The sequence below is a fragment of the Pecten maximus genome, chromosome 17 (genome assembly GCF_902652985.1).
Source record: "Pecten maximus chromosome 17, xPecMax1.1, whole genome shotgun sequence".
NCBI lineage: Eukaryota > Metazoa > Mollusca > Bivalvia > Pectinida > Pectinidae > Pecten > Pecten maximus.
The window spans coordinates 31,016,637-31,088,725 of record NC_047031.1 but is presented as its reverse complement, the minus strand read 5'-3'; the positions used below and the strand labels follow the sequence as shown (position 1 = coordinate 31,088,725).

Genomic DNA, 72,089 nt, shown 5'->3' with positions numbered 1-72,089 from the left:
AAGTTGTGTAGCTTTCTTTGATTTTGATATGACAGGGATGAAGAGAACGATAATAAATTATGTATGTTGGCGCATTAGACCGATCGTGTTAAAAAAAGGTCTTGGACTAAAGAAAATACGACCAAGTACGTGACATTCTTACATTTGAAAATCTTAAACTACGTTTTTCTCGCATTGATTTCTATTATGTTTTTGTCACTTGTTATTTATTATCATCTAATTTACATCGTTGCAAGTCTATGTACAATAACCTTTATTGTTACTGTGTACTTACATAATTAAATAGGAGGGCATGCTATAAACAAAATGTAATATTTAAGATAACATGTTCCGGAAGCGAAGGCGTCTTGCTGTTCAACGCATTTACGTAAGTATTACTCATCTCCTGTCCTTCTTAATAAGTTATTTTCTGTCCTTTACAGAACAGAGGCCATCAATTGCGTTCTATGCTGCCGTGAGCGTGGATACAGAAACAAATCCAGTTGTATTTGATAAAGTTTATCTAAACGAAGGTGGTTGCTATGACAACACAACCGGTGAGTTCACATGTGGTGTCAGTGGCGTGTACCACATCACGTGGTCTGTGGAGACGTTCGGAGAAGAGGATGTCGGTACTATATTGGATGTGAACGGAAAGGAGTTCGGATATACTTGGACGGATTCACAGGATCAACAGTATGATACAAGTACAAGTGTAGCAATATTGAGACTCAACGCTGGTGACGTCGTTAAGGTTACACTTCAATCAGGGTCAAAGGTCGACGCTCGTCAATCTGTGTTTACGGGTCATTTCCTCTTTCGATAGATAATACAAAATGAGAAACGAGAGGTCATGAAGCAGTCTGAAAATCTGACTTCAAAATTGTTTTTAAAAATGTATTGCATTGTATTTTTATTTATATTTGAGTGTCTACCATCATAAAATGTACAAGTTTTTATTTTGTACGGAACAAGATGACAACATGTCATTATTTTTTTGTTCTGACCGCAGTATTTTAGATTTAGAATATAATCAGTTTGACGATAGTTAAACCGCATTACTAAGAACATAAATGAAGTGATTGTTTATATAACAGAAAAATAATTGATATATACGTCATTCGATATGTATATACCATCAGACACGACATATACGGTTCTATATAATGCTCGTATTGATTACAGCAGGATATTCCACCGATATACTGGACCAAATGGCTAACGGAAGAGCTCGATGACAAGATATCCATGTAGCAATTCGGGTAACTGGTTGTTGCAACATTGATATTTATACATTTTGTTCGTGTTATGTTTTTAAGACGGACTTTTCTCCCATTATTCACAGATTTTTCTCTCATCATTCCCAGATTTTTTCTCCCGTTTCACCAGATCAAGATTTCTCTGACCCCGTGACCCATGACGTTGTCGAGTTTACACTGTGTACACTATATAATGATAAATGTCAAGCGTTAGTAACAAAATAATGACGTCAAGGCAACACATAAATGTTTATGTCGCCCAAACAAAACCATACTATCTTTGTTACCTAGATTTCATTGATATTGCCAATTTAACAAGCGATTAATTATTTAATGTTACAGAGCTGTATCAGTTCCATGTCTCTACACAGAATGTTTACACTGTAAACGTACATGGTTTAGGGGTAATCCTATTTTAGCGGTAATCTTATTTTAGTGGTAATCATATTTTAGTGGTATCTTATTTTATTACATTTTTACCAGTGAAATATCAAAAATTATTCATTCTATAAAAGTGATATTTTTCACTGAAAAATATCATATTTGAAAAATATAACTTTTGCTGATTTGACCAATCAAACTAATGATTAGAAAATGCCAAAATAATTGACCAATCAGAAAGCCCGACATATATGTCAGCACCTGGACAGGGGAAACTACTTTTTTTGTATGCAAACTTTCGCTGTAGGCCTAGTTAGCATACGGGGTAGGTTTTTCGTTGATAAAAAATGTAATAAACAGAATACAGCCACTCGTGTGGCTAATGTTTTGATATTTTTCACTCGTGCTGCGCACTCGTGAAAAATATCAAAATATTAGCCCCACTCGTGAAATATATTTGGTATTACTGAAGACACTGTTAGATATCCTCTATTTAGTGGTAATATCATTTTAGCGGTAATCTTATTTTAGTGGTAATCATATTTTAGTGGTATCTTATTTTATTACATTTTTACCAGTGAAATATCAAAAATTATTCATTCTATAAAAGTGATATTTTTCACTGAAAAATATCATATTTGAAAAATATCACTTTTGCTGATTTGACCAATCAAACTAATGATTAGAAAATGCCAAAATAATTGACCAATCAGAAAGCCCGACATATATGTCAGCACCTGGACAGGGGAAACTACTTTTTTTGTATGCAAACTTTCGCTGTAGGCCTAGTTAGCATACGGGGTAGGTTTTTCGTTGATAAAAAATGTAATAAACAGAATACAGCCACTCGTGTGGCTAATGTTTTGATATTTTTCACTCGTGCTGCGCACTCGTGAAAAATATCAAAATATTAGCCCCACTCGTGAAATATATTTGGTATTACTGAAGACACTGTTAGATATCCTCTATTTAGTGGTAATATCATTTTAGTGGTTATCTTATTTTAGTGGTAATCTCATTTTAACGGTTATCTTATTTTAGCGGTAAACTGATTTTAGCGATAATCTTATTTTAGTAGTAATCTTATTTAATGGGAAATCTTATTTAGAGGTAATCTTGTTTTACCGGTAATCTTAATTTAGGGGTATTCTCATTTTAACGGTAATCTTATTTTAGTGGTAATCTTATTTTAGTGGTAATCTTATTTTAGGGATAATCTCATTTTAACGGTAATCTTATTTTAGTGGTAATAATATTTTAGCGATTATCTTATTTTAGTGGTAATCTAATTTTAGGGATAATCACATTTTAACGGTAATCTTATTTTAGTGGTAATAATATTTTAGCGGTTATCTTATTTTAGTGGTAATCTCATTTTAACAGTTATCTTATTTTAGCGATAATCTGATTTTAGGTGTAATCTCATTTTAATGGTAATCTTATTTTAGTGGTTATCTTTTTTTAGCGGTAATCTTATTTTAGTGGTAATCTGATTTAAGCGGTAATCTGATTGAAGCGGTAATCTTATTTCAGCGGTAATCTGATTTTAGTGGTAATCTTATTTTGGTTGTAATAATCTTGTTTTAGAGGTAGTCTTATTTTAATGGTAATCTCATTTTATCGGTAATCTTATTTTACGGGTTATCTTATTTCAGGGGTAATCTTATTTTAGCGATAATCGTATTTTAGAAGTAATCTGATTTAAGCGGTAATCTGATTTAAGCGGTAATCAGATTGAAGCGGTAATCTTATTTCAGCGGTAATCTGATTTTAGTGGTAATCTTATTTTGGTTGTAATCTTGTTTTAGAGGTAGTCTTATTTTAGTGGTAATCTCATTTTATCGGTAATCTTATTTTACGGGTTATCTTATTTCAGGGGTAATCTTATTTTAGCGATAATCTTATTTTAGAAGTAATCTTATTTTAGCGGTAATCTGATTTAAGCAGTAATCTGATTTTAGTGGTAATGTTATTTTAGTAGTTATCGTATATTAGCGGTAATCTTATTTTAGCGGTAATCTTATTTTAGCGGTAATTTTGTTTCAGCAGTAATCTTATTTTAGCGGTAATCTTATTTTAGCGGTAATTTTGTTTTAGCAGTAATCTTATTTTAGCGGTAATCTTATTTTAGCGGTAATCTTATTTTAGAGGTAGTCTTATTTTTGTTGTAATCTTATTTTAGCGGTTATCTTATTTTCCGGTAATCTCATTTTAGTGGTAATCTTATTTTAGATGTAATCTTTTTTCAGTGGTAATCTTATTCTAGCAGTAATCTTATTTTTCCGTTATGTTATAATTGCGCTCATTGTAGTTTATCTACATCGGTTTCTATGACAATTATTGTTGGTCCACTAATTCATCGTTCCATTAATATATTTTAATGTGTTTTATGCTGAAAGGGTGCGACAAATTAAGTACGTTCTAAGAAGTAAAAGAGAAAACAGATGTCTGCAATCTGATTCAAGGATTAACGTTTTTGTTTAGTTCATGGGATCATAAATCCAACGGAGAAGTCAGTAAATTAATCGTTCTCATTAACGCAATTTACCTCGCGCTCTATTGAATTTATGATCTCATAAACTAAACAAAATAATATTTATAGTGTAATTCTATTTATTTTTATATCAACAATAATTTCTTATAGAATAACGGCGTTAAAAAAATAGGATACAAACGTTTATCTGTTGTGATCTATATCACAACAGAGCCATTTACAAGAACTGTATATAGCCACTTTCTCCATCGCAACAGAACAAGAAAGTGTCCGTATTTCTATGACTTTATTCACATCAATCGCTGCATTTTGTTAATTACACAGCTGTCTAAATATATCATGACATCAATAACTGATATAAACGTCTGGCATGGCGGTTGTGGGTAAACAGTGACACGTGGTTTACACTCCAATATTTATATTCATACGCGACAAACTGGATCACGTTCTAAACCCAAATTATTGAGAAAAAAAGAGAGTTGCTTATACACTTCATTTATCAATTCTGAAACAAGGCAGATATAAACATCTGGCATGGCAGTTGTGGGTAAACAGTGACACGTGGTTTGCACAAAGAAGTCCACTAATATCTATATTCATACGCGACGAACTGGGTCACGTTCTACACCCAAATTATTGAGATAAAAAAAGAGAGTTGCTTATAGACTTCATTTATCGATTCTGAAACAAGGCAGATGTAAATATATGCATCCCACCAAATTATTGAGAACAAAAGAGTTGTTTACACTTCGTTTATCGATCGTTAATATTTGCATTTCACCTGTTTATCGACACTAAAATTGTTGAAGGAATCGGACAAGAGTGATAATATCCGGAACAATAACGAGAGCGAGAGATGTGGTGAGGAACACGGTAGCCATACATCCCATGGCGACACAGCTTGGTCGGGAATCAAACACACTGACATATCTACGTCTCCGTGAAGATAGACTCGTCTTGTTCACAGCGACTAGTAACTTCAGCTCTTGTATGATAGCATTTAACTCCATCTGACTAAGGTTTCTGCTCCTGTTTTTCTGACAGCAACTGTCACACGTGTCGGAGATGTTTGGAGCCTGTGTTGTGTCAGTAAGTGTTGTAACTATTGACTCTGTTGTAGACACAAGATCAGGCGTAGTCGTATGTGTCCCATTGTCTGATAAAATATAACAGCAAACAAAGTCATGGAATTGGTTATTATTCCTTAACGTCCTAACAACAGCTATGATAATTTAAGGACAAAATTCCCTGTGTTGGAATGTTTTATTTTTCGGCATAGCCGTATACATTTTTCTTTTGGCCCCGGATATGACGCGATAGGTGGCGTTACTGAAATATGCGACTTTTCAATGTAGCGGTAAATGCAAAAATGCAGATATGCATGTAAAAACGAAACAAAGTTAAGATTGAATGCAAGATGAATAAGTAGTGGATGTATCTTTTCAAATGACACATTAATGAAATAATATTCCTAATTCAAATGCAGACTTATTATCACCAAGTATGATCCAAACTGATATAATTTTGTTATCCGTGCTGAAACGCATTAGTTCGTTAATTTATTTCACCATCAGTTTTACATTATAACCGTTCATCTTTTTGTAAGGATTGTCTTTAACGTGCTATCGACAGCTAAAGTCATTGAAGGACAACCTCCCCTGGGTCAGAATGGTTTTGTTTTGTATTATTTAACGTCCTATCAACAGCTTAGGTCATTTAAGGTAGCCCCCCTCCTTTGAGTGCCTATGTATGTGGTGAACGTTCTTGTTTTGTCTCCTTATGATAGAACAAAGCTGCTGCCGACTTTATAGTGCTATCTCACTGAAGTATACCACCTTATCATGTCACATTGTACAAACAACAGGCGAACAAGTCGTTCTGCTAACACATTTCTGAGCCTTACGAATGAGTTGAAACTACCATTGTTAGACTCTGGTACGTCTGGACGAGGGGACAATACGATGGAATATCGAGGATGAATTAGGAAATAGCGGTGATGATATGTTCTAAGTGCTAGTGTATCAAGTATGTGATGTTGTCAAACTTCCAGGGCCAGGAAAATAAATAAAACACATACAAGTAAGTCAAGTATAAAAACTAAATGATTTTTATAGTATATACCGAAATTGGAAGTGGTTATGTTTTTCTATAACACTTTATTTATACTTGAGGACAGAATTGTGAAATCCCAGCAGGTAAGTCAGAAAAACTAAAAACGTACTTGATCAATGTGAAAACATTAAATGGAAACTTCATTTACCCCAGGTTTTATGATAATATGTTAATATGTAGAGTCTGTGTAACTAGGACCTAAGCGATGTGGCAATGAACAGCGAACCCGGGTAGAATTTGGTGGGCAGCCATTACTTATTTAGAATGTGTTAACGAAAGTCTTATATAGAATAGTATAATACCGTTACCTTTATAACACAAAACTGTAGCGTTGTTACAGATAGTAAACAATACATTACAGTCTATGTCAACACAACTGGTGCCATGGGTAGATATGACGTAAGTCTTCTGTGGACACATGTCAATGACACCCGACATGTTTGTTCTGCAATTACAACAGAGGGAACGAGGCATAACCAAATATATCCCAGTCAATAAGGAAACTAGGCATAATCAAATATCTGTCAGTCAATAAGGAAACTAGGCATAATCAAATATCTGTCAGTCAATAAGGAAACTAGGCATAATCAAATATCTGTCAGTCAGTAAGGGAACTCATATCGAATATATCATTTAATACTTTGTGATGGATAATCTGCATCAGATGTATTTTATTGCCGAAGTAACGGGTGCAAGTTGAAACTTATCTTATTGCACATTGTATAATCAAAAACGGCATTTTATCTTACAGCGACGGACACGAAAAGATATATCCATCTATCGTACAGAACGGAACAGAAAAAAGGGGGGAAATTAAAAAAAATACCTGTAAATATGATCAATGGATCGGCGCCAGTCTTTCGTTGAGTTTTTCCATTTTTCCAAATCGTGATCAAAGCTGAAGTTTCCCGTTTTACTGTAGCAGTCATTTTTCGCTCCATACCAGTGTCTGGTGTTATCCCAGTAAAGATCATACATCGCCCAGGTGACCGCGTCTGTCCAGTCAGATAGAATTATTCTATATAACTAAATTATACCACATTTTAATTCATTTGTATAGCGACAAGGCTTAGAATATACACATGTATATTTCACATGACGTTCATTTCGAAATCTGACTTTGAAAATGATCAAATACATTGCATCGTGGGGCTAGAAGGACGAAATAGCTGTATGATGTCCCTTACATCGATATCGAGTCCTAGAAGGACGAATAGTTCTATGGTGTCCCTAACATCACAGACCAGTTATAGAAGGGCGGGACATCTGTGTGATGTCCCTAACATCACAGACCAGTTATAGAAGGGCGGAACATCTGTGTGATGTCCCTAACATCACAGACCAGTTATAGAAGGGCGGAACATCTGTGTGATGTCCCTAACATCACAGACCAGTTATAGAAGGGCGGGACATCTGTGTGATGTCCCTAACATCACAGACCAGTTAAAGAAGGGCGGAACATCTGTGTGATGTCCCTAACATCACAGACCAGTTATAGAAGGGCGGGACATCTGTGTGATGTCCCTAACATCACAGACCAGATATAGTAGGGCGGAACATCTGTGTGATGTCCCTAACATCATCACAAATGGGTACAAGAATTACAAAACAACTGTATGATGCCATTAAATTAAGTTTTGGCATTGTTGTATCTAATTTTCAATTAGTTTGAAAGGTGTTAGTATCGTGTGCGTCATTTTTACAATCCTTCAAGTAGTATCATATTACCTGATTAATAGAGGACATCAAGCATATTGATATCAACACAATGGTCCTTGTGACGTAAGAACATCATTAGTTATAATGAGCCATAAGATACACTTTGAACTGAGCTCCCTTTATTCGCCTCATACTATCAGAAATAGAGGTTACACAACGAGTCGTTGTTGTATATGGTATTTTATTCACTCGAGTTAGACATTTTCCAAACGCTACAAAAAACGAACGTGTTTTTTTTTTTAATAATTTACGAAAGATAAATAACGAGAGTAAAAGAAATACCATACACAACAACCACGAGTTTGTGTGAACTGTTTCTACCACAATAGAAAAGCTATTCTAATGATGACTTGACCTGGTACAACAACCACGAGTTTGTGTGAACTGTTTCTACCACAATAGAAAAGCTATTCTAATGATGACTTGACCTGGTACAACAACCACGAGTTTGTGTGACCTGTTTCTACCACAATAGAAAAGCTGTTCTAATGATGACTTGACCTGGTACAACAACCACGAGTTTGTGTGACCTGTTTCTACCACAATAGAAAAGCTATTCTAATGATGACTTGACCTGGTACAACAACCACGAGTTTGTGTGACCTGTTTCTACCACAATAGAAAAGCTGTTCTAATGATGACTTGACCTGGTACAACAACCACGAGTTTGTGTGACCTGTTTCTACCACAATAGAAAAGCTGTTCTAATGATGACTTGACCTGGTACAACAACCACGAGTTTGTGTGACCTGTTTCTACCACAATAGAAAAGCTGTTCTAATGATGACTTGACCTGGTACAACAACCACGAGTTTGTGTGAACTGTTTCTACCACAATAGAAAAGCTGTTCTAATGATGACTTGACCTGGTACAACAACCACGAGTTTGTGTGAACTGTTTCTACCACAATAGAAAAGCTGTTCTAATGATGACTTGACCTGGTACAACAACCACGAGTTTGTGTGAACTGTTTCTACCACAATAGAAAAGCTGTTCTAATGATGACTTGACCTGGTACAACAACCACGAGTTTGTGTGAACTGTTTCTACCACAATAGAAAAGCTATTCTAATGATGACTTGACCTGGTACAACAACCACGAGTTTGTGTGAACTGTTTCTACCACAATAGAAAAGCTATTCTAATGATGACTTGACCTGGTACAACAACCACGAGTTTGTGTGAACTGTTTCTACCACAATAGAAAAGCTATTCTAATGATGACTTGACCTGGTACAACAACCACGAGTTTGTGTGAACTGTTTCTACCACAATAGAAAAGCTGTTCTAATGATGACTTGACCTGGTTTTTGTCAACGTGTGTTCTTTTCACAATATTAGATGTGGTATAAGGATACGACCTTAATTAAAGTACCGCTAATTAATATGCAAAATTTACAATATCGGAAATATATCGAAATATTATAATGTATTACAAAACAATAAATAAACAATAAGTAAGTTTATTCTTTTCAAAACAATAAACTGATAAAAGTCTATATTTTTTTTTCAAAAATATAACAAAAACAAATTGCGGACAACTTCTTATGTGATAACTTTTCATGGAAGTCGTGAAGCGGCCTGTAAGTGTAAGCCAAACAAATCACATTGAACCACGTGATAAATATTGTCCTGGTCAAAGTTCACTGTGTTAACCAATCAAAACTTATTTAGAGCCACGTGTGGTATACACTGACCTATTGTGGGAGTAAGTGGTTTATCTTTCGGGTATTTCGCGAGTTCCAAATCGTGTATGTAACGAGGGTTAACTAGGAAATATTGAGATTGAACACAGAAATACTGTCAAAAGTTTATTCCAAAGTATAAAATGTGGCATTTCAATGCTAAGACTTATTTTCCATCTGAAATGATTTAGATATTGCAAGTTTAAAAAATGGCATTCTTACAGTTTTTGCAAAAAAAACAAAAAAAAAAAAAAAAAAAAAACAAACCAAAAACAACCAATGGACATATGTACTATAAACAAACAAACAAACAATGTACAGCAATTGCAATAAGCGGAACCATGATTTAGCGCAATGATCTCAATGAATTCAGATTATCGAAACATGATATGAACGTTTATTTATGAAATAATTTCTCATCAACGTTTGGTCTGAACATGTATTTAGATGGTTATCACAAAGTGCATTTTAAAATACTTATTCAATATCAATATAACACAAATTTCAATTTTTTTTTTATTATTAACATTATACGGCAAATATCAATAACTCACCAAAACGTAGAGATATCAGCACCAGTAATACCAGGACTGTCATCGGTGTGTTCGATTAGGTACCCGAGAGTGATTAGGTCGGTTTGTCCATGAAGGTGAGAGAGTCGGTGCGTTCGGTTAGGACAATAAGATGACTGTCCCAGAATTAAAAAATCTGAACAAATTGTTGTGTAATGTTGTTTTATTACAGAATTGTCCAATGACGTGTGTCAAAATTCATATGTAAAACAACAAAATATATCACATTAATTGGATGTGAATCGGAAATGAAAAATTTAATGAAAATATTTTCAAGGACATGATATTTTATAGAATAAATATATGGCTTTACTTATCAATATATGTAAGTGTTTTCCTTTATTCATGTCGATCGAATTTGATTAACGAACAAATGATGAAAGCGATTCCATCTAATTATGACTACATTGGTCGTACATATACAGTGTGTCTATAGAGACCTAAACATTTACGGTAATCAGTGGCCGACTATCGGGACAAATGATGTCAGGGCGTAGGGTCACTCAGGTGTTGTGCATGAGGGATCGAAGAGCAATAGAAATAACACAAAATACACATCCATCTCAAACAACATAGAAAGAAAAGAAAAAAATCGTTCACACTCGGGTTTACATCCTTACATAGTGATACACGCTTTGACATACAAACATTATAGAATGATATAATAACATGCGCAGTTCACTATACACAACACAGAAATATAACAGGGACAAATACAAATGTAGACTCGTACGGTGATATTTAATGACATACATTATATCACTCAAAATAGAAAACTTACACTCCTCGTACTACATTATCATCATAGTGTGTGCAATAATACATACAACACACAGCAATGTAAATAGCATCTTGTACACCTTACAAGATAAGTTCAAACAATCAAACAAATATATTATATTATACATTATATGTTATAATAGATGAAAATCCAGTACAAGCAGCACAGAGTCTAACTAATGATCTCTCTAACATTGGGGAATGGGCAGCCACGTGGGACATAAAATTTAACCCTAATAAAACAAAATCTGTAATTTTCTCTAGAAAACATAACAAAATCACAACCCAATAACATTCCAAGACAGCCCAATCATTGACACACCAGACCATAAACACTTAGGATTGACTTTTAAAGATGACGCATCCTGGAAACAACACATTTTAAATATTTATGAAAAAGCTTATAGTAGATTAAACATTCTCCGATACATTAAAACTAAAGTAAGCCGTAAAATACTAATCAAAATTTATATAGCATTTATTAGGCCAATTTTGGAATATGCAGATATAGTATGGGATAACTGCACTCAACAATCTGAGGAACTCCTAGAATCCGTCCAGTTAGAAGCAGCCAGAATCATAACAGGGCTAAGATCAGGGACTTCACGCAATACACTTTATAATGAACTTGGTTGGGAAACTCTATCATCAAGAAGAAATAAACATAAACACATAATGATGTACAAAATAATGAATGGGCTGTCACCTGACTACTTACACAATGTCCTAATTCCTTTTATTAACAATCAAAATAACAATCCTCACAATCTCAGACAAACAAGGCTCTTTAATCCACCAATCTGCAGGACTAACAACTATTTTGACAGTTTCTTTCCTCTAATGTGTCGCACTGCAAACACTGAAAATGATCTATTTAACTCCCCCTCTATTACAACCTTCAAACACAAACTAAACAACAATACTGTTACTGATAGTGAATCAGCTTTAATTTTTAAGTCTGATGGTGATAGAAGAGCAAATATATCTGATGCCAACTTAGAAATTTTTGCAGTAATTTAAATTTTGATCTGTTTAACGACCACTTAACTAACAACCCTTATTGTACTTGTTCCTTTGAATATGAATCAGTTCATCATTATTTTCTTGAGTGTCCAAAATATATCGATCTTAGACGTACACTTTTAAATTCTGTCAATACTTATGGAAATCATAATCATACTGATGTAAAGATCTTTCTCAGAGGTTGTTCTGATTGTGATGGAGTTATAAACAAGCAGATACTTAAAGATGTATATTTAATTATTGGTAAATCCAGGCGTTTTAATCTTTACATGATCTAACTACATAAATATAGTCTTGACTTATAGCTTTTAAAGTCCTATTCTTCATGTAATAATTAGGGTACCTTTTGCATTTTGCACCTGTTCTCCCTGTTTCTTATATGACTAAGACATTGAATGTCTCTGGCTGAGCATGTTTGGTTTTGTCTAGATGTCTTTTGTCTGTCTTTGTTTTCTGTGTTTGTTTTGTTTACCAGTCCGTCTTGTCTTGTTCTCACAGTGTAAATACATATATGCAAACTATCATATTTATATATTGGTACCAGCTATTGGTAAAACTACCCTGTGCATAAAAGCACATGGACTTTTGGGTCAGTGTTTACTTTATGGTTATTGTACATAATAAACTTCCTTGTATATTTATGTATATATGAAATATGAATATCATTATCTTCATGTGTCTTGGATGTGTGTGAAGTGTGGATTAATATTTATGTTATTCCTTTTAATTAAACACTGAGTTGCCTCCCTTTATTCATATAATAATGTATATATGTTATGTTCTTTCTTTTTTCTTTCCTTGTAACTTTTCATTTCAAATATACCGGTAAATATAAAATAATTAACATATATAATTGATATCTTTAAATTTCATATAATTACATTGTCCATTTATCCTGTCACCTACATTATGGAGAGAATTTACATAGGCATAGCCTGTTATTCAATCCAATTGACTATATGCCATCATTTTTGTCAATAAAATTTGTTGAAATGAAATGAATCAAACAAATACAGTAATCAGACTAGTAGTGAGTTGCACTAATCGTGCAGGCTAATTGTGCAATACAATGCAGTATATCAGGAAAAGTGTAGACAATGTTGGCCAACTAATATATAATATATACATGTATATATCCTGTATTGGTCACAGAGTTCTCCATCAAGGATACATATAAGTTATATGATACCACTTTTTTGAAGACTATAAGGTCAAAATATTTACAGCTATTGAATACATGCTGACATTTGTTGACCAAATTAAAACAGAACGTTCTTTACATGTATACGTATGTTTACTTTGGGTTTTTAACCCGGATGTACAGCTGTAAGTCTGAGCGTTACCACGAACACTATCACCTGACATGTTGGTCTAGGGATCACCACCTGTCACGACTACACAATATATTGGGTTTAATACAGAAAGGCCAATACACGACTGATTTATCACTGACACAACTACAGGTATCCTTTAGGATATAATGGTGGCCATGGTATTAAATACCAACCCCAGACACACAACTACAGGTATCCTTTAGAATGTAATGGAGGACAAAGGTATTAAATACCAACCCCAGACCGACAACCACAGCTATCCTTAAGGAAATTGTGTCACAGGGATAAATACCAATCCCAGACCCATAACTACAGGTATCCTTTAGGATAGGGTACTCACACGGACTTAATACCAACCCAAGTCACACAACAACAGGTATTCTTTAGGAAATGAGGGTCTCAGGGACTCTAATCATTAGTACATATCTCCAACACAAGACCCACAGCTTCTGGTATCTTTAAGGATATTGTGGTCGGAAGGAATAAGTACATTTTCAACCCAAGATCCATAAATGTATGATTTATAAGCATAAAGTGTTGTGCTGTACATTTCCGAAAAGAAAACTGGTCAACGTTGATTATCACGAGACAAAAACAAAAAACAAAAACAAACAAACAAAACTCTTTTAATTGTGCGTTCGTATGTAAAATTGGTAAAGTATTGTATAAGTTATGACATTTGCTAAATCACTAAATCTCTTTAAATTCTAGATTAATCGCTATTATGAAGCTAATTGATAAAAACAAAAGCACCTGTTCGACGCCTTTGCTTTCCTTAGTATGTGAAGACTATGATAAAACATTTGTGTTTTACGTGGAAAGAGCAACGGAGCAAACCCTTGAATGTTTCTATTGCTCTCAAATCAATATAAGGAGACGATTTAATGCCGGTAACTGTTTGCATTGGACCAACTGCAGGGATGACAGGTAACGCCACTACATCGACAGTGGAATGAATGTGGTAGGCTTTAGTTATCTTGTGACCTTCTCTGTCCGGCACACGTGGGGATATGTTTTGGCCAATCAATGCAACAGGGAAGTAAATTCGTGTGTTCTTATCGAGGCGCTGGCCTAACGATTACCTGTCAGCAGGTATCAATATGGCCCTTTGGTTTTAAAACACACACGAATGAAATTTTAGAAATAACTGAACATGACTACGTTTGTTCTGCTATGTGTTTGTTCATTTCTGGCTGTTGGAACTTTGGCGTTTAAGCCGACCATTGGTCAAGGAGATGACCCCTCTATGTACACTCACGAGAGTATTACTCAGAAGGGAGTGGATAGGGCGGCCGCCAAATTTCTGATATCAAGTGGCATACTGAACACTTCAACGACGGATCCTCAAGACATTGTCAAAGAATATTTTGGATCGGGTTAGTATTGTATTGTCTATCTATATAAATACCCAGATATTGGATAAGGCTACTATTGCAATATTAACTATAGAAATACCCTGATGTTGTCTATCTATATAGAGACCCTGATGTTGGATCATGAAAGCATTGCGCTATCGATTTATATAAATGTCCGGATATTTCATCAGGTTAGTTTGGCACTATTTATAAATACCCTGATATTGGATCATGAGAGTATTGTACTATCTATCTTTATAAATGCTCGCACATTTCATCAGGTAAATATTGCGCTAACAATCTATATAAACACCCTGATATTGGATCATGTAGATATTGCACTATCTATATATATAAATGTCTGTATATTGGATTAGGTTAGTATTGCACTATCGTTATACATATCCGGATAATGGAAATATTACACAATATGGATATATCAGCATGCCATTAGATGGGATGCGTCGTTGTTTGATTTAGTGTGAATGTCACAAGCTCAATGTAAAAAGAAATAAAAAAGGACGAAAAGGGGACCATATACCCAACGATGAGGGTAAAAAAAAAAAAAACCCAATTCAGGTAGCATTAAAAACAAATTCATACCTGCAGGGCAAACTCTAAACTAGAAATTCATAGAGACCACAGCAATAACATTTTCCCGTGTGTCGCAACCTCTCTCTCTCTGAATTAATGATTACCGTTGTATTGTTGCAGACACCAACAGCTACGTAGACTACCAGCAGAGAAGACAGGATTTCTCAGTAGCCGTAATGAATGTCTACAAGACCTACCATACTAACCCTGACTACACTGTCAACTCTGAGAGGATACATGAAGGTTTGTCCCTTGTTATTTATTGTCATTTAATTAATATCTATAAATGTGTGAAACATCTGAAATATGATACAGTACAGATTGAGAAATTCATTTTTGTTTCTAGAGATTTATAATATTAAGGTTTTTTTTCAATGTTTAATAACGTTAAACTGCTTCGTTAATATAAATTATTAGGTGAAGAAATGACTCAACTTTAGGAAAATTGATGAAACTGGGACCAGCTTGATTATAGATTTATCTGCGGAGGCTATTTTTATAAACATCAATGTATGCTCTTATTTTTTGTCATCAAATGATAGTTGAGTGATAAGCTCAAAGAATGAATAAAATATCTTATTGAAACAAACCACGATATGTGTTTGTGTGTGATGATGTGTTTAACTTCTGATTATCAGGCGTAATAGTTTATTGCATATAATCACGTCTTTTCACCAAATGTTTAGTGTATTGCAATAGGTTTGAAAACGTTATGAAACGATATAACGTTCTGTTGATTGATATTACGTATTATGATAGATGAACCTTATAACTGATTAATTAAACGCAGAAGATAGATAGAAGCGACTGTAATTGTAGTATACTTATTCAGGGTCATATATATAGGATAATTATGTTAAATATCAAACATTAATAGTTATCTCAAATGTTTCACAACACTAATATATGTAATATATGTTTATTATATATAAATGTAATATATATTTCTTAAAATATTACAAATAAACTGCTGCAGATGCCAACAATTTCTTCTGTAGAGTTGTTTTATGGTAAGATGTGGCAGGGGTAAATTATAAGTCATAAAATAACCAAACCTGAAAAATAGCCAAGCTGTTATGCTTACAAGTGTCTATTGCATACGATAGCTGATTTGTTTGACCAGATTTGACTTTATGTACGTATAAACACTTACTTTGTTTTGATTTTGAAAAGCAAATGGCGGTTGTGAATAGTAGTACGCAAATACAGCATAAAAGGAGGCATTTCAATCAATAAAATACTTCTTTATCATACTTTTAAGACATATGATTATAGTAAGAAGGACCATTTTAAATAAATTGTTAAAACAGTCAGAAATATGCATCTGTAACTCCAAACTCAACAGTTAAACACTTTGTCCTAAAACAGTCTTCTTGTCATGTCAGGGGCTCTTTATACTGTTTAATAAGATGTTTTTTTTATGTTTGAATTACCTCCTTATTGCCATATTTGTGTGATGATATTCCCTACAGCTATTTGCATTTCCTGGCCAAAATAGAATCAGTGTATCATATTACAAAGTAAAATCTAGTCAAACCTATGCTCCTATTGTGCGCTTTAGATACGGATATTTTAGTCAATATATGTGATAAAAAAGATATTTGTTTCCCGCTGATATATAAACAGATTATATGTCAACAGCCAGGCCAACGGTTTGCCACGATACATACTAAACGTTGATTAGATTACTCTGCTGAACTACACCATAATAAGAATCTTTACGTTGTAAAATATTGCTGTTTTGACTCGATTTGCTGGTAAATTGCTCCTTAAACAGTGATATCATGATACAAATAGTGAAATATATTCAAACGAGCCATTATCGTTAATTTGTTGTAAAAATAGGTATTTTCAGGTTTTAAAACATTTTTTGACAGGATTTGCTCCTTAAACTGTGATATCTTCCTACAAATAGTGAAATATATTTATACGAGTCTATATCATAAAGATGTTCTATAAATAAATGTTTTCGAGTTAGGAAACACTCTTTATGTCAATAGATGTTTGTATACAATGATATCTAAATGGAGAAACCTCTATGGAGTCCGGTGGGTGCTCGTTCTGTTTACGAGCTGCATTTTTGATAGAGAATCGAAATGTTTTGTTATTATTTAGCACTGACTTAGGTATTTACAAACCATATTTGCAGACACTTTTGATTTTCGTAATTAGATGGAAGTCTTCATTTTATGAAACATTTTTTTTTTAAATATTACAACGGACAACGATTTCCAACAGCAATGTTTACAGTTATTGTCTATACATATTAAAATTACCACGAGCACGTGACTAATTATTCCTAAAAAAAAGCATTGTCTTCTGCGTCATCGACGGCATTCGTTTTGTGAAATTCAAATCAAGGTTATATCAGTTTCTGATAATAGGAACAGGTTTAGTGAAAATAGGTAATGCATTACAATTCTTTGATAATTTTAAAGCTCAAATCAAGGCTATACAAATATCAGGTTCTGATTATAGGGATCGGTACAATGACTTATAGTTCTTATTCAATTTTACAGCTCATAATCTTGTAAAGATGACAAGATTAGAGATAGCGTCCATCCTATCATCAGGACCGTTAAATGATGCGAAGATGAACCTGTTGATGGCTAAAGTGGGGAAGTGTTTAATGATCATCCAGTCCTTCTACAGTAACACGAACTGGATAGAGATGATGGTGAATGGTGGAGAGACATTTCTAAATTTCGGTGAGGTTTTATCTCTTATTAATGTTGTCTTACAAAGCAAAATCCATTGCCATAATACTTAGTTCACTTTGATAAAAGTTACTATTATGACAAAACTATTGAGGCGCTGACAGGAAAAGTGAATGAATAACAATTTATGCTTGCTATAACGTCATATATGTAGCCATAAAGGCGGTAAATTTCACCGTCAAAATGGTTAAATATAACCAGACAAAGCTTTCTTTTTGTGCTTACATGTCTATATAGCAATTGGAGCAGTGACCCGTAAGTACAGGCATATACACTGAGCGTAAAACCACCTACATGTCTCATCTTGTGTAGAAGACACACCGTTGATACTGAGCAATGTCAATTGTTTGTTTCTGAAGAAATATTAATTTATCTTGTTTTTGTCAAGGAACCATCGCCTCTTTCACTATGAATGTTGCCGCATCTGGAACGGACACATGTCGTAACTGTGACTACAGCATGGCTAAGTAAGTTTATCTGTCCCTATGACCGTATCCATTTCCATCAATACACCAGTGAAGCGAGTTTAATATATAATCACTAGTACAATGTATCATCAATTATTGATATCTAAGACATGTATAAACTCTTCGTAGAACGATAGCGTTCCTTGTTCCGGCGTCATTTGTAATATTTCAGGAAAAAACATGTCTTTAAAATATAGAAAGATACAAAAATGCTTTCTATTTTTATATTGATATTTATCACAGCTTAATGTCACATGCTGTCATTAAATATGATAACATATGTAAAGCAAACAAACCATGGGTGATAAAAAAACCAAATCATTAATGTTTAAAGCTCAAATTTCTGTCATGTTTGCTCAATAAATTCGCTGTCATTTTTAACCTTATATAAATTTACTGATAATGTGAATATGGTCAAATTGTAATTATTTTTGCTTATATTATACTTAAGTTCGTGTAACGACAACCTACTGGTCCACGATCGTCTGACCAGTGGCTACCTGTATGGTCAGCTAAACTATCCTAAACCAGTAGGTGAGTTATGTTAATAAATATGTTCAGGTTTTAGTAGAGTAAACGTGCGGATTATTTATAATTTCACATACCACGTGACACAGTGCTATCTTTCCCATTCATACATTTATTGCCTATGGTGCGTCGTAATAACAATTCATTGTACGGGTATAATTGGAAAATGCAGAAAATAACTACTTTATCGTTATTTAGACAGAGAAGAAAATATCAACATGACGACAGGCGTATTGGGATATTCATGAATATATGATTTGTAAAAAGGATACTAGTTCAGCAGTAACGTGTTAAATGTATGTCTGTTTTTAATTTTTCTTAGTAACGCAGAATAAAATATCATTTACGAATTGAAAAACATATTATAATAGAAGCCATTTTATGATAATAAATTCATGTAATATTTCTGGTTGATTTTGTCATATTGATCATCAATATTAGTGACATATGTTTAATGGGTATTCATCTTAAATTCAATTATTAGCTAACTCTCTCGCTACTGAGGGTAAATGCAGTCACGGTGGAGTGAATGACTTGGGGAAGAACACAGCAGCAACAGGAGGGATAAACAAGGAGACTCCGGATTGGTCCTGGTCTCCGCATGCGCATTTACACAACATCTCCGGACTGACGGCGGTCAGAGCGACGGAAGCGTTCTTTATTGATTCAAGTAATGTCTTATTGATACATCTACAAATTTACTTATCTACGTACATTTGTTCTATAAGCAATACATATTGTATTTCGAACATGTGCGAAATCTGGGGCACAGTGTATGTTTTAAGTTATTTCAACAGCGTATATTAAGACATTTTTGTTTTGAACATACACGTATATCCTATTTGCTTACAAAATCATAAAGAAATAATGAATATATGTCATCATTATTAAGTGTGCATTTTAAGGAAAATAAGAGCAATCCTTGGAGTATTTCCTAACAATAAAAAACCAAAATAAAGTAAATTCTTTGCTCTAAATATATGTAGGCTGACTCCATTTTAATATTATCGTTTATTTCCCCGATGATGGATGTTACCCTGCATGCCACTTTCATCTGACCTCTACCGATCGTGTTTCGTTGGACGTCGTGCACCAAACGCCGTCGGGAAACATTTCAAATTTCTTTAAAAAATTGCTAGTGGGATACTGATCAAACTTCCTAAAATGACCATCTGAGGATCTTGGTCAAATATTGTTATTTTCTAGGACGGCACGAAATCCATGGCAGTCATCTTCAAAACACATTTAATCTTCTACAGTTCCAAAGGGGACATTGAGATGGAAATTGGATGGTAAGACAGGGGAGTACACGTCGCCTTGTAAAATCTTTGACCTTGCAGCCATGACGAACATTTTGTAACATGATTGTGTAGTTACCTTTTTTAAAGTACCTTTTTGAACTTCTCGTGTTCATCCAGTGTGATTTAACTCAAACTGGCAAAAAGTAACTATGAAATGGTCCTGACCAAGTCTTGCTATTTTGGGGTATATGGCCGCAGTGACCAACAGTTCTACTATACTTGCTACGGAGTATGTTTACTGACACAGAAGTGTTTTAGAATCAGATAAGCGTTAACACGTGCCTCTTTCTTATAGGTACTAAGATACTTTGTGGGTTTCAATATGTTAAAATGTAAATTATCATTATGCGCTACGTGTTGGTGACCGTTTAGAATAATTGATAGATCGTTAATAGATCAGAAGTAAATTGACGTTTTCAAAACTGTACCGAGAGCCTGTTCAAGTTGCAAATACTGCCGAACAGGCGAATAAGAGACGTTTTTCGATTGGTTAAACATTTCCGTTGTCTGGTAAGCATTGCGGTTTACTGTATATGCCCTCTTGTAAACCATCGTTAGATTTTAATAACGTAATGTCAATGATGATCTTTACCTTCATCAGGTCGATGAGGGTGGTATCATTTGTTAAAGGTTCATACCGCTTGATAGGTAGTATACCAAGATAATGTATATTTTTACAAAATATATTAGCTTGTTTTTGTCCACAGCATCGGGAGTACTAGGAGATGCCGACCAGACCATCATGAAAGACATATTTAAACTGAACAAAGCACTGCAAGACAAATCAATGGGCTTTGTGATTGACGTAACTGGATCCATGTCAGACGATATCAAAAGTGTTAAGAGATCCTTGATATCCACGCTATCATCAGTGATAGGAACGCCAAACGCACCAAGCAATTATGTCTTGTCCACCTTTAACGACCCCGGTAGGTTTATATTGTACATTACAACCCAATAAAAGGTAGACATATAAGATACAGATTCATTTGCGATATGAAATCTGATCATTTAAACAAAGTAATGATGTTTTTGTGTATTCATTTTCAGTTCTGATTTGAGAAGTCAGAAATAAAAAAGAACTACATCATCAAATGGAAAAGATTATATATCAAACGATTCACTATATTAATGTTTTTTCCGGAAATAATAATGTCTAATTCTCTTACATACGTAACATTAAATTAAAACATGAAATCGTACATTTGATACCATAACCCTACCAACTGTAGGTGGTCGTTATCAACTCATAGGTACCACCGGGCGTATGAATATAACAATAACATATAATATGATATTATAATGGAAAATAAACCTACTGGCGTAGGCAATTGAATAAGGCAAGTGTTTTATATATTATCCTCATGTTGATAGTATTAATATTAGTATAAAATTTATTATTTTATCAGGTTTTTCTCTGACGCACTATTTTTTACGCGGAACAACATAGTAAAGATGTTAACAAGCTCACAGCCGAGAATTGCGAGGAAACTTGAATTCCGTCGATTATAGTGATTTTGCCTTTATCCAGTTGGTATAATCAGTCAATAACTGCCAACTGAAAGCAGTTCAATGCTTAATTAGTGCCATTGGGCAAAATCTAGACAGTATCTTTAATGAACAACCTGTAATATTCAGTTGCTGATGGTTTATCTATTGTGGCAAAGTGTCATCACTTTCAAATAAAAATTTGACTCTGCAATGACAACATATCGGAAATAATCTAGAAAACGTCCTTATATTTCAGCAAATCTAACCACAGTAAACACTACGACCGACGGAGATGAGATGATTCGGTGGATAGATGAACTGACTGTGTATGGAGGAGGCGACTGTCCAGAATACGCTATGTCTGGGATATTAGCTGGTAGGATTTAGTCAGTAGATGTGATAGTTATCAATAACAAAATTAGTAAAGCTATAAGTACTCTAAATAGTGTATTGTCATTGAGATTATTGAACCAGTTCAAATTGAAATAATTACGTTTCATCGCCGATTCGTCATTTTTTTCTTTCATACTATATTTGTAAACAAGAAAAAAATGACTGTCCGTTTGATTATGAATGAAGGTGCCAATGGCAACGCGCCACCTAGCGGAATAACGTTTCTATGAATCTATTCGTTTTACTGAACGTTATATTGTTTTTGCTCAAACGCATTTTTTATGGCTCCCTGTCATTAATTATTGCATTCAAACGCGAAATGCAACAACGTAAAATATTTGAATACATTTGTTTTATTTTACACCATGACGAACAAAAATAAAACAATGAAAACATTTGTTTTAACTTACACCGTAGCGAACAAAAATTAAACAATATATACATTTTTTATAATATAACGAACAAAAATATAACAATCAATACATTTGATTTATTTTAAACCATAGAGAACAAAAATAAAACAATGAATACGTTAGTTTTATGTAACACCCTACCGAATGAATAAAACAATGAATACATTTATTTTAACTTACACCATATCGAACAAAAATAAAATGATCCGTTAAAGGATTTGCTATGATAAACTTAATCTGATATTTTCGCGCATGTTGAACTGCGGACAAAAATGTCTAATTTTGAAGCTTAGCGCATCAAAAGAAAAATGTTGTCTGCTTACATGTATGGGTATCTGACATTCATGAATGCAGAAAGAAAACAATTTGTACTGAAATCCGCATAAATTGGTGTAATATTATCTTTTAGAATATATCACATTGTGTATCATCCAATTAAAAGTTACAAACAACGACGTCATATTATTCTCAATTGGTTGATATCATAAATGTTTAAACCAAATGGACATACTTCTTACAAGCAAGATAAAATAAGACATCTTAAGCGACATTTTTTAGGCTTTGTCACATTTTTATTAACTGATCCAAATGTTTGTTACAAACCAGATTACAAATTAGTAATACAACTAACTATTATTGGTTTATCAATTATGGGATGTATTTGTCCTGTTACAGCTATTGGCGCATGCAAACCCAATTCCAATATCTACATTGCCACAGACGCCGATGCCAAAGATGAATATTTGACAAACACTACAATTCAACAGGCGAACGCAAAACATATTAAACTGAAGTTCATTTTGACAAGTACCTGTTATTCATCGATTCGGCGCCGCAGAGGTAATATAATAATTCTTGATAAGTCAGACACCATGAAGGAAGGTAAAAGGTTAACCCATATCACAATTAAACGGATGCGCATTTGTATACCTTATCTATATTCAGTCTCTCAGTAATCCGAGTACTTGAAACACAGTTTAAAAACTGACTAGGAACAGATAATCAGATATAATGAACACAATATTCTTGAATTTACTACTAGACTAAAGTTTCAGCAAAGGAAACAAAATAACAAATTTACTAATCTACATGTTGACCAAAACACAACCGCTATTTTAATCAGTCTGATTTATATAATGTCCATGGGTATATATAGCACATCAGTGAACCAATATATGATTATTGGACTACGAATATACAGCAATGTTTGAAATCCATTAAAGTAAATTGACATGTATGTGGACATTGAGTAAAGTCTTTCACTTTCGGGACCTAATGTTTCTTTTAAAATGGTTTAATTTGTTATGCCAGAGCACGGCATGTAGAGAACTTCATGTCTTCGACTATCAACAGAACGAGTAACGCTAATGTTTGTACTACACGTTCCGCATCGTTGAATGAATAATGTGACTACTCTGTATGTCTTGTAGATATTTGAAACAACGTAAATATATTTACATCAACACTGATATATCGACACACGTTGGCCTGCGGAGTAACAAATCAGTCGAGTCTGATACAATATTTCAAATTTAAGCACATGTAACAAAGTAGCCGAAAAAAATAAGCAGCCAGTTAGTGTACAACATTTATGCTATTATCACATTATTCCATTTCCCCGTTATTACATTATAGCGATATTATGTTTACATTAGTGAATATTTTGTGGTACATGTATATGATTTCACTATGGACAAATAGTATTTTTTATATCATTTGGTCATATTGTATGATAATTGATGAATTATTTTTTTCAATGACCCGGCTACTTGAAAATTTCAAAGGTAACACTTACGCTCCTATATAAACGTAAGCAGGTCGAATTCTTTTTTACAATACACTTATTGTTTTTGAAATACTCCAAATACATTTACACTGGAGCAATATCTTATCTTGCTACATACTTTCTCCATCAATTTTAGAAGTATGTATGTTCTTATATTTTATTAAACAAGTATTGTGGGTGCGCTGATTTAGCGTTGCAGTGATCCATTTACATATGACTATACACTACAATTTGAGTGAGCCACAATAAACATATTTATCGTTTGCTTTCTTCAGATATACAAAAAAGAGGTCTCTCGGCGTTCCAGCAACTTGTTTCAAATACCGGGGGAAGTGTATTGAACATCAACCATAGCGACGTGACATCAGTACTTGATAATGTTCTCAAGGTTGTTGTTTTATTGTTTGTTTAAAAAAGCTGTAGTGAGTTTGTTACACATTGACACCCAGTGCGCGAGTATTCTACATGTAGTACGTACTGTAAAAACATAATATTAACTCCCGATTGTGAGATCAAGGTTGAATGGGAGAGGGTACCAATACGAGAATAAGATCAGATGTTTCATTTTTCTCTTCATATACTTTTTCAAGGGTCGCCATGTTCCATTTCTACATTCGCCGTGTACCTTTTGTACGGTCGCAATGTACCTTCTTAAGGCTTGCCACGCACCTTCTTAAGGCTCGCCATGTACAGTTCGCTGGGTTATCATGTACATTTTCAGGGTCTCCATGAACTTTTTTCTTGGTAAGCACATACCTTTTCGGGATGGCAAAGTACCTTGTCAGGTTCGCTGTATATTTTTTTTAGGAATCGCCATGTAACTTTTCGAGGGTCGCCATGCAACTTTTCCATGCTCGACATATTCCGTTTTTTGATTCGCCATGCTTGCCTAGATGTTCCATTTCTGTCATCGACTTGGACGACTATGAGTGAAAATCACCAGTTTGTCATTGTGTAGTAATGCTTGATTATTTTAAAATGACCAAGATAAATATCATATGATGAATGGCCGACAACATAGACCCATAGGGATAAGCAATCTAGAATTGCATTTGTTTGATTAGGAATTTTCTTCATTTTCACGGACCGCCCTGCAATTACAAGAGCTGATAAAGATAAAACCTTTATATATTTCAGGAAGACTTTCCATCTTCTGAAGCCATTATCGACTGTTTTGTCCAGACTACCTTAGAGGACGACACCATGGATATAACTGTGGACAGTGACACAGCCGTCCTAGTCATCACTATCAAAGGACCTTACACTCTGTCTCAGGCGTCATTGGCTCTACCTAATGGTAAACACATATTCTGTCACATCATGAATTAACATTCCGATTAAGAATACAAACGAAACAAATGTCAGTTTGTTCAGTAGTAAACGAAAATGCTTTACGTTAGAATGCTTAGTTCTTCAGAGTGCCACTTTGTCTACAGGAACATGGTACGATATATCGTATTTGCTATATTTAAGAGAGACAATCATGTCATATGCATACCTTGCCCCTCGTTCGATTGTCCTACAACACCTCATTTCATCGTATCACGTAATTGTGATCTGCACAATTTTAAACTTATTATCATACAACAATTGTGAACAAAATTATATAAACTTAAATTAAGAAATCCCCTCGGACCACACGTTAGCGTGCAAGCATCTTACAAAAGTACCCGGAGAAAAACCAAGAGGTCGGGCGGGTGACTCCTCCACCTAGGTAAAAGGCGAATGCATTTCCAATGACAGCTTACTGAAGAAAAACCGATAGGGCTTTGAAATAGATCAAACTTCACACAGATACAAATAAAAGAACCATAATATCATGGACTAGTTAGAGTTTTAGGATTTTCGGGTCAAATTCAAGGTCAGCGTTACTAATTTTTGCCAGGGGCTGGTAGGAATATGTATTGTATAATCAAAGCTATGTATGCTTGTTGCTACATCTCTGCATTGTCAATGCTGTATTGTATTAAGATAAATAAAACCATTTAATTGAGGATTTTGTGCCTTTTATTAAAGATTACATTATGAACGTATTTATTTCTTATGTTGCCTGCATCGAAAACATTTTCGTATTATTATTATGACATATTTTGCATTAGGAACGGTCCAAACATTCCGGACGAAACATGCTACTCAGTACTATTCCAGCCATACAGTAACCATGTCGATTCAGGTACGAAGATATTTCATGGTCATTTACATGTCATTGTAGGTTTTGACACTTACACATCCTCAAGTTATAGCTTATCGATATCTGTTCAAAATGTTATCCTGCTATACATGGACATAATTCATGTATGATCTGTTTATGTCCGCATAACTTTGTTATCAGGGAATACATATCAGAGTACCTTTACAATTAGTTAACTTCCCTACAATATATATCAATGCCAATATTGTTTAATGTTCACTTTGATTTTGATATGTTTTCCTTTTTATTTCTTATTTTTGAAACGGCAAACTGACAATTAATATAAAAAGGTTAACTTTATTTTGAAGTCTGCCATGAACATTTTATTGTTGGCTTATTTTTTGTTTTTGTTACATCAATAAAGCGACCCTCTCCTGGTACTTGGAAATTGACCCGAATTGGTGGTGACACTTGGACTGTTAATGTCACGGCCTCAACCTATATGTACATCGACAGTCAGCTAAAAGAAACAGATAATTTCGGTATATCTTACGTAGTGGACCGTAACCCTATCGTAGGTATGTGACGTCTTACATTGTTATGGATGTGTTGAAATTCAAATATTTAAAATCCATCATTTTGAATTAATGATGGATTAGATTCTGGCCACACATGCGAAGCAATAATGATAAAATTATCCTACGTGATTGACCAAAAAATATAATAAAAATAAAATTATCTAGCAGATTTCAAAATATGATTTTTAAGAGGATATGAACTTCTTTTTGTTGCATCTAGTATGGTTTATCAGATATATTTGATACTGAACACTGATCTGTTAAGTGAGAATCGCTTTGAAAAAGAATTTAAAAAAATAAGGATTCTATGGTTCTCGTGTACATGTACGATTGTAACACGTCCTTTCTACTATCTACTCTTTCGTGTATCTGAAAATAAACCTATACTATTGTATTTCCCACAGGTAAAAACTACACCCTGGAAGTCCTCGCTTACAATCTGAACTCATCATCGTCAGCCTTTACAATAATCCTTGTAGACGAACAAGGGTCTATCCTATCAAACCAGCACCTGGATCTTATATTCAGTTCTTCAAAATCATCTGGTTATTTACCTATTAAGATACCATCAAAGGTAGGCGACGAAAATCGAACCCGGTCTTGAGGTGTATTCCTAATAACATATATCTGACATTTACGTGAGTTTTCCTTGAAGTATTCAATAAGAAATCCTGAGATGACATGCACGATCACATTTTTCAATAACCCTGGAATTCAATTTATAGCAGGGTGTTGATATCAGGTGATGACATTTTTGAGACTACATCGTCTTTCGTTTATCAATTCATTTTAATACGTAATATATTATATACATTAGCGAAAATAAATACAGTGACGTGATATTTGAGTATAACACAACTGATAAAAGGGCCTATCAGTATCCCATTTGTTTCTTTATCCGTCTAAGTGTCATCTTTTTGAATGTATGGTGCCAAATGACGTCTACGGGTCACCTTTAACAACAACCAATGAGGAGTATTTGGACATAATACCCTTTTGTGTTTCAGAACTTCTACGTGCAGCTCAGCGGTATTGATCCAAATGGTTTCCAATTCAAAAGAATATCTAGAAATCTGATCACACCTGTTGGTGTCGATTTAATTGTAAAACCAATAATAGGTAAGACAATTACACATAAATACTATAATTTCTACTAGATAAATGGAACAAAAATGTCATGAGACATCAATGATGAAGCGTTGAATAAGTACAAACTATATTTTCTACTAGATAAATTGTAGAAAAATGTCACGACGAAACATCATTGATGGCTTGTTGAATAAGTTTCAAAGCAACTTACAATTCGTCAGTGATCATAGTAAACTAACAGGTGCCATTATTCGGTTATTAAAGTGTTTGATCAAATTCCTGACAAAAATTGAGGCTTAAATGTATTAACTTTTGTTTGATAGGTAATCTGGACATAGGGACACCCCATGATATAACATATACCATACGGAACCTTGGGGATTCAGCCCAGACCTATACGGTCAGTATCGTTGACGACAAGGGCAGAGTTCACAGCCCAACTACTCGTCAGCACAAGTTAGTCGCAGGTACTTCTGTAAGCGGACATTTCCAGATACTTAGTTCCGTCCAACTGGAATATGTGTAAGTATAAACAGGCGAAATGATAGAAATCCAATGTTCTAGAATGTCAGGAATTGAAACATGTACAAATTAGGAGATTTGAAAGATCAGAGACATCAGCAACTTCGGTGTAAGATCTGATGTGTAGTTCGACGCTCCTTTAGCGGGTCGGATTGTGCTTCTCGGGAAGCTGAGAAACGGACCGGTCTGTGATATGTCTGTGTCCGAGGGCAGGATGACATGGAACGGTTCTCCTATGTCTTCTGTTCGATGAGGTAGCCACCAACTACTTCAAGGTCTCTCAACCCAATTACAAAGTATGAGAATATCAGTGAAATCCATGTTTTAAATAATTCAGGACTGGAAAACACAGACATTAGCAATGATTGTGTGCCATTAACCGTACCATGCATTAGTCCTATTGACGTCAAGATAAAATGTTTTACATCTGTCTTTTTTTAAGTAACGTTCCTAAGTTAACACGAATTTTCAACAGGGTAATTTAAAAAAAGTTAAATAATTGTAAAGATACAGAACAAAACGCTTATGATCAATTCATCGTGTCATATTCCGACGAGCACGTTACTGTTATTATATTATGATTTAGATATTTAAAAAAATGTTGAATATGAACGGTTATGTACATTGAGTACATTTATATGTATATAAATTAACTGAATTAACACAATTATAAATTATATGAGTTGCTTTTTAACTATGTAATAACAATGAAACAATCGTGCTATAATTTATTTGTACCGTTTTTAACAGCATTGTTTTGTTGTATTTAATGTGTAGGACGTACACCGTGAGTGTGAAACTACCGGGATCTGGGTCGGTCCTCCAGTCCAGTACTTCTACAGCCATGGTATGTGTAGTTTTAACAGTGTTATGTACCTCATATCTCAATATTCAGGCTTGAATAACGGGCTCATTCTGGGCTTCTGATACGTAAGGCCCTCAACACCACTGACAAGTCTAAGAAGGACGAAACATTTGACACTAATGCATGAAACACAAGATTTCTATAGAGAAATGCTAATATCTTGTTTTTAAAATCATTTCGACAGTTTACCGGAGCTCTCTGTTCCTCATTGGTGACTAAAGCGTGCGCACTGGCAGACACCGGAAGTAACTGTTCGTTGGTCACATGGTCGGCCACAGCTGTCTTTTCATTTAACGTATCAACTTACACCAGCGATACAAACGTTCAGATGACCATTGACTCTACAGATAGAAAACGTTTACACGTCAGGTGAGGTGATGTGGTTACATTATCTACCCAGTCATGTCAATGTTACAAATTTAACTTTCATTTAGGATGGGACCTGACCTGAATTTTACCTTGAATTGTAAAATTGAGTTGAACTGGCGGATGACCTCGTAAAAAAAAAAAAAAATTCAAACACCTGGTCTTATTCTCCTTAAATTTAATTTCGTCAATATATTTATGATCCCAGTTTGAAATGGCTGTCATGGAAACGATTAGGACCGCAGTTTTACCAAAGTGTTGCATCTACAAACCTTGATGCACAGCCGGAAACGTACTACATGATATCATGCGCCTTTAGAATTCAGATGTTAATAATCATTTAAATTAATAACAACCGATTACAACTTACATACTTTAAACACTGAAGAGTTCCAATGTGGAAGCATGAACATTAACACTTGCTCTAAAATCGTCCTCGAGCAACCCTGTACCAAAATCAACACTTTTGAAACAGATCAAAGCGTGAAGCTATTTGAAAATGAACAACAAAAAGTTCTGTACATTCTTAGAAAATATCGAACATTTATTTTAAAACAGGCATGATTGTGGTCTATTTAGTTATAATTGCAATATTTACCCAAATGCGAACTGAAAAGATATCTCACAAGCCATAGGAATTCTTGGTCCACAATGCTGACACCGGAACGTCACGTCACAGACACATTAACTTGACATCTCGTCCCAGGTTTACAATGCTGACAACAGATCTGGTCAGTTATATTTCTTTGTCTACTATTCTTTTTAAAAATTATAATTTTAACGTTATTGGCTAATTGTAGTGGCACCTGCTGTCTAGACAACATCACTGTTAGCGCCAAGCCATCTACCGGAAAGGGATGTGAAACGCTACAGCGCGTTATCACCTTAGACGAAGAGTTTGTAGATGGGAACAAGGTACGTCGGGTTTTATTAGTTTCCTTTCAGATTGATTTCAACGATAGTCATGAAATCGATTTACTTTTAATCACTTAAAAATTGTTCTGATTCTATTTCAACAAAACAGTCGTAGAAAACACAAGTGGTACATTGTTGAGGATTTATTTTGGAATTAATATCATATATTTCTGCTTAATATGTGTCATGGTTAATGGTTTAATCACCGAATAAGCTGTCATACAAATTACTTCAATGTGAGTAGACCTTCGTACACACTCAAATAAATGACATATCCTTCACAGTGAGTAGACCTTCGTACACACTTATATCAATGACATATCATTCACAGTGAGCAGACCTTCGTACACACTCATATAAATGACATATCCTTCAATGTGAGTAGACCTTCGTACACACTCATATCAATGACATATTCTTCAAAGTGAGTAGACCTTCGTACACACGCATATAAATGACATATCCTTCAAAGTGAGTAGACCTTCGTACACACTCATATCAATGACATATTTTTCAAATTGAGTAGACCTTCGTACACACTCATATAAATGACATATCCTTCAATGCGAGTAGACCTTCGTACACACTCATATCAATGACATATCCTTCAATGTGAGTAGACCTTCGTACACACTCATATCAATGACATATCCTTCAAAGTGAGTAGACCTTCGTACACACTCATATAAATGACATATTCTTCACAGTGAGTAGACCTTCGTACACACTCGTATAAATGACATATCCTTCAAAGTGAGTAGACCTTCGTACACACTTAAATAAATGACATATCCTTCAAAGTGAGTAGACCTTCGTACACACTCATATAAATGACATATTTTCAAAGTGAGTAGACCTTCGTACACACTCATATAAATGACATATTCTTCAATGTGAGTAGACCTTCGTACACACTCATATAATGACATATTAAGGAGTAGACTTCGTACACTCATATCAATGACATACCTCAAGTGAGTAGACCTTCGTACACACTCATATTAATGACATATCCTTCAATGTGAGTAGACCTTCGTACACACTCATATCAATGACATATCCTTCAAAGTGAGTAGACCTTCGTACACACTCATATAAATGACATATTCTTCACAGTGAGTAGACCTTCGTACACACTCGTATAAATGACATATCCTTCAAAGTGAGTAGACCTTCGTACACACTTAAATAAATGACATATCCTTCAAAGTGAGTAGACCTTCGTACACACTCATATAAATGACATATTTTTCAAAGTGAGTAGACCTTCGTACACACTCATATAAATGACATATTCTTCAATGTGAGTAGACCTTCGTACACACTCATATAAATGACATATTCTTCAAAGTGAGTAGACCTTCGTACACACTCATATAAATGACATATCCTTCAAAGTGAGTAGACCTTCGTACACACTCATATAAATGACATATTCTTCACAATGAGTAGACCTTCGTACACACTCATATACATGACATATTCTTCAAAGTGAGTAGACCTTCGTACACACTCATATAAATGACATATTCTTCAATGTGAGTAGACCTTCGTACACACTCATATAAATGACATATTCTTCAATGTGAGTAGACCTTCGTACACACTCATATAAATGACGTATTCTTCAAAGTGAATAGACCTTCGTACACACTCATATAAATGACATATTCTTCAATGTGAGTAGACCTTCGTACACACTCATATAAATGACATATTCTTCAAAGTGAGTAGACCTTCGTACACACTCATATAAATGACATATTATTCTTCAATGTGAGTAGACCTTCGTACACACTCATATCAATGACATATTCTTCAATGTGAGTAGACCTTCGTACACACTTATATAAATGACATATTCCTCAATGTGTGTAGACATTCGTACACACTCATATAAATGACATATTCTTCACAGTGAGTAGACCTTCGTACACACTCATATAAATGACATATTCTTCAATGTGAGTAGACGTTCGTACACACTCATATACATTACATATTCTTCACAGTGAGTAGACCTTCGTACAAACTCATATAAATGACATATTCTTCAATGTGAGTAGACCTTCGTACACACTCATATAAATGACATATCCTTCACAGTGAGTAGACCTTCGTACACACTCATATAAATGACATATCCTTCACAGTGAGTAGACCTTCGTACACACTTATATAAATGACATATCCTTCACAGTGAGTAGACCTTCGTACACACTCATATAAATGACATATCCTTCACAGTGAGTAGACATTCGTACACACTCATATAATTGACATATCCTTCACAGTGAGTAGACATTCGTACACACTCATATAAATGACATATCCTTCAAAGTGAGTAGACCTTCGTACACACATATCAATGACATATCCTTCACAATGAGTAGACATTCGTACACACTCATATAAATGACATATCCTTCAAAGTGAGTAGACCTTCGTACACACATATCAATGACATATCCTTCACAATGAGTAGACATTCGTACACACTCATATAAATGACATATCCTTCAAAGTGAGTAGACATTCGTACAAACAGTTTTGGGTTTGTAAGCCTTACATTTCGTTGACAAGATGTGCTCACACCCTGTATCAAGTCACAGAGACATCACGCATAAACATAAATTGTTTGTTATGATATACAAATGTGAATAAAAACAACAAATATATGAACATGTTTATATTTGTAAAGGGGAATGGACCACACTCACATCCGGTTCCATCAACCAGCTCTAACACTTTGCTGATTGTCGTTACCGTGGTACCCATCACGACTGTCGCCGCCCTTGTGGGGTTTGCCATACATTACAAGGTCACCGCTAAGAAAAACAAAACAAAGACTACGGATTCAAAGGAGAAGACCGACCATTCTGCTGATACATGCATTGACAGTACCAAACAAGATCAGCTAAATAACAAAAGTTTTTGATATATTTCAATATTTTTGAAATTATAACAGTAGATATCCTACTTTAGCCTAATGAAATCTGATTGTGTAAAGCTACACGGGCAAAATGTCTTCATGTCAATTCTAGTCAAATTCAGGACAATTTCACGACAATATTTTCCGGTCAAATTGACCCGAAAAGAACATATTGGTCTATTAATGTCAAGAAATTCACCTGAAATCGACCTAAATTTGACCTGTAATTGACATTAAATTAACAGAAGAATTTTTTCACGTAAATTTGATCTGAAATTGACCTCCATTTCAGGTCATTTTCAGGTCAATTGCAGGTCAAAGTGACCTCAAGAAATTTTACATGTGTAGTATTATCAACAACCAGGTTACATATTTTGTATCAATTATGCGCATTTCAGATAGAGACTTAAGATGAAAACAATAAAATCCAAGGTTGTATTATTTGCAAATTCATTAAATAATGGTTAATGTTTTTATTTCTGCTTTTCTATAATTTACCTAATGTGTCTCATATATGATAGATTTGTTTGTTATATTTATTACATAAATTTCTTTCCTTTATATCATGTTCATGTGATTACTGTTCCTTAAATAAAGGAATATATATGTCAGACAAAACAAAAGTAGAATATATTAAATGTGTTTTTGAACATTAGTCTTGCTACATAGTGTAAGTATTGATGCCAAACTTTACAATTGTCACGTGCAAAATCTCTTGAGACTGACTACGGAAAGTTAAATAAATATTAGAAAAATGACCAAATATCAATTTTGTGAAATTTCAATAGAATTTATTAAAACAAAGTCGTAATAATTATTCCGGGTTATGCATATTCAAAGACACGAATTTCTTGATGATACCGTCACAAAAACTAGTTCATTATAATAACACATTTAACAAAACAGTGCTGATTGTTTGATCATGTGTGTGATGTTCGTATTATTTTACTCTTTGAAAACACATAACCCCCAATAAACGAATGATTATCATAATGTCATTGTTTTGTGTATGTACCTAAGAATGCTGATGAAATAATATTTACAACACTGGCATTCCGAACATTTCTACCACACTGGCAGGTCAAAAGTCTTTCCGCACTTCTTATTTTGTTATAATTGTTTTAATCTTACCATTTAAATATGTTTTCAAAGAATTTCCCATGGATTTGATAATAGACTAATTTTAGTAAACAGTCTGTGTGCTGAAAGGGTTGTTCAAAAGGTAATTAGCTTAATCACTTGATTAGTGAAGATATTATCTCTCCCACTTGAAATCATGTTTGTGTATATTCTCCAAAATCAGCAGGTACATTGTATGAAGAGATTGATAGGTGTTATAGTTTCAGAAAATTTTGTCAAATAAGTTTTACCAGAAATTATTTTATCAGGATTTTAATATTGTTGTTAAACTGTGATTAGCCTAATCACCTTTCGAACAATTGTGCCCAGGTGGGTAAGGAATACTGTATATATTTTATTATTATACTGTTATTGATTAAAAGATAGTTTACCAATAAAAATATTACCAATAAATTTGTGATTATTTTTTTTATAGAATCAAATGTTTAATGCACATTTTTCGAACATCCAACACACTACGCTATTTGAATGTCTATACAAAGTGGACTAAGCATATATTCTAAATAGACTTATTCTATATTTAAAGAACGTGGTGCATATTGCGATAAATTTAGTCTTTTCTGTATGTTGTTTTTACACCGATGAGAATGGAACATTTAGGCCTATGTACCGTCTATTTAATTTAAAAAAAAAAAAAATTTCAATGTTTCATTTTTCGTTTCGTTTGATTTCGTTTCGTTTTGTTTGATTTCGTTTCGTTTCGTGTCTTTTTGCTTTCGTTTCACACTTTATAGGTCCCTTTTAAAAAATGAAGGCAAATATATTAAAAGAAATATAAATTGCAATCAATAGTCCAGTTACTCACACGGATGTTCAGACTAAACCCGAGTATATCTAAGTAATCAGTGATACAAGGAAGTACTTTACTACTGGGTCCATTATCTCCTTCTTTGTTGACACAGGGATACACCTGTCACAATATAGCTGATACCACTTAAATCGTGACGTCATACCATACCTATTAATATACACGTACTCTATTTACGCGCAACAAAGTTTGAACCATTAACCTAATGCTTATATCCAAACACACACACACACATAAAGAAGAAAATGGTCTCCTCAATCGTATATAAAAAAAAGACTGTATAATAGGGACACTCACTATCGTATGGCCTAACAAACGATTGGTTGATAGAAGTAAACAAAACAACTATAGCGACTGCAAAGTCATACCAAAGTGACGTGTGCCTATATGTTCCACTCAGTTATCAACCTTTAGCCCTACCTCGTTATCCCTGTCGCCGCTCACAGATCATACTTTAGGACAGCAAGTAGTACAATTCTTAAATACACCCTGCCTTCGCAACAAGCAGAACAACCAAGACAACCAACAAAATGTTTACAATCTACATAGACAAAATATATGTTAGTTAACTCAATTCTGTAGAGTAAATATAAATAAAAAAAAATATGTCACCGCGTCTGCACAAACGAACACGATCTTATCTCAAAATGGAAACGAGACAGACAGACAGACAGACAATGATAACAAAGAAATGTATTTTATCTGTATGGACTTCGACTAAACAGACACAAAAGAGGAGAACCGCTACAATAAAACATCACCATCAAATCCATATTCAAAGACTAGAGAGTGTAATGTCTAGTACCACCTTTTCAGACCACTTTATCAATCGGACCGCGATCATCGTATACCGTAAACTTGAGCTGTGGTAGCAACTGCCAACTGTCATCATCTCACTATACAGTTATTAAATCAGACCATGTAATATGTCTTTGCTTTTTACAATTCTCATATCGACGCGGTCTTATATAAATAGAGATGGAACGGGGTAAAGGTAATATATCCATAAACAAAATTAATTCCGGATGACAATTAAAAAAAATACTGAGTACTGAGTGTCGATCTTTGTTTCTGATTTTTTATGGATTTGTACTATAATATTTTATTAATTGGTATCCAAAACCTTTCTTATCGATCCCAAAAGTGCTTCCGTCTGCCATTTTGTTTACAATGGTTATTGCCCGATGATCGACAATATTCTTTTGTGATTGGCCAAAAATCGCAACACTAGAAACAAATTTAAAATATCAACATTTGTTTTTATTTAAAAAAATCATTAAATTTTAGCAGTAACTTTCAATAATTAAAATGTTACAATGACTAAATCATCATATGGAATATTCAATTTTCAGAAAGTGTATTTTGATCTAGCTAGAACAATTATTTGTGTACATCATACAATTGGAACGAAATAAACCAAACAAAGCCCGGAACATCATACACACTTTTCCCAAAGATACTTCCCATTAGCATCCTATGACTTTTGGATGACATATTTGCACATTCACTATGCTGACACAGCTATGGAGTAGCTAGCTTTCCTCGTGTATTCAAATCTTTAAACCGTAGGACAATGTTATGCAAATATTAATAGTTATGAATAAACACCATCGAAAGGAGGAACAACGAAAGAAGAAAAGAAACGACGTGAAAAATACAAATGCAATCAAATGTAAAAATGTATAAATACAATATGTCCGAAATACATATTTATCAAAGTTTTCGTCAGTAAAAGGGAACAAAATGATTAACAAGACAAGAATTAAATAGAGGTAGTTAAGTGACAACTGAAGTTAATTTCGAATGACAGCACACATCAACGAGGGCTGATTGATATGTTGTGAGTCTCGTATTAAAGGAAGTACTCAAGAATGTTCCTTTTAAGTCCTACTATTCTCTTACTATAACGGGCCGAGTACTCAAGGAGTTGGTCTCGTTTGGTTTGTTTAGATCGACGCGGCAGCACTGTAAAATAAACAAGACAAGTGGTTTTTGCGAAAAAGCGACAAAATCGGTGAAAGAACAATGATCCAATATTTGTATAAAACGTAACAATAGCACAATATGTCCGGCAAAATTGAAATCCTTCAATACGAGGCTCACAACATATTAATCGGCCCTCGTATCATTACATTCATGGTTGATGTTTGTGATTTTTGATAGCGATAATATGTATGATATATTTTAACAACAGTGAACATCTAACATATCTCTCGAAAAGCTGTAGACCTGGAATCATTCGTCAGTGTTATTCGTATGATATATTACAGATCTCAACACAAAGTACAAAGCACATTGTAGTCATTAATCAATTATCATTTGATGATCATGGAACAATGCGTTTCGAGAAAGCACGCAAAACCAATCTGCACATGTACATGTAAGTGTTAGAGGCAAATGACTCCGCTTCTTACATAATCTATGGTTTCTTCTAAAATTGTCTTAATACGTACATTTATCTGATACTTCTATTATTACATAATATAGAATGTCAATATCATCATCGAGTTTATTTTCATTGGTTTCTTGATGAACTAATATTACAGATACAAACAGGTACAAAGACAAACATGATAGAGCTCAAAATGTCGCTGTACTGAAGTTTAAAGGACACACGTGAACGACCCTAACCTCGCAGTCAACTCTGATCGGTTTTTGTTTCAGTATTAGTAGATATATGCACACCACGTGTTGCAGTTTATATAGTATATTTCATAGAAATAGAACTTTATTTATTAACAAGTACCCTGCTTTACATAAAGGGAAGTAAGGTGTGTATCAACATTTGCCTTACATCAAGCAGGAGAGACGAGATTCAAGAGAGAGATGCTGCTGTGGTTTCTTTGTTCTGAGTTTAGTCTGATCCCTTCGTTTACATTTTATTTTGCGTTTATCTGCTCAGTTATGTCCTCTTTTGTACCGTTTTCGTCTTGTCGGTACATTTCTGGTATGCCCCCTCCCTCTGTGCGTATATATGGTCCTTTTCACATATTCTGTACATCTTTGCAACTTCCTGTAAATTTCTGATCTTTTCTTGTTCTTTTCTATAAAGTTTTGAAATTCATATGCGTTTTTCTCGTGTTTTTGGTTGCTTGTTTTTGTTTAACGTCCTATAAACAACCAGGGTCATTTATGGACGTGTCTGGTTTTCGAGATCGAAGAAAGGCGGAGTAAACGGAGCAAAAACACCGGCAACTGCCCCACGTAGGTTTCGACCTCGCAACCCAGAGGTGGAGGGCTAGTGACAATGTGTCGGGACACCTGAACCACTCGGCCACCGCGGTCCCTTGTGTATTTTGTACTTATCCGCATATCTTTGGATTTTTTGCCCTTTTCCTCGTTTTTTTGTGGTTGTAATTTTCTGTACATTTGAGTATATTACGTACATTTCTTGTCTTTTGGGTTTCACTTTTCTGTATTTTTGTACCTTTTTTTGCATTGTTTTTCTCTTTTCTGTACGTTTCTGTACCTTATGCATTTTTCGTCTTTCATCTTAATGATATATATTTTCTACTAAAATATTTATATTCACAAAAGATGCCTGTAACTGTTTATGATCAAATCCATATCGTGCCTGTAAAAGCCAAGTTTCTGACCATCACGTCGTTCTGTTCAGTAAATTAGGTAAGCACTTAAATTAATTTTTACATGACTCAAACAGGAAATCTGTACCGGAATTTATCTGCGTTCGTTCCGATAAACCGTACTAACAATACGTATACGGGTCAGTTCATATCTCTATCGGGATTTCAGGAGCTCGGTAGCTGCGAGTCGGTGATAACATAATAGGTCAGATTAGTTGACAATCAAATATACGTTATAACACATCATGTTGTTTTTCCTCCTGTATATCGGGTCATTCCTGGCTGTAGGATCTGTGGCGTTTAAGCCGACCATTGGTCAAGGAGATGACCCCTCCATGTATACTCACGAGAGTATTACTCTGGAGGGAGTGGAGAGGGCGGCCGCCAAATTCCTTACTTCAAGTGGAATATATAACACTTCAACAAAAGATCCCAAAATCCTTGTCAAAGAATATTTTGGATCAGGTTAGTACTTTTTGTTAAGTCCACGTTTTCGCATTTTATTCACGAATTTGAAGTTATTTCATTTAGTCCTTCCCTGAGCTTATTACAAGCCAAATATACTCGTATGTCGTCATAGGTGTATTTCACATTTCAACATATTTTATTGGACATCAAATGGATTTAAAATCAGGCTTAAACCTATATTGAAGTTCTCTCCATAACATATTACATTTATTTCAAATAATTAGTATCCGGTTATTAGTCAATAATGGAAAGTATAGTATATATATAGAAAGAGTATTTGTGAATAATATATAATGATAATCTTATGTGTTTTCTTTTTCTTTATGATATTTTACACTTCATTATCAAATATATATTGGAACTCGTTTACAACTCAGAAGAGAGACAAATGCCTGATCAACACAGACTATAATGTCCATTTGGTAAATACCAGTAGTCTTCTACTCGCATCTTCCTACCGCATATAAACTGGTACCATATACGAATTTAAAATAAAACATACAATTGTCTAATTCTGATTAAATCCAAATCAAATAAGATTATCAATTGAGATTGGTCTTAGTAAGGAGATAAATAAATATAATTAGCTAGTCACCACATCTCACTCAATTTTACCCTGTAAGGCATGTAATATATATAATGATACTGATAGACAACATGATTGCATAATTAATGTTCACATATTGATGAGTTATTTTTTTCTGTAACTGTGGTTACAATCACACGGACACTATTCTTTGGTTTGTTTAACGTCCTATCAACAGCTGAGTCCTGGACACTATTCACTTTTGATTATATATATATATATTCTCTCGGTACAACTACGACACGAAATTCAAATCTATATCTTCGGATCACCAACACATAGTGTATATGATACATTGTGCTAATAAATAGATCTATAACTTAGCAGCACAAATGACGAAGGAAGACAACTTTTTGACTCGTGCCCTGACCGGTCCTCGAACTCACGATCTACGGTACCAAATCGCATAGCCAGAATACCCGCAGCTTATACCGCTGCGCCACAGCGGCGTTCTTAAAAAAGAACGTTTCAATGGCGCAGTGATGGTCGGCCCGATACCCTGACATGATCATTGTTGAAGTCGTCTATAAGATGATATGAATACCTGGATCGCAATGTATTTACATACATTGATTGATAATATTATTTAATAGATATGTAGTGACTACTATAGAAAACAGAAAATAATTAGCACAAGTACACAATGACAGCGTCCATAAATTGTATATTTATATATAATATAATTATTATATTACAAAGTAAGAGATAGTTTGCACTGATGCACAGTGATATGTATATGTATATATACATGTAATTCAAATAGTGTGAATAATAAGGCTTGTTAAATTTTCGAGGCATCCGCCCCTTTATCAAAACACAAAAAAATACAAATACAATCACATAATATATATAAGAAGTACTGGAAATACAATAAAATACAATAAGAATAATGTTTTAGTAACTGGAGAAACCACAATGAACCCTTCGGCAAACGTGGGCCGAAGGTGGATACTAGCGTGACTGCATCATGTTCAACACTAGAACGCTATGCGACCAACGGCAGAGATATTTTGAATTCCCCCGCACGTGCAAGTATATCGAAGAGTTCAAAGACGATTCGTCCCTAAATACTGCTAATGGACGACATTGTATTGATATCAGATTTCAGAATAAAAAATGTTGCATTATCGTCTCTACAGTGATAATCGTCTTTGAACTCTTCTTATATATATATTATGTGATTGTATTTGTATTTTTTGTGTTTTGATAAAGGGGCGGATTGCCTCGAAAATTTAACAAGCCTTATTATTCACACTGTTTGAATTACTTCTTTGCCCCATATAACCATTACAAGTAATTCGTATCCTCCATACATTTATGTGAGGATCCAGTGTTATCTGGATTATACTGTTCATATAACTTCTTTCACATATATATACATGTATATGTATGTTACCTGGTATTTTCTATTAATATTACTTTACTAGTGAATGATGATTATATGCATATGATATAGTGACAGTATACATATATGTTGTTATTAATATTCTCAATAAGTGTAAATTTGCTATTTTACACAATAAGAAATATTTGTCACCGGTACATAGCGACTATGTAGGGATTCCCTAAGAGTATTCCTATGTATGTCATAGTGTGGACATGAGAAGCAGAAATGGTATGGCGTTTCAAACCCAATGCCACAACTGCATTCAGGGGAATCATTTAGATGATCTTTAAATATATCATAGTTTAACTGGCTTGCACCATTCCTTATTTGGCATAATTTTTTATTATCATGTTTAGTACCATGATTTTGGAAGATAGCTGCAGTATTATTATTATCTATACTGTTGTTAGATATCATCTTTTCAAAAACTCTAATGGAGGGTGCATTAAGGATTCCAACACTAAGATAATTAAAATTACGGAACATAGAATGAAAGTAGCTATTATAATAATTTTCACTATGACATTGTGGAGGGTTGAAAGTCCGAGTGGTTCTGAGAGGATAATTATGTTCATCAATATCATGTCTAAAATTGCTGATAACATCAGATTGGTAGGTAGGTGTACTTTGATGTAGTATATTTTATATAAGAAGTTTATTTTTTACGTCTTTTCTCAAGCTTTTCCCATCCCAATTCTTGATGAGAACTATCCACTTAGTTTATTAAAACGTTATCTCTAACACCATGTTTAACCTCGCGTTAACCTATGGACACTACCAGGAAGTCGTACCTGATACTGGCTTCGTTTTTATCTTCATTGTTGACAAAGGGATCACTTGGATTAAAAGTGCAAAACATTTCCAAAATCTCTTAGATTTCCTATGGTGATTGTCCAACACATCAATCCTGCTGCCATAGTCTCCCTTGGACCAACCCATCCCCCCCCCCCCCCCCCCCCCCCCCCCCCCCCCCCCCCCCTCAACAAAAAATCATAAAGAAACAAATCTGACTTATGAACTTAGTTGAATTACAGCAGTTGAATTTATGTCGTATATTGAAACAGTTATTAACGAATTTCACAAAACATAGTTTGGGAAAAACAAAACGTCGTCCAAAGCAGCTGGAAGGCGAGTGATAGAGGTAAATAACTTGATACAAAATTTGATTTAATAATAATTTATTACATGAAAGCATAGCGAAAGTGTACAGGTCTTGCAAGATAATACTGTATTGCAATTCATGATATAACACATATATTTTTTTTCAATAAGGCAATTTCGATATATTGAGTATATTTTTTTGTATTATTTTGCATCGCATAAACACAAACTCATTTAGGGAACGGACACCATCAACTACTGTGTTAGAAAAAAGAAAAAAGAAAAAAATCCCAAATTTTGTCGCCTGTTTATACCATCGCACAGCAATACCATTCCTATGTCCTAACTAATTTGATGTTCAGCATTAATAAGCAAGAAATAATCAGATGATTCTTTATGATACATCTGTATTGATTTTATAACGATATTTGATTTAACGTAATTTATTATTACTTAAAATTGAACCGAATTCAAACTCAAAAGTAGGGACGTTTCAAAGTCGAGATGCCCACCTTTACTCTTAAAATGAAAAACATGACACTATTGAAATAACGATCGGTGGTTGATTCAGTGACTTCCCGAGTTTGTTTGCTATTCTTGTGACCCTGGGATAACTAGGCTACCATAGCTATGTGCCTTGACAAGACACTTGGCCATGACAGCATATGAAGGGCCTTCCGATGTCCAGGTGATACTCACCGGCTATTGTTAGATAACATTCCTCAAAGCTTAACTAGCCACGGACGGGGAGCAAAACAAGCAAGAAACAGGTGCTTATTTCATGATTTTGTTTCAACGCATAAATCTAAAGATTAAGGGAATTAAACTCGGTTTTTACTGACCTTGAATCACGTGGTATAACGAGGGATGGAGATGTTTATGTTTTTAAAATCATTGATAAATAATATCACTTTTAATATCTATTCTTTTCCTTTGTGGCGTAAGTAAAAAATTTATAACTTGGGACCATCAAATATATATCAAACAAATTCATTTCTTTTCCCTATGTTGATTGCACTATACCTTGATATATACAATATCAAATATATTTTACCACAGGTGACCGTATACGTTGACTTCCCGACAGTTAAATGACAGATATTTTGACGTTTACTGGGTGTCGTGCACAGTTGATTACAAGATAAGGTGACAAATATACAGTATTAACTGCTTTCCTGGCAGCTAATATAACCCCAATTCATAATACCTAATTAAAACATGTACAGTGATTCTGATAAGGTTAACGTGCGTTGGTGGTCACCCATCCAAGAGCTGACCACACTCGACGTTGCCGGTAGACAGACACGACACTCATCCGCACAACCACAAAGCCAGCTATTGGAATTTGCAGCTGAAATGCCCATATCCGTGAACCAACATATTAGCGTCTATATAAGACATGCGTTCTGTCTGGCGCATGAGACCTAACGACGTATTATGCTTTATAGCGCTGTTTTCCGCACTGTAGTTTGTACCTTGATCAACGCCACCACAGTTCTACCCACGATCAGGTCGTACAACTACCCTGAGGACCACTGTATAACAGCACTGTACGTCATGCTGGTGAAAACCAGCCAAGTGGTCTTCTGTGCGGTATACGTACACATGCTTAGATATTATATGTTATCTTGTATACGCTCGTCCAAACTGCACAGATTGAACAGAGAGACGTACGAGCCAAGAAAAGAATAACAAACCGTAAAACCCGAGGATCAACTCGATTTCGATGTATCGCTTTGTTTCACATTTAAAACTATTAAATATCTGAAACGTGATGTAATGAATAATAGATCTCTCAATAGTTGTACTGCAAATGCATGGATATACCCTTGTTGCAGATACAAACAGTTACCAAGACTACCAGCAGCGAGGTCGAGAGTTCGCGGCAGCCGTAATGAAGGTCTATAAGACATACCATACCAACCCGGAATACACCGTCAACTCAGAGCAGATAGCGCCAGGTTGGTGGATACATTGTAGATTTTATTTATCAATGAGCAGATTAGCAATTTTAATATATCTTTTAGCTTTGTATATTAGCGTTATTCGCAAATGTGATGTTACATTTTTTATTGGAATATTATAATTAGGTGTTATTATGGACCACGATTGATGTAATATTCGCATGGGCATTGTTTGATTATCACATGTACCTCAAAGGGTTATCAGGTAATATTGCTTGAGAAAAGATCATTCGAACTCACACAGGGGGTAAAGACAGCTGACTCGCACTATATGACGCTGTTCACAATAACGCAAAGAGTAGCCAGGTCGTAACTGATGACGTCATCTATTTGACGCAAATTCTTAGGAGCATTGTAGATGGCGCAATGAAAAAAACTTTCATAAAAACTTCCATTTGGTTGCAAGTATGTGAGAAAAATATTTCGACGGGATTGTTTACCGCGAACAAGGATATCTAAACCCTCGTGTAAGAGTTTCGCTGGCAACCACTCAGCAAGCCTCTTAATGACGGGCCAAACTCTAACACTCGGGTTGAGATATTTATGTCCACGGAACATAGCCATGTTAGATTTTATTAATCTCAATCTTTGAGCAATTGAATGATCAATTATGCCTTTCAAATAAGTCGTAAACACATTCATTAATGATGGAAGTCCCCAATTAATTGTGTTTGACATGGGATAATCAGTGTCTGCTCTTAGATTACATAAAACGAATCTATAAAAAACATTAAAAACCACCACAGATGACACCTCAACATTGTACCATAGTTTCCCATTGTTTTTGGTTATAATAATTCACTAAAAAAACATTCCATTTAATATATGTGCCTATTATTTCATCATATTCATCATACACCAGTTATTAAGCTCCAACTAGGAGTTATGATAGTTAATTACGTTTTGAGAGGACGCAATGTAAGTTTGGAATTTAATTTAATTATACAATTCTGTTTTTGGATATAATATTATAATGGTTATAGTTTTCTGATTGTACAGCCGACAATCTTGTCCAGGCAACGCGGTTAGAGATAGCGTCCATCCTATCATCAGGACCGTTAAATGATGCGAAGATGAACATTATGGTGGATAAAGTGGGGAAGTGTTTAATGATCATCCAGTCCTTCTACAGTAACACGAACTGGATAGAGATGATGGTGAATGGTGGAGAGTCGTACCTAAATTTCGGTGAGTGTAAATACATACAATGATGTTAATGTCATTTTAATCCACATAATTTGGGTTTTAATTGATGTACGTTATACCGAATAATGTAACTCGCTCTTTTCATATGCTATTGCTGTTGTGAAATACACGTTACCTATATTTGAGCTATACTTACATGGTGGGGTCCTCGATGAAACAAAAGAAGCATAACCTTCCAGACCATGTGGTCTCGTACTTTTCCAAAGGTATCATTGTAAATATATTATGTTCGTATTTTCACCTTAGTTTTTTGTTAGTAGTTAAATCTAGGGCATGCTGTCATTTTCTGTTGTTTTTATTCTTAAACGTATTACATTTTGCGGCCAAAAATGTGCACCAGACAGACCTGAGTAAGATTTGATATAGTTTTAATGTTACATGTATCAGATTTAATTTAATGCAAACTACCGATAAACACTAGTCGTACCTCTCTCTTCTAAAGGAACTCTTGCCTCCTTTAATGTGAAAGTTGCCGCACCAGATACTGTGACCTGCCGTAACTGTGACGACACCGTGGCTAAGTAAGTATTTTACTGATGTTTTACATCGTCCATTAACAATATTTCGATGAGAAGATAGTATAACGTTTGATTACTCATTGGTCCGTCTCCCCTTCTGCCTTTTTGCCTGTTTAATCAATGTGGTCACTGTTCCGTGGTCCTCACAAAGAGCACTATCATTTCTTATGTTAGCAGTATCAGGTATACATCAATACAAAATCTTCTTTTCTGTTGCTCAGTGAATCATTTATGGGGAATACGAGTAACCAGGTAACGGATAACTTTCAGCAGTTATTAACAGTTTAGAAGATATATTGATGACGCTCACTTTTAATACAGCAATTATAGATTGAATAGTATTCACACCACACAATACATTTACAGATATCCGAAATGTCAAAGGCATCTGTACTTATATAATTAATCTGAATGTATTGCCTTAATCTATATTTACCTGACTTCAATTCTTGGTATCCAAAGATTTTACTTATAATTCCCTGACGAGTGTAAGTAAGGAGGAAGGACAGTTGTGTGACGCTTTTGATATTAATTTCTCTTCTATTTTATTTTGTGAGTACAGTATTGTTTAAACTTTATATTGTATTACATAGGTATAGTGCTAAGATTTTCTAGAAATGAAAGTGAAATTGTAAAGAATACACTTTAATGTCCATGTCATAACTTCTGTAGTTCGTGTAACAACAACTTGCTGATCCACGACCGTTTGACCAGTGGCTATCTGTATGGTCAACTGCTTTATCCGAAACCGAAAGGTGAGTCTGTTTGGCGAAAATGTCTCCCAATACCAAATGAGATCAATATGAGAATTGCCTTTCATGTGTTATTACAAAAAAGTTTCGGTAATATTATCAAAGAAATTCCCAGTAAAAATTGAATGAAAAAAATTGTATTCATCATTTGGAATAAACTTTCATTCTCATTTACAGAAACGCTATTTACCTTTATTACTTTTGTTAATTGTTCAGTTTAATATTAATATATTTTTTCATTAAGGCAAAGTGCATAATCGTATGGAAAATATAAATCATTTTTTTTTTTTTGTATTTGTTTTATTTTTCAATATTAAGCATGATAAACATAAATGACAAAAACATCTTTCACACACTCACACATTCTCAATTAAATAGAAGGTACATTTTAATAGTACATATCATCGACTTTCAATACCACTATAAAGCTTTTCACTGCAGGAAAGAGATAAAATGAAAAAAAAAAAAAAAAAATACAAAAAAACAAGGGGAGAATAAGCATGTGTAGGTAAAATAAGTGGATACTAAGTACATACAAGGTATATTAAGTTCATACATAAATAAATAAGTAGATAAATACACAAATAAATAAAGCAGCAAGAAAGCAGATAGATGGTAATATGCTTGTACCTATTAGCCAAACAAACATACAAACAAGCATTTTCACACCCATACACACTCTCACACACAGACACACCCTCACATGCAGACACACCCACACTCACACACATACACACACAAAAGTGAGAGAGACAGGAGAGAGAGAGAGAGAGAGAGAGAGAGAGAGAGAGAGAGAGAGAGAGATGTGGGAGGGGGAGGAGAGAAGAGATGAGGGAAGAGGTATATTTTTCTTTAAACATTTGATGATATAATAGATTTTGTAAAGAATACATAAATATATATGTATATCTATAAATGATATACAGAGTGCTTAAACTAATAATAAAGTATGTAAATTAATCAACTTCGTAAATCTAATAAGTGAATATACACTTACTTTATCGATTAAAAGCCTGAATATTACAATATATAACAAGAGTTCCAAAATATGGCCGTTGTCGAAGGGCGTGTAATCATATATATATAATACTTCATGGCAGTTCAAGGTCATTAAAAACACTGGAAGTTTTATATTAAAGGTCTAATAGAGGTTTCCATTTATTCCATTGTTTTTTAATACTTTCTTTTTGACCCTTTATGTATTTTTGAACCTTGTAATTATCTTTAATGGTATTAATCAAAGCGTTGATATTCAGAGAACTGTTAAGACATCTAGTTTTGTATATATAGTTTTTTTTATAATAATCAATATTTCATTATCAACATAGCTACATTGGTGTGAAACTATTCCAAAAAGAAATGATTGTTTATTATAAGCAAAAGGTACTAAAAGTCTATCTAACAAGTTTTCTAATTTCTGTAGGAACACTTGTACTTCTCTACATTCCCATAAGCAATGCAAAATTGACTCATTTTCTAAATTACAAAAAGTACATAAAGGACTTGGTTTTAAGTTTATTTTATGGAGAAAGGTGTTTGTTACTAAAATATGGTGGATGATTCTAGTTTGAAACCATATCAATTTTGAATTTTTAGTTACTGTAAAAGGAAGTTAATATATTTTTGACCATTTTTCCTTATCAAAATTGAACTCTTGGTTCCATTTACTGGTGCCAGTAGGTGTTGATGCTCGAGCTATGATTGAATTGTAAAAGTCTTAAACTCCCTTTCTATTTTTGAAAAATATTTCAAGTATAAGTGGTATAATAGGCTGAGGAATTCTTTCAATCTGAACATTGTGATTTCTAAAATACCTTTTGATAGCCAATATTAATCCATGATATTGCAGAAAATTGGTATTAATTCTAAAATTTTGCAAAAACTCCTCATAAGAAAGAAAGGTTAAGTTGTCTGGATTTTTTATCAAATCATTCACTATAAAAACACCTGCCTTGAACCAATTTTGAAAAAAAAACAAAGTTATTATTAACCTGGATATTTTTGTTAAACCAAAGAGGAGACTTTAGAATATACTTTTTCATGTTCTGTTTCATATACTCTGAGTTGTTTAAAATGCCCCTAGCTTTAAATACATCTTTCCAAAAAAAAATTCTGCTGTTAGATCTACACATTTGTATATATTCCGTTCCACAATTATACAGCTTGTTTAAATCAACAGTTGACTTAAGAATTAAAGTCCATTTTCCTGATGACTGAAATAGCCTTCTTATCCAGCTAAGCTTTAGAGAATGGATAAACACATATAAGTCGACCATTTTAAGCCCACCATCTATATAATCTTGTACAATAACGTCTTTTTTAATCTTGTGACATTTTCCATTCCATAAAAAATCCAATAATAAAGAATTTAACTGTGTGATAAATTTCTCAGGTGGGTCAGGCAAAGTAATAAATAAATAGTTAAGTTGTGAAATCAATAAGGACTTAATGGCATTAATTTTACCAATTGGCGTCAAACTCCGCCTTTTCCACGCACAAATAAGTGTTTTAAGCTTTACAATTTTCTTATCAAAGTTTAATTTTGGAATTTGATCTAAGTCAACTGAAAATTCTATCCCCAAAAATGTAAACGTATTTTTTCCCCACTGTAGGTTCAAGTCTGGTCGATACGTTAAATCACTGTATTTACAACTACCTAGCCATATTACTTGAGTTTTATTGGTATTAATATTTAAACCAGAGATTTTTGAAAAATTATTGAACTCAAAAACAGACTCACTAAGCGACCTCTCTGACCCGTCTAATATCAAACCAGTGTCGTCTGCATACTGTACATTCAAAATTGGTATATTCTCAACCTCAATGCCCTTAATGTGGTTATTATAAAAATATAAATCATAATAAAACTAAGGTGTGTTATTTGAAGTTATATACATTTTTACCTAGACATGTATGCATCATAGCATCAATGAACTGTCTCAATTTAAGCAGTGTCTTATTTACATACTTAATGATTATGTTACAAAACATAAGAATACATGCATGGATAGTTTTAAACCACATCATTTAATAATTATTTTAAACACTGCCGATAATAGTAATTATATATAGGTAGTAAACTGTGTTTCAAATGACCTTCAGCCGATCCTCTCGCTACTGAGGGTAAATGTAGTCACGGTGGAGTGAATGACTTCGGGAAGAACACAGCAGCGACAGGAGGGATAAACAAGGAGACTCCGGACTGGAACTGGTCTCCGCACGCACATCTACACAACATCTCCGGACTGACAGCGGTCAGAGCGACGGAAGCATTCTTCATTGACGCCAGTATGGTTTACTTATATACCTATGTTGGTTTTCACTTTAGCTTGTATGCTATTTTAACAACAACAGGAAGTTAGCATTTCTTAAATTGATTTCATTTATATCATATAATTGTTTAATAAATCTATAAGTTAATTCAGTACAAAATGTCAATAAGGAGTATGTATAATCTCGGCTAAAACAGAAATATGTAAGGTTGTCATTAAAAGTACTCAATATATATATTAGATAATTCAAATCACTACGCATACAAATTAGTAGCATAGCAAGCCTATGGCAGGTTTTCAAGACAATTTGATGACAGATACGACACTGGCGATCTATGATAAGTAATTTTCTATGTCATATTTAAACGTATGTTTTAATATTTTATTGGTTTTATAGAAACAGGAATCGTTAATGGATGCTTGGAAAGGAAATAGATTTCAGTGTTTTACGAAAATAATATTATTAACATCTATCATATGCGTGTGATGAGCCTGAAATAAATACAAAGTATTAGTTTATCTGCACGAATAATGATCAAATGTTTTGATTTGTTGTACAATGTTCTGTTTAAAGCGACAGGTTTATTTAGAGGAGTTGACCTGACGACCATGGAGAAAATATTCAAATTAAAAAGAGTGACTCATGAGCTAACACTGGGGTTTGTTATTGATGTCACTGGATCGATGGCAAATGATATCCGGTCAGTCAAGGACACTCTGATCCGAAAGTTGTCAGACGTTATTGGAACACAGAACGCACCGACCAAGTATGTCCTGGCGACATTTAGTGACCCAGGTAGGTAATACATACGTCTGTAGTCGTGATCCAGGTAGGTAATACATACGTCTGTAGTCGTGATCCAGGTAACACATACGTCTGTAGTCGTGATCCAGGTAGGTAATACATACGTCTATAGTCGTGATCCAGGTAGTACATACGTCTATACTCGTGATCCAGGTAGGTAATACATACGTCTGTAGTCGTGATCCAGGTAGGTAATACATACGTCTGTAGTCGTGATCCAGGTAGGTAATACATACGTCTGTAGTCGTGATTCAGGTAATACATACGTCTGTAGTCGTGATCAAGGTAGGTAACACATACGTCTGTAGTCGTGATCCAGGTAACACATACGTCTGTAGTCGTGATCCAGGTAATACATACGTCTGTAGTCGTGATCCAGGTAGGTAATACATACGTCTGTAGTCGTGATCCAGATAGGTAATACATACGTCTGTAGTCATGATCCAGGTAGGTAATACATACGTCTGTAGTCGTGATCCAGGTAACACATACGTCTGTAGTCGTGATCCAGGTAACACATACGTCTGTAGTCGTGATCCAGGTAGGTAATACATACGTCTGTAGTCGTGATCCAGGTAATACATACGTCTGTAGTCGTGATCCAGATAGGTAATACATACGTCTGTAGTCGTGATCTAGGTAGGTAACACATACGTCTGTAGTCGTGATCCAGGTAACACATACGTCTGTAGTCGTGATCCAGGTAATACATACGTCTGTAGTCGTGATCCAGGTAATACATACGTCTGTAGTCGTGATCCAGGTAATACATACGTCTGTTGTCGTGATCCAGGTAGGTAACACATACGTCTGTAGTCGTGATCCAGGTAATACATACGTCTGTAGTCGCGATCCAGGTAATACATACGTCGGTAGTCGTGATCCAGGTAGGTAACACATACGTCTGTAGTCGTGATCCAGGTAGGTAACACCTACGTCTGTAGTCGTGATCCAGGTAGGTAATACATACGTCTGTAGTCGTGATCCAGGTAGGTAACACCTACGTCTGTAGTCGTGATCCAGGTAGGTAATACATACGTCTGTAGTCGTGATCCAGGTAGGTAACACCTACGTCTGTAGTCGTGATCCAGGTAGGTAATACATACGTCTGTAGTCGTGATCCAGGTAATACATACGTTTGTAGTCGTGATCCAGGTAATACATACGTCTGTAGTCGTGATCCAGGTAATACATACGTCTGTAGTCGTGATCCAGGTAGGTAATACATACGTCTGTAGTCGTGATCCAGGTAACACATACGTCTGTAGTCGTGATCCAGGTAATACATACGTCTGTAGTCGTGATCCAGGTAATGCATACGTCTGTAGTCGTGATCCAGGTAATACATACGTCTGTAGTCGTGATCCAGGTAATACATACGTCTGTAGTCGTGATCCAGGTAATACATACGTCTGTAGTCGTGATCCAGGTAATACATACGTCTGTAGTCGTGATCCAGGTACTACATACGTCTGTAGTCGTGATCCAGGTAATACATACGTCTGTAGTCGTGATCCAGGTAATACATACGTCTGTTGTCGTGTTCCAGGTAGGTAACACATACGTCTGTAGTCGTGATCCAGGTAATACATACGTCTGTAGTCGTGATCCAGGTAGGTAATACATACGTCTGTAGTCGTGATCCAGGTAACACATACGTCTGTAGTCGTGATCCAGGTAACACATACGTCTGTAGTCGTGATCCAGGTAACACATACGTCTGTAGTCGTGATCCACGTAGGTAATACATACGTCTGTAGTCGTGATCCAGGTAATACATACGTCTGTAGTCGTGATCCAGATAGGTAATACATACGTCTGTAGTCGTGATCTAGGTAGGTAACACATACGTATGTAGTCGTGATCCAGGTAGGTAATACATACGTCTGTAGTCGTGATCCAGGTAATACATACGTCTGTAGTCGTGATCCAGGTAATACATACGTCTGTAGTCGTGATCCAGGTAATACATACGTCTGTTGTCGTGATCCAGGTAGGTAACACATACGTCTGTAGTCGTGATCCAGGTAATACATACGTCTGTAGTCGCGATCCAGGTAATACATACGTCGGTAGTCGTGATCCAGGTAGGTAACACATACGTCTGTAGTCGTGATCCAGGTAATACATACGTCTGTAGTCGTGATCCAGGTAGGTAACACATACGTCTGTAGTCGTGATCCAGGTAGGTAATACATACGTCTGTAGTCGTGATCCAGGTAATACATACGTTTGTAGTCGTGATCCAGGTAATACATACGTCTGTAGTCGTGATCCAGGTAATACATACGTCTGTAGTCGTGATCCAGGTAGGTAATACATACGTCTGTAGTCGTGATCCAGGTAACACATACGTCTGTAGTCGTGATCCAGGTAATACATACGTCTGTAGTCGTGATCCAGGTAATACATACGTCTGTAGTCGTGATCCAGGTAATACATACGTCTGTAGTCGTGATCCAGGTAATACATACGTCTGTAGTCGTGATCCAGGTAATACATACGTCTGTAGTCGTGATCCAGGTAACACATACGTCTGTAGTCGTGATCCAGGTAATACATACGTCTGTAGTCGTGATCAAGGTAATACATACGTCTGTTGTCGTGATCCAGGTAGGTAATACATACGTCGGTAGTCGTGTTCCAGGTAGGTAACACATACGTCTGTAGTCGTGATCCAGGTAATACATACGTCTGTAGTCGTGATCCAGGTAGGTAATACATACGTCTGTAGTCGTGATCCAGGTAACACATACGTCTGTAGTCGTGATCCAGGTAACACATACGTCTGTAGTCGTGATCCAGGTAACACATACGTCTGTAGTCGTGATCCACGTAGGTAATACATACGTCTGTAGTCGTGTTCCAGGTAGGTAACACATACGTCTGTAGTCGTGATCCAGGTAATACATACGTCTGTAGTCGTGATCCAGGTAGGTAATACATACGTCTGTAGTCGTGATCCAGGTAACACATACGTCTGTAGTCGTGATCCAGGTAACACATACGTCTGTAGTCGTGATCCAGGTAATACATACGTCTGTAGTCGTGATCCAGGTAGGTAATACATACGTCTGTAGTCGTGATCCAGGTAATACATACGTCTGTAGTCGTAATCCAGGTAGGTAACACATACGTCTGTAGTCGTGATCTAGGTAACACATACGTCTGTAGTCGTGATCCACGTAGGTAACACATACGTCTGTAGTCGTGATCCAGGTAATACATACGTCTGTAGTCGTGATCCAGGAAATAATTACGTCTGTAGTCGTGATCCAGGTAGGTAACACATAGGTCTGTAGTCGTGATCCAGGTAACACATACGTCTGTAGTCGTGATCCAGGTAATACATACGTCTGTAGTCGTGATCCAGGTAATACATACGTCTGTAGTCGTGATCCAGGTAACACATACGTCTGTAGTCGTGATCCAGGTAATACATACGTCTGTAGTCGTGATCCAGGTAGGTAACACATACGTCTGTAGTCGTGATCTAGGTAACACATACGTCTGTAGTCGTGATCCACGTAGGTAACACATACGTCTGTAGTCGTGATCCAGGTAATACATACGTCTGTAGTCGTGATCCACGTAGGTAACACATACGTCTGTAGTCGTGATCCAGGTAATACATACGTCTGTAGTCGTGATCCAGGTAATACATACGTCTGTAGTCGTGATCCAGGTAACACATACGTCGGTAGTCGTGATCCACGTAGGTAATACATACGTCTGTAGTCGTGATCCAGGTAACACATACGTCTGTAGTCGTGATCCAGGTAATACATACGTCTGTAGTCGTGATCCAGGTAATACACACGTCTGTAGTATTGGTTCGAGACGCACTGACAATAGGGAATGGTGTTTGTGTTGATTCTTCCTCTCGGGTCTTTCTTTAACATCTAAAACAATACATGTTCATTTAGCGACGTCGTAGTGAAATTATACGAAGCCTATGTTACCATTTAAACGATGTGAAAGAAAGGTTTTTCTCACGTACTTCACAGGGTCATTCTGATAAATTGATCTCACAACGGATAAGGACAGCTAGCACGCGCTAAGTGACGCTTAATCATTTTCCACTGAGTAACCATGCCGTAAATGATGAGGTCACCAATTTGTATGCACATTCCAAGGAACATTGTAGATTGCACGAGGGGGAAAAATCAAAACAAAGTATATGATATTTTTTTTTTGCTGGCAAGTGCTCACAAGCTGCGTGCTAACTGACCAAACTCTTACACTGAGGTTGAGATATCCCCGTCCACGGAACAGACTCGTGTTATATTCTCCTTCTCTATACAGGAAATTAAACGAAACTGTATAGTCTATATATACCATAAAACAAGGGAAGGCCCAAATAAAGATGAACATGGCGACAACTTAAATGCATCGTGACATTAAACCATGAGTATCGGAAGGGTAAGCGTCCTCTGATTGATTGACTTCACCTGCCTTATGTGTCGTATTTTGCCTTCATTTGTATCGATGTTGTGTCAGAATTAAGGTTTCCTATGAAACTGGTATTCCCTGTTGATTAGCCCCTTATTGTATATTGTAGCAAACCTGACAACGGTCGCCACGACACCAGACGGTAACGAGATGATACGGTGGATAGAAAGGCTGATAGTAGATGGGGGAGGTGATTGTCCCGAATTTGCCATGTCTGGAGTACGAGCTGGTAGGTTTGACGAAAATATGTCACCATTAATTTACCAATGGAAACATAAAATACGTATTAAGCTAATAAATATGAAAAATCATAGAATACAAAAAATATAAAAAAACACACATACAAAAAAAAAAAAAAAATAAAAAAATATAAAAAAAATTAAATAAATAAAAATAGATTAGAGCCATGCCTGTTTTCGTTTATTCGTTACATTTTTGTATTCTTCCTAATAAGAAATATAAATGTGTTATTTATATGAGATACATTCCTTTTTAACTTTATCGTTGGTTTCTCTCTTTATTGTAACATACATGATAATATGTAACATATTTCCAATATTATATATTTAATATGGTGATTTTATATATAGTGATATAATATGTATTGATATTATATACTTACCAGCGATCAATGCATCTGATCCCTATTCTAAAATCTACGTCGCCACGGATGCTGACGCCAAAGATGCCAATATGACTGACTTGGCAATAAAGGAAGCTAATGCGAAACATATCACAATGCAGTTCATACTGACAGGCAATTGTTCTGGGTCTAGTCGACGTCGTAGAGGTATCACATCGTTTTCCAAATCAAAGAAATATTCTTTTTACTCGAAAATAAAATAATCATTATAATATTTTTTTTTCTCTTTCGTTAACAAAAGCGAAAACATGGATTCCCTGCATCATCTAAGATATTTTCCTTTGTTTTGATATAAGCGACAGCAAAGAGGCTATTTTATTAAAAGTGAATAATACATATAAAACTGTTTGCCTTAACCATGGTATCAGCATACTGAAACAAGTTGGAATGTAGTGTGTATGTTATTGTATTTCAACGAGAGGACCTATCGAGATCAGTTGTTGTAAAGCAAAACGTTTTAACGTCTCCAGAAATTGGAATTATGTTATCAATTAATCTTGGCAACATATCCATACCTGGTCTCAGTTATATCAACGTTTTTGAACGATTTCTTGTAATTTCCTTCTTGAGGAAAATTTCAATTCAAGGCTTGGCCCTGAGTGCAGGATACAAATGTGTACAGACGCAACTGAGGCCTGATTAAAAGTTCATGTTGATCGCAAGCTTCATACCTGAATTTTTATAATGCATTGGCAAAATTTATTTTTATAGCAAAAACGGTAACGTAAACTTGTCCTATCAATTGATTCACAGTGTGAATTTTCCGATTTCCACAGACTCACCGTTGCTACGAACAAGAAGTTTGTCACCGTTTGAGAGCCTTGCTATTAGCACTGGAGGTAGTGTTTACCATGTAGACCATAATGAGGTCACCGCTGTTCTGGATCATGTCCTGGAGGTACTCTTATATTGTTATATAACGATTTGAATGTACATGATATTGCTGGTCGTCTACACTCCTTATAGGCGTAAAAGGGTCGTTCTCCAGATATGTTTTGAGGAAAGGTAGCACCTATTTTAGACGATATTGAAATGATACTGGTCGCCGAGACATTCCGACAATTGCGAGGGCCTTCATACGGCAGACAGTGAGTGATTTCATGCTGATATCTGTGTTGACGGCAGTTTTTAACAAGTTTATCTGATTACGCCTGAAGCATGACACATGACGATTATCTTAACGGCCATTAATTAATCATAACGTTTCCTATAACTTCCCCTCCAAATTAGTGACAATTGTGACTTACATTGTGTTTTTTTTGATCTCATGTTTGTATTCATACTCATTTAAGTTCATAGTATAATAATCAAAACGGAAATACCAAGGATTACACGTGTCATTGCGTTAATATGTAATATATTAAATTTCGGTGACTACCAAAGCAATAGTTACGTCAGAATGATGTTTACTTAGAAGGGTCAGTGAGTGTTTATCATACTACTGATAAGTTGGAATTATAAACTAAGAATAAGTTCGAATTATAAACTAAGAAAATTAATATGCTGCTATCTTGATTAAAATTCTTCGTTGAATATAAAAATAAGATTTATACATTAACAGAAAGATTTCCCGTCCTCTGAAGCCATCATCGACTACTTTGTCCGGACTACGTCAGACAACGACACCATGGATATCATTGTTGATAGTGCGGCAGCCGTCCTTGTTATCACAATAAATGGCCCGTACACTCTGTCTCAGGCGTCATTGGCTCTTCCTAATGGTAACGATTATTTTGCATTGTTATTAAATATCTTGTAATATTAAGATATGCTAGTTAATATGTATACATTAAGATTGATATGATAAATGGTGATATGTATATATATATTCCTATCTTTCGATTACTTTTATGTATGTCCTTATTATAATAGCTTGGCTAAGTTTGTCATTTGACTGTGGACACTGTGACGCCTTCATTCTGTTGCAGGAACTCCCCAAACTTTCCCGACGAAACATGCTACTCAATACTTATCCAGTCATACGATTACAATGTCCATCCAGGTAGGAATTAGCACAACTGTTGTCTTTAACGTTTTCCGTGTACGTTTACAAAACTATACTTTTTTTGATATGTTGACCATGTTTTTTTCTATTTTAAAATTACAGGTCCATTACCATGTCGGTTTTGCTATGTTTCTGTCAAATTCTGGATAATCACGAAACAGTTTATCACTATTGTTATTATAACGCGTTTAGGATGAATGATCATTGATCTTGTTAAATCGACTTACATATTAACTCCATACCTTATTATAGCTTTTTGTCAATATCCGTACCCAGTAAATAGTGTGCATTGAAATAGAAAGTGCTGTATATATCGAATAGTTCTTGACGTTAGTTTTCTCCTTCAATATTTGCATTCATTTTTTTATAAATAATAATTTAGCATTCCCAAAACAAAATTCCGAAATAACAAAAATGTAGTTATAATAATTTATATATTGAAAATAACAATTGATACATAAAGTGCCTAACCGATATATATTTAACTTTGAAATACGGTTCTTTTACAATTTATATAAATAATAAAATCACTAGACATGTATGTAATCAAAATCACATTAGTTGGTCTCTAAGTCAACTCTTGTTTTTGTTAAGCAATGCTGTACATTTCAGTAAAAGGCAGTCGATGAGTGAAAGAAATACTCGTATGTAATGGTGAAATCGCGTTACACTCTTAACACGAAAAATAACCATATAACGAAGTAAAGCTGTATGTACACCTGAGGTATGTCATTCAAATGCTTCAATTATAAAACCCAACTGTTACACTACTTTAACTGCTTTATCTAGAGACCATCACCTGGTATTTGGAAGTTGACCCGACGTAGCGGTTCCTCATGGACAGTAAACGTAACAGCGTCCACTTATCTGGACATTGACAGCCAGCTTAAAGAAACAGAATCCGGAATATCGTATGTAGTGGACAATAATCCTATTATAGGTATGTAAATCGTATAAATAAACCCATATCTATACGTTTAATGGTTAGTTCAAACTTTATCCTTCGAGGCAAGACTTATACCCCTAAAGTAATAATTCTATATAGAGAAAAGACTAACACTGTAGGAAGCCACAAACTTGCCAACTAGCAACACCACACGCATGCTTCACTTGACAACGATATTCTGAATTGTCTCAATAAAAACATAATATAGGCAAATAAGGAGGCAGAACGGTGTTCACACGAAATGATATATACTGAAAGAAAAAGAAACGCATTTAGAAATTGATTTACTGCGGGGAATAAAAATATGCCAGAATCCTCTTCAAATTTCGGTATAAACTTTCTATACTGTACACATCGATATCGTGCATGTCCGCAATTAGTATGTGGCATATATTGGATCAGTGCTGTTTCACCAATGTGTCCATTTTGCGAAAGCCGCTTGTCTTGTTTATTTAGAGAGCTGTCTCGTCAATATAAACTAACCAAATGAGACAAGTCCTTGGGTACACAGCCTTATATAGTCAGAGAAAAGTAGGACTTAAAAAAAACATACTTGAGTACCTCCTTCAATACGAGGCTCACAACATACCAATCATCCCTCGTATGACATAACAGTTAATAGAGAAACAACAAAAATGCATATAACTCCTATTAAAGTACTTCACACAATTTCATAACCTTACACACAGGGATGTGGTAGATATATCAAATGTACCCCCGACTTTGTGAGACATCATTCAAATGATGTTTTAAACCACAGGTGAAAACTACACCCTGGAAGTCCTCGCCTACAATCTAAACTCGTCGTCGTCATCGTTCAATCTACATCTACTAGACGACCAGGGAGCGGTCTTGTATAGTCAGCCAGTGGATATCACGTTTGGTTCTTCAAAAATAAATGGATACGTGCCAATTGTAGCGCCATCAGAGGTATTCCATTAATCTAGTCATACTACCGATTTCATATAGTCTGGTTACGTACATGTTAGGTCTCGTTTTGCTGCACAGCGCAACAATGACTGATATTGGCGCAGTGGAGTTGAAATCATATGAAAAGTAGCCAACTCTAGGGCCTTTTTGTTTCATTATAAGGAAAATATAGAGAATTTCTGTAATACCAAACATGATTCACGAGTGCAATATATTTGGTATGACGGATACTGTTGGGTATTCTGTTTTTACATTTGTAAAGAAAAATATACCGGTGGAGCTTTTAATTTTCCATGGTGTCGTTTGTAAGCTATGTTTTGATTGGTCAAATCGGAATAAGTGATATTTCCACCAATGCAAAATATCAGAACAAATGATGTTATTCACAAGTGAAACATATCGTGAAACATATCACATTGATAAAATGAATAATTTACTTCTATAGAATGAATAATTTTCGATATTTCACTGGTAAAATTGTAATGATAAAATCATACTGTACCCAAAATAATTTGATATTGTACTAAAGTGTTTGATAGGATAATCTGTTTCTTTTTCAGAACAATAATTTGATAGTGAACTAAAGTGTTTGATAGAAAAATCTGTTTCTATTTCAGAACAATAATTTGATAGTGGACTAAAGTGTTTGATAGGACAATCTGTTTCTTTTTCAGAACAATAATTTGATAGTGGACTAAAGTGTTTGATAGGAAAATCTGTTTCTTTTTCAGAATTTCTATGTACAGTTAAGTGGTATTGATGAAAATAATTTCCAATTCAAGAGGATGTCTAGGAAGCTAACAAAACCTGTTGGCGTGGAGTTATATGTTCAACCCATATTTGGTGAGAAAATAATTATAACAAGACTTTAACCATTGCTCTGCGCTGTATAAGGGTTGTGGAATTTAAAGGTGATATGTAGGAATATGAAAATTGAACAGAGGTGATGAATTAGAGAACACATCATATAATATTAACGTATTCAATAACAAGGATTGTTAATAAGACACACAGATGAACTCATCTCGTCAAGGGAAAACTCATGAAAATGAAGAGAAGTCAGGAAATTCCTAACGGGTCCCAACAATTACTAAATTATGGAAATTGTGATATTTTGAACACGTTTTTTTATGTGTATATGTCTATATAATTACAATATTAAGCATTGGTAATTATTATCGCGTGATAAAGTTGTTTCAAATACATTCAATTTTCCTAAACATATAACTAGAAACATTTTTATACTCGTGTAATATTTATTCCATTTCCGTAGGAAACCTTGATGTCGGAATAGTCCACAATATAACATATACACTCAGTAACCTGGGTAGTTCCTCCCAGATCTATACTGTCAGTATTACCGACGACAAGGGAAGGATTCAAAGTCCACTCTCTCAACAGAAAATACTACCTGTAGGGAATTCCACAAGTGGATATTTCCAGATATCGAGTCTGCATGAATTGGAATATGTGTAGGTATCAATCCAGTAATGCCAGCACCTCGGTAAGCCTCACACAAGGACTTCGAACATTCTCCAAAGAATGATGACATTTGTCTTTTATTTCATTCTGGGTATGCTGAAAGCAAGATGAAAAGTCTAATTAAAATATCATTATGGACGTGTCAAATTCTCAAATTAGAAATAAGAAATGCAGTCTTTAAAACAGTACGAGTTGTTCTTTTTGAAATATCATAATAGCCTTAAAATAAGTGGTATAATTAATTTGTATATCTTTTTTTAACTATCCTCGATATTCGACGACAACTACAAAATGTATAGTGATAGAGCCTTGTTATATATTCAACCGTGAAATATTATCTCTCTTTTCTTTATTTCGTCGTAATTAAAAAAGTACAAATTAGCTTTAATCTGCAATATTTTGTTAAATGTCAACATACAATTGAGTTGTAAAATAAATATATGAACAATCATAACAGGAAAATGATAAGACATTACATGAATAATTAAATCATTATGACCTGAAATATTTAATCAAAACCATAGTGTTTTAAACATATGTAACATATCTAATAATCAAAAAACAAAACCTTTGTATGATTTTGAAAGAAATATTATGCTTTTGTATATCGAAATATAATGTTTATTATTTCTAAATGTAAGTTGATATTTGTAGGACATACACTGTGAGCGTGAAACTGTCGGGGTCTACATCAGTCCTTCAGTCAACTACATCAACAGTGATGGTATGTAGGAGCTAATTCTCATTATTAAAAGCTTGCACAACTGGCGTTGCAAAAGAGAAATACTTCACGACAGAGTGAGAGATCCTATTTGAATCAACGTGTCAGTCTGTCTGTCTGCCGTTTACTCATCCAAGAAATATGCATGAATTTTACTATACAAAATTTGGCATTTAGTGTAACTTAATAATGACCATAATTTAAGCCTTTAGATAAAAAAAAATAGACGTTTTGACTGTATGTGCGGCTTGTTTCTACTATTTGTTTTTCTTTAAGTTCAATCCCGCTATTGTAACCATTATTATGTTACTGTTTTTAGTTTGCTGGACCCGTGTGTTCTTCCTTTGTGTCCCGGAAGTGCAGCTTGGTAAATACCGGAAGTAACTGTACTTTGTCAACATGGTCGGCCACAGCTGTTTTTTCATTTGATGTATCAACTTACAAGAATATCACAAATGTCTCAATGACCATAGACTCTGTTGATAGGAAACGTTTACATATCAGGTAAGACATTTATATTTTACATCCCTTATTTGTAGGTAGCATGACACTAATATATACGCACATATATAACATACACACTTCTAAAAATGATTTTAAGGCATATCTACACACATGCATTATGTACTTTACACGAACAATTAGTAAAAAAAAAAGATAATATACATGTGTGAGCGTATGTATTGATGTAAATGTTGTGCGAAAGGGCGAGGGTAATATGTGTATATACGGATGTGTGAATGGGAGAGAAAATAATATTAATAATTACCTTTTATTATAGAATTTTTCACTGAGAGGGTTCATTTTAAGCTGAAATAAATTATTTTGTTTAATAGGGGGATATGTTGTCAAAACAACTTCACGGTGAATGCTAAGTCGTCAGGCGGAGGAAGTGGGTGCGATACGTCACAAAACGTCGTAGCTTCAGGCGAAGAAGACATATTTATGGTTAAAGTGATTGATGAAGTCAAACCCGACGGTTCTAATGAAACATATCGAAATGTAAGTGATATTCTTTATATGTTCAGTAAGATTGGTAGACCAGCTGATCGATCTGGACAGTTTTACTGTGTTATCTTCCTTGCTCTAGTGCCTTACAATGTATATACACAAGTACAGTACACACGAATTGGCTACCATTCATTCCTCCCGGTTCCTAGAACGGCGTTTCTCATTTACACTGATTTGTCAGTCTCCTCCGGAGTCTCCAACCTTCACACAGCGTGTTCCTCAATCGCTATGATTAACTGTGTGCTAGTTGATTTAAGTATCGTGTTACTAGATATACATAGGCCTAGTCTTAATTAAACATCATTATTATGCAATACACAATGCCCAACATTTAGATATCTAAGGAACGGTTTTAAACATCATCACCATGACAAAGACTATTGGAAAAACATGCACTTATTTGACCTTTGACCTTGAGGTCAAGGCCGTAGTTACTTAACAACAGTTACCTTTTCTTAACGTGTGTTATATTTTAATCAAATAATCAATATATGTTTACAGGACAGTAAACCACACCACGTGTCCGTCACCAAGGCGAGTTCTAAATTTGGAATTATAGTTGGTTCCGCGGTTGGATCTGCAGCTGCCATCGTCGCTGTTGCGGTTGGAATAATTATATACAAAGCATGTACCGCTAAAAAGACGAAAACGGCAAGGATACATGTAGATCCCGTCAGTCATATAAACACTCCAATGTCAGAGTACAAACAAACCAAGATGCGTTCAAATTACAGATATTAATAATTCAGATTAAGTAAGCATTAGCTGCTCCGTGAGATGAATCCTATACCTTATATATATATTATTATAAATATGTATGTAATTACTTATTATACAGTTGTATATACAATTTAAATGTCAAGCAAACTATGTTTGCGTCTTGTAATGTTTTTTTTTTATGTTTATCAATGCGAAATGACTACTTCTTTTGAGAGAACACAAATACCTACATGTATATGATTTCCTTGTAAGGACGTAATTGAAATAAAATATATTGTAAAGCTATTCCTATGTTGTATGTTGTTTCCTAGAAATACAGGTAGAACGGATAAGTCGAAGTCGACGGGACGACGTAAAAGTGATTTATCGAATTGTTTGACTTAACCGTATTTTTATGTATATGTGCAATGATATGAATGAGTGTTAAAGGGACATACCTTCATTTGCACATCGTTAACATGCACAATTTATATTGATGAAATCTTTGTCCAAACGATGATTATTTGAGTGTTTGTAACTTAAGTAAGGAAATTAACGCTGAAATGTACAGGGAAAAGGCGTATCGTATACAAATACCGTATGTCCTTGCGGTAATTAGTGATACTTTGGGTTGAATTAAGGATTTGATACTCGAAAAACTCTAGTTTTTCTTGAGAGTAAAACGTCCTTACTAATATAAAGAATATAACTTTTACTACTTTGAAAAATATATCTATATATTTTAGTAACTTTAATTTTGACGACATAAACTTTATTCAAACAAAGGAATGCTTCTTTAATGTGTAAAAGTTCAAAGGAGTCACGGCACCAATGTAAAAGTTCTTGTTCCCAAGACCAGTGTATCCTCGTGTAGTGATGTTTAAGTTCTTCAACTCTGTGGTTCTGTCTCGACTTTTATGGCTGGCTTCAGATCAATGAAATGACAACACAGTTTATAAAGTTCAACATTTTATTATATGAAGAATGTAGAAGTGATAAAACATGATGAGTGAATATTTACACAATGCTCACGTAACCTAACTGTGCGTCCGGCCCATATCTCGTATGAAAAATATCCACCCCTGTCCCTCCCTGGGGGATAAATGTACACAAAAATACCACGACTACATGTATAACATGCCTACAACGGGAAAAGACCACTCGAAATAACAACGGAATTACTGACTATATCATGCCTATAATTGAGAGAAAAATACCACCCAACCATTAAGAGGTCTAAGTACGAAATCTACTACATACCTGACTCTATGAAGGAGAAAGACGAGCCGGCCAGCTACACGTAAGCCTCTGCCAGACTGTCGTATAATACTAAAATTCCCAGCTATATAGCTAAATTTAATTGCATGCCTCGAAATACACGTGCAGTTGACGTTTGTCCTAAGACTATAGATAGACCGATACCTGAGCGTAGAGTAATGAACAGGTAAGGTGATCATAAATAAACACATACCCTGAACATTAGCCAATCAGAAACGTCGACAAATACAACCAGAAGGGATTCCCCAACGGGAATACCCCGGATAAACAATATGGACCGATGATCACTACAACACGCACTCTGGTTTACAGGATGTTAATACGGAATTATAAACAACATGTAAGTGTTCAAAACCAAAATCTTTTACAAGTGCATTTAAATATTGTGTTTAAAGTGTTAAACTGTTAAACGTGTGATGGAAGTCATGGAGAGAGATACATAGGCAAAATATGATGCTCAATCTTTTTGTTTTATCAAAAGTGCATATTGGAAATGAAACAAAAAGGTCTAGAGAGTTTGTGTTGTTTACTGTATGTATGTCAGATAGCACGGTGTGACAAAACAAGCAATGAATACAATAATTCATATTATATACCATATTGATAGAGTTTTAATAAAATAAAGGTTATATATGTACGTTCATATGCACAGAATACAGAAGAATACTGCAAACAACGTGAATACACATGCATACTCATACAAAAAATATTGAGCATGTAGATGCTGAATTCGGGAGAAAACACGGATACAGATATGTCATTTACAATCATATCCCATGAATTGAAAACATGTAGTCAAGTTAACAATAGAAAATACAGACTTAGGAGCATGCCAATCTAGTATACAACGAAAACACATAGGTAGATGTAGATATATAATGTGAAGGCCACAACAAAGTCACTTAAGCATGATTGGTCGCGGTGGTTTTACAAAAAATCTAAATTAATAAAACCCCTTCAGTGCAAAATTTGGGGGAAAAAATCCCGACCTCACGTACGTGTCAATTGCAACTAATTAAACTAACAAGTGATACAAACGTTATAATATAAATATTTCACAGATTTCACGTCAGAAATTTGAAGTTTAACATCAGTACATATTGATTAAAATGTCTGAAAACAAGACTATCAACGTAACCAAACATTGTTTCAAACTCATAATCGATTAAATGAGGACGATTAAATGAGGACGATTAAATTGAAATATAATAAAAAATGCAGATTTGCATAGAGTCTCCAAAAAGTAAAAGGATGAAGAATACCAGAAGAAAGGTTAGTGTATTCTGCCTCTAATCTAGGTCAACTCTGGCCGGATTAAACTGAACAGCTCAACAAATCAAGGGGAATACACTGATCGCATACGGAAATATAATATTTCTAAATGGGATAATGATATCGATCTGTATGTGGTATTTGCTGCGTCCGTCAATACATGAACATTTATATTCCAGATACCGTCAGATGATAGAGTATCGCATAACGTTGCTCTCGTGTTCCGACATCGTCATACTTGTGCAATATTGCAGTCTATTTTGTTAGTGCTATTGGCGCCTTTTCTTTGCATTTTAGTTTATTTGTTTGTCAGCTTGAACGTTATAGTAAACATACATACTGTAGCTGGGGATGGTTCATTACAATTAGTACTTCTCTCGTAGGTTATGTTATGTTTACGGTCAATCGATAGTGATAAACAGTATATACCGTCCTATATATTTTATCAGAATCGTTCCTTTGCAAAAGCAATAGATGACTTTAATTATCAGTTTGCAATCAAATATATCCATTCATATCTACGTATTCCAATAGAAAAAAAAAATAACAGCTAATGATTATTTTGTGTTCGTGATCATCACTGTCACTTTGGAGGGGGTAAAAATTAAATATCAGTGTTATTCAATATTGATAATCGATCACCATATCGATCAATATAAATACAAAACTACAACATGTTTGTACTGCATACTCGAATCCGATCGTTTTCTCAATTCTTCAGATAGTAGACATAATGTAGTTAGCCTTGATTTGTATTGCATGAATATCCTATGATAATATTTACCTTAGGCTAAACGACCAGACGGTGTATTGTAAATCTAATTCTGAAGTAGTTTGATTATCAATGTTCTTTTGTACGCACTGAATAAAATTGTATGAGTTGAAGAATATATATGATTCTGGTTTACTTCCTGATTTGTTTTATAGAGATGACGTGACTACTTAAGGACAATTTACAACCATGATATAATCTGTGTGCTCAAGAACAATCGAGATATAATTTATGTGTTAAAGAAGGACATTAAAGTGTTGTACCTCGACTGTTGCACATGGAGTATCACTTCTGCAGTAACTTAAACCCTAGTCTATTTATCTGATATCACCTTACATCCCATGTGGACAGAGAGAAAACACATGTCTAATTGTTCCAAATGTTTTAATTTTTGACCATTAAAAGGTTATCATAATTTATGTCAATAGCATCCACGCGGACTTAATAACATGAATAATTTTAACGTTGAAATCATGAACGTATCACTGTAAACCACTATATTAAAGAATGAAATATTCTATCCACAATTTAACTGTCAAGCATCATAAAGATTAATGAATACATGTGATCACTCCAAATAGCTTAATCGGATTTAATTGGAGAAGAATCTGGAGTATAACGGTATTGTTATAACTAGCCTTCTCTTTGCTCAACATTATTCTCATTGGTGTACACCCATGGTGGATGGCACTACGCAACGTTACGTGCACTTATCACTCATTCGATAACTCCTCGTTTCAATAGCGTCACGTTACACATAGAAAACAATGAACATAACCGTTTCAGAATAAGAACACATCGGTGTTGAAGGGAAAATATTCAAAAAAAGTACATGTAACAATATTGTTGGGCCAACAAAGGCGTGTAGATTATGTGATAAACTTATCCTGGGCAAGAAATCCAACAGGTTTTTAAATTTTCAAACAAGTATATTGACATAATAGCGACACCATACTTACAACTCGAAATACGCGGGATAAATATGAACAAAAATAAAGATTGATAGGAAGAAATTGAAAAAGAAAACAGAAAACAAGACCAGGTGATCCGAGAGAGTTAGCGTCTAAACAGAAAACAAGACCAGGTGATCCGAGAGAGTTAGCGTCTTTTGCTTCATTTGCTATCTGAAAATACATTGTTATTCGTTTTATTACAACAATATATATACTTAATTGTTCCCAAGGTTTGGTTTGTTTTGTTTAAGGTTCTATCAACAGCGATAGTCATGAAATGATGGCGCTTTCCAAAGGCGCGTAGTCAAATCAACTTCAAATCACGGGTCGTGTTTCAGCTAAATTGGATACATGCAATTGGCGGGGTAAGTACCTTTCTAACGTAATGAGACTTCATCGCAAAACATGTTTTATTTTATGATTTTGAAGGGTTAAACCAGTTCAAAATAATCATTAAAGACATATACGGTTGTTAGGGTCTCTAGTTTGAGAATTAAGGAAAATCAAACTGTCATACGATATTTGATTACATGATGACATGTCATAGTTTATTTGGAAAAAAATGAAAATACATTAACGGTAAATTTTGCCACTATTTATCAGCTACAAAGAAATAGAAATAGACATGCAAAACCTTTTGATGAATTAACCTACATAACTGTAGAGTTATTCTTTATGAACAGATAAATATTTTATCTACGTTGACATTTAAATTGCCGATGGTCCTGTGAGTTTTTGAGAGTTCCGAGACTTAGACCCTGTTGAGTGACGTAAGACAGCCGAAAGCAAGGTTGGTCGTTTTGTTGTAGAGTCTGACAAACCAGCTGTGTGAAGGGATTTTTTATTTGTTCTGGACGTTGCATAGGGCATGATGGTTTCTCTTATAGGGTATATTATTTGTATATTATAGCTCCATGCGATATCTACGCTCATATCCACATATATACTACTATGAGCTATTGGTGAGGTATGGAAGCCCTAAACAAACAGACATATCCAGATGATGTTTATCATCACGAACACATGAGTGATAGTTATGTCTGGCGGTGTAGTACTGCATTGAGTTGAGGATTATGCAGGAGAACTGTACACTATACATGTACATTGTGAACACTATGGAGGCCCAGCTGTGTGCTGAGGCGTTGTTATAGTGCTTGGTTACTCAGCCATTGTTACGGCTGGATACGACTATATACTTGCAAGAGCTCTCATGGACTATCATACAATATAAAGTTGTCGACTGGGGTTGAGGGCAACATATGATTTGTTGGACCCGAAGACAAACTGTTGCCCGAGGCCGAAGGCCGAGGACAACAGTTTGTGTGAGGGTCCAACAAATCATTTGTTGCCCGAAAACCCAGTCGATAACTGTGTTGTTATACCCCATTGACTCAAAACATTTTTAGCATACATACTGCCGTCTGTTTTCCTTGCAGCGCAATTCGTCAACTGTAACATTGGTAAGGGGCTATCCAACTGTACATCCAACTGCTTCACAGTATTCATGTAGAAGATTTTCAGAAGTTCTGATAACGTTTTTCGTGTTTTTGCTGTCACGGTCATTCAAAATCTTCTGAATTTCATCCTCTGTTGCTTCCGCAACTCGAGTGCTGCCTTCTGCCATTATGTTTGTTTACCAAACGATATGAGGATTGACGTCGCATTGACGTCACGAATTGTAGGTGTGACGTCACTCCGGTCCAACAGCACATTTTAACAGTCGATTTTAACAGTTCTTTGGACCGCTCGACGGAACAGTTCATTTATTGTCAGTTTTGTCAATAGAGTTTATATAGAAACTATTTATAGTGGTATAACTGTAAGGAAAATTGGTTTTCTGTTGGAGTTATCTCCCTTTTACATACAATTGTTAAGCGCTGTTTTATCTCATTGATTATCGGATGATTACTAATTAATGGTTGGATTGTATAGATTGAAAATTATTCCTAAATATACCTTTAATGATAAGAAAGATAATATACCATGTAAATATGTTTGTAGATAAAGATGATACAAAGTTTTAGAGCGAAATGTGCAATATGCAAATGAATGGTACCACTCGCTCGCCGAATAGCCTGGCACATAAATAGCCAGCTACAAAATGTGATCAGGGGGAGAATATGCCGCTGAAAAGTGGGTGTGATTCTTATTGAAACCAACAGGTTTTAAACCCCGGTAGCTACGAAGGCTGAGTAAGTCTCTCGTGTAGTGATTGGTGGTCGCTGAATAAGTGCCCATTAATCGTGGGGTTATTTTGTTGTTCGAGGCCGATGCACAAGGTTACAGTGCCGTGAGCACCTGTATTGCTGTTGCATTGTACGAAGCTGGTGCGCAAGGGAGATACTGCGAGTGACGGGAGCACTTGTATTGCCGGTGCGCTGAAGGAAGCCAGTGCCGGGAGCGATTGCATTGCTGTTGCGCAGGGCTGGATAAGCCGGTGCGCAAGGTAGACACTGCGACGTATCAAGTGCCGGGAGCACTTGCATTACTACTGCGCTGTATAAGCTGGTGCGCTAGGTAGCCATTGAGACGTACCAGTGTCGGGAGCACGTGCTTGACCTGGCAGTGTTGGTGCGCGAGGTAGTCGGTGCGCTGTGCAAGTGCCGGGAGCACTTGTAATAGGCGTGCTTGATCGGTCATTGCCGGCGCGCACGACAGCAACGGCTCGTACCAGTGCCCGGCGAGAGCACATGCATTAGGCGTTTGTGGGCGTCAGTGCCTACTATAGTTATATTTGTATTGTAGTTTTAGAGGTGCCGTGGCAAGCAGCACGACCGTTTTATCTGTTCTTATATGTCACCTATAGATTAATCATTTGTAAATATTGCCGATTATATACCGATTGAGAGTGGTCTAGTCAAGTGCGCTTAAGGCACAGCATATCCCAGAAGACACTTGGGACGGACCAGGTGCACGTTACATAACAAAAGCTATTGATCATTCATGAGGCTATATCTGTGTTGCTGTACAGCACCTGCATAACAGACAGGTACAACTGGCTACGTCATTATATATGTATGGAACGGCAGCGGGAACACCGAGGATCCAGCATTATACTGATATTTAGGTGTTGGCTTGGTAGTGATAGTCAACAGTGCGGAGCTCGTTAGAACTTTATGTGTAAGCTCAAGGGAAAGATTTTCGATTTAGAAAGTGAAAACGAAGAACTTCGTCAAACAGTTGGATCCCTTGAGGAACAAATTTGTGTTCTTCAACTTTCCAAAGGAATTTCTGAGATGAGATATAACGACTTAGAACAACATGGCCGAAAAAATTCTTTGAGGATTAATGGATTGGCGGACCCTTCTGATTCTGAAACTGTCGAGGAATGTGTTCAGAAAGTGGTCAAGTTTGTGAACGATAAGCTGCATGTTGAGCTGAGTGATAGTGATATCGATATAGCTCACAGACTGGGAAGATTCAACAGAGACAGACCTAGGAACACTATAGTAAAATTTGTTCGCCGTCGTAAGAGGAATGAAGTGATCGGAGCCCGGACCAAGTTGAAAAGAACCGGGTTTACTGTTTTTGAGGACCTTACCAGGGCCAATC

General features: G+C 35.1%; 3 protein-coding genes across 3 annotated transcripts in view; all 3 read left to right on the top strand.

The window, feature by feature from the left end:
* Positions 1-805, top strand: part of LOC117315310 (complement C1q-like protein 2) — a 1,810-nt gene extending 1,005 nt beyond the window's left edge. Inside the window, exon 2 of the mRNA XM_033869458.1 lies at positions 423-805. Within this exon, the coding sequence (XP_033725349.1) occupies positions 423-805 (383 nt within the window). The remainder of the gene's footprint in view (positions 1-422) is intronic.
* Positions 806-14,439: 13,634 nt separating this feature from the next.
* LOC117315751 (von Willebrand factor A domain-containing protein 7-like) lies at positions 14,440-35,315 on the top strand. Its single transcript, XM_033870101.1, has 20 exons — positions 14,440-14,715; positions 15,409-15,531; positions 17,808-17,996; positions 18,394-18,472; positions 18,924-19,006; positions 19,485-19,670; positions 21,009-21,230; positions 22,049-22,168; positions 23,274-23,438; positions 24,660-24,772; positions 25,522-25,681; positions 26,484-26,557; positions 26,940-27,093; positions 27,498-27,667; positions 28,101-28,212; positions 28,506-28,704; positions 29,482-29,551; positions 29,754-29,938; positions 30,736-30,850; positions 33,552-35,315. The coding sequence occupies exons 1-20, from the start codon at positions 14,493-14,495 to the stop codon at positions 33,786-33,788; spliced, it is 2,979 nt and encodes a 992-aa protein (XP_033725992.1). The 5' UTR covers positions 14,440-14,492; the 3' UTR covers positions 33,789-35,315.
* A 4,210-nt stretch (positions 35,316-39,525) lies between these two features.
* On the top strand, positions 39,526-64,565 carry LOC117315552 (von Willebrand factor A domain-containing protein 7-like). The gene is made up of 20 exons (XM_033869794.1): positions 39,526-39,779; positions 44,695-44,817; positions 45,820-46,008; positions 46,469-46,547; positions 47,217-47,299; positions 50,399-50,584; positions 51,143-51,364; positions 55,935-56,054; positions 56,451-56,615; positions 57,245-57,366; positions 58,030-58,189; positions 58,397-58,470; positions 59,263-59,413; positions 60,180-60,349; positions 61,081-61,192; positions 61,623-61,821; positions 62,486-62,555; positions 62,872-63,056; positions 63,389-63,554; positions 64,065-64,565. The coding sequence occupies exons 1-20, from the start codon at positions 39,560-39,562 to the stop codon at positions 64,302-64,304; spliced, it is 3,036 nt and encodes a 1,011-aa protein (XP_033725685.1). The 5' UTR covers positions 39,526-39,559; the 3' UTR covers positions 64,305-64,565.
* The last annotated feature ends 7,524 nt before the right edge of the window (positions 64,566-72,089 follow it).

Excerpts from the sequence above, each read along its gene's own strand:
- LOC117315751 (XM_033870101.1), top strand. The coding sequence starts at position 14,493 with ATGACTACGTTTGTTCTGCTATGTGTTTGTTCATTTCTGGCTGTTGGA. Across the intron at positions 29,939-30,735 it reads AGAAAACGTTTACACGTCAG|TGGCACCTGCTGTCTAGACA; the intron begins GTGAGGTGATGT and ends GGCTAATTGTAG. Across the intron at positions 30,851-33,551 it reads AGTTTGTAGATGGGAACAAG|GGGAATGGACCACACTCACA; the intron begins GTACGTCGGGTT and ends ATATTTGTAAAG.
- LOC117315552 (XM_033869794.1), top strand. The coding sequence starts at position 39,560 with ATGTTGTTTTTCCTCCTGTATATCGGGTCATTCCTGGCTGTAGGATCT. Across the intron at positions 60,350-61,080 it reads CAATTGTAGCGCCATCAGAG|AATTTCTATGTACAGTTAAG; the intron begins GTATTCCATTAA and ends TTTCTTTTTCAG. Across the intron at positions 63,057-63,388 it reads AGGAAACGTTTACATATCAG|GGGGATATGTTGTCAAAACA; the intron begins GTAAGACATTTA and ends TTTGTTTAATAG.